Here is a 56,539-nt window from a genome sequence, read left to right on the forward strand (position 1 = left end):
TAATAATAAAAATACGACTCATTTTTATGTATAAAATAATTAAATCAAAGTTATAATGTTAAAATAATAAGTAGTAATGATGGTTTGATTTTTTTGTATTTGATTGTATTAGCCTGATGTTTTGGCTGCTAAAGTTTCTTTGTAAGGCTAGCCGCTAGTTTAACCTTTTGAGATGTCGCGCCCCTAAGCCTTAGTGTATGATGAAGGGATTGTTTTGGCCCTTCGGAACTTTAGTTGGGTTGCAACACCTAAATTTTGACTTCAGTTGTAAAGCTTTGGCTTTTCTCTGGCATTTTATAAAATTTACTTTGCCAAAAAAAAAGAAAGTTAAAAAGTAACGTTTTATAAAACCGTAAATATAATAATAAAATTTTACTTTTCGTATTATAAAATAATAAAATAATATTTTAGTGCTTATAAAAATATTTTAAACAAAATAATATTTTTTAAGTTTAAATATTTGAAAGAAATTACAAAATCAGAAAAGGTTTAAAAATTAAAGATGGTTTGAAATGGATAATCAAAGAATTAGAGATTTGAATTGAAAATTCGGAATAATTAATCGAAAGATTAAGGTTAAGAATTTTGAGTCTGTCATAGTAGTTTGGCTAATACTACATGTCGATATATGACCTACATGAAGGTTAGAGTCTGCGTACAATCAGAAAGCAATGCCCAATCATCCTGTGTAGATATAGTTATAAGTTTTCCTTTTCGCTATATATATTATGTATAATCAGTATTTTTGGTTGGGTTGTGAGGGGATTTAAGCTATGTTAAATGTGTACTCAGCATAAGCTGACTACGTGGTTTTGTTTTTTTTTGAACCTGTCCTGGTGGGGTCAGATTTTGAGAAGATTAGAATTGATAAAGTCAACGACAATTGAAAGCGTAAAGATTAGTAATCAACAAAGTAATCTCAATCAGTCATATAAAAGAATGTAAGTAAAGCAAACCTTTATTTAAAATTATTTTAGTACTTATTTTGGATTATTGGAGAAAAGATTCCACCCTACGAGGTGATGTGATTTTGAAATGTTTGGTGCATGTGCCACTGGCTAGTTGTTATTTTGAAATGTTGTTTTTGAACTTGCAGGGTGGCTTTTGAGTCAAAAGGAAATTTTTTGGTTTATCTCATTTACTAATGGAATTCTGCCGTTTTTTCTATAGAATTTTACATATTTTAAATTGTTTCAAATGATTTTTATTATGTTATGTCTTTACATCTTTCAAAGGTTGTAAACTCTAATATTTAAATTCTTTAATAGATGTCTAGTGGATAATATAATCAGTTGAGTTATTAACGTAATAGCTCGATATAAGTATTAAGCTTCCGCATTAGTTTAAATTAATCTTTTTTAATCAACTAGTTAGTTTCAGATTATTACAATGTATAAAATTTTTTTTAATAATTCATATTACATAGCAAAAAATATAAATTATATTTAAATTTAATTTAAGTTAATCTCAATTTACTATGAAAAAATACTTTTTTACACTTAAAAAAATTTGGAATAGTAAATGATAACCCACTTTGCTTTTAGTAATCGACAGTCATGCTTTTAACTGTCCAACTACTTAGTACTTACATTTCCCTAATTGTTTGCATGTTACTTGACATGGAAAACTGCTACAACGGCAAGCTTTTGGCCTACCTTTGTGGGGGCACTGGTGTATTTGGCACCTTTTTGTATGTAAGTAAAATTAGTGTTATTTAAAATAAATTTGACAGACTTAATATTTATTCAATCTATAATCAATTAATTCTAATTGACCTGACTTTAAAATGAATTTAAATTATATAAAATTAATGAAAAAACAAGACTTGATTTCAACCGATCTAAATACCTGACCCAAAATCAATCAAATAATTCGAACGAACATCTCTAGTTAGAATAATGAGAATACATTGTCTCTTATTTCATTGCGCCAAAATCCTTTTTTTTGAATTCTAATGAACTATATTAAAATGATTTGTTAAATAATGTGGATCAAACTTTTTATTTATGTAAAGTTGTACCTGATTTTTATTACCAAAGGTTAATCGAGAATAATCTTTTATTAGTGTTATTACGAACAAGGCTAAACTAAGATTATGTACATCCGACCCTAAACCTCACCCTAAGTGGGAGTCACTTTATTAAGTCCATTAAAATAATGTAATTATGTATTTATGTAGTTATGACAATGCATCAACACATCATACATTCATTCATATACTAAGTAAACAAAGTATAATAAAATAACCAATAAAGAGTTATTTTGATTAAGAAAAAAGGACAAACTAATCACACGTAATGTTAGGTAACACTTAACTATCAAGCTCGTTCATTCCTTGATTTTCTTATTTGAGTTGATAATCAAAGTTTTAGTAGTGACAAACAGGATTATGCAGCTAATTATTCTAAATTTTTAATATAAATTCAATGCATCACTATAACATATAATCAAGTGGTTATATATGAATATGATTTGGATTACAGTTGTAGGATGGATGGTTTGACATGTGCAAGATGTTTATTTGCATAGGGCCCTGTAAATTAAGAGGCCATAAATATTAATCGACGTTAGTTTACACTATCTTTGACTTAGCCAAAATACTTGTTTTTAGTCTCTAATATTTTGAAAATAATATAAAATAAAATAAGCCTGTAAAATTAATGTGTAATTTTGCTTTGCCATAAGTGAAAGGCGCCATCCACAATTCTCATCATGCTTACAAAATAACGACTGAAAATCATAGATTGAACTAGTAGTTAAAGAATTTTCTTTTGATCGATAAAAGAAAGGATTAATTTTACTTTCTCCTAACCTTAACATCCATAGATTTATTTACTTCTATTATCACGTTGGATTGACATCACTTAAATTTTATCACGTCATTAATCCTAATCAAACGAGTTTTATTTGGCATTACTTGTTGGCAATTGGAAATTTAGGCTCAAACTTATATGTTGATTACGATTCAAATCATTTGATTAAGAATCTTATTGATATTAAATTATGGAATATATAAATATAGAAAAACGATAATCAAGCTATGTTCGTACATTTATAAAATTTAAATAAGTTTTCAGTCCAGTTGTAGTAGGGCTGGCAAAAGCTGACCCGACCTGCTAACCTGATCTGAAACCGACCCGAAATTAGCGGGTTTGGGTTTAGATTTTTGACCCAATTAATTAAATGGGTCAACTCGACCTGATCTGTTTATTAAATGGGTTAGGTTCAGGTTGAATATTTAAACCCGAAAAAAAACCTGTTTAACCCATTTATTAAATGGGTCAATCAGGTCAGGTCGACCCATATTAACCCATTTAATAACCCATTGAAAATTTCAGATTTTCTTAAATAAAGACTAAAGAGTAACTCATTGATTGAAATTGAAAATCAAAGCGGCAAAGAGACCAAAGACCAAAGATTAAATAAAGCGAAAAAAAACCCTAATTGCTAAACATTTCCCATTTTCCCGATTTCCGCCTCCATTCGTCACTTCCTCTTCTCCTTCCTTTTCTCTCTTTTGTGCGATTCAGACCTTCTCCTTCCTCTTCTCTCCGGCAGCTTCTTCTGTTCTCCTTCATCTTCTCTGCGGCACCAAGGTAAGTATTATTAACACATAAAAGTCCGATTTTTCTGTTTTTTTTATCGATTTTATTGTTTTTAGATTTGGATTGTGTTCGATTTTTTTGTGTTTGATTTTGATGTTCATTGCTGGAACTGATTTTCTCTCTTTAATTCTTGGTTCGTGTTCGTGTTCGTGTTTGCTGGAACTAATGTTCATTGTTTTTTTTTTCATTTTTCTGTTTCATTTTTATCGATTTTTTTGATTTTTTTGATTTTTCTGTTTGTGTAAACAGTTTACTCCATTTTTTTTTGATGTTCATTGTTATTTAGGGTTCGATTTTTTGGTTTTGTGTTTGATTTTTTTGTGTTTGTGTTACTGCTATTTTTTGTGTTTGATTTTGTGTTATTTAGGGTTCATTGTTCTTAATCCTCATTAAATCTCAATTCTTTCTTCCTATTATTCTATACTTATTTTCTTTATTTACTCCATTTTTTGGTTTCCTGACCAATTTTTGCAAGATTCATATGTTTTGGCTTCATCGGTTTGATTTCTCATTTCAGGTAATTTTTTTTTATTTTTTTTATTTTTATTTTACAACTTATTTTACAACATATATTGTATACTGTATAATCTTTTGAATGAAAGCTTTTGATAATCTTTTGTATAATCTTTTGAAGTTAAGTAATGTAAAGTGATAACAATATCTTATTTATGCATACTGTATTGTGTTAATACTGTATTGAATGAAAGCTTTATTTCTTATTTAAGAAGATTTCGCAAAATTTGTATACCATTGAATCTAAACTATTTGGGTCAAATGGGTCATATGGGTCAAATGACCTGAAATATATGGGTTAATGACTTGAAAAAAAAAAAAACAGGTTAAATGGGTCATTAGCAGGTTGACCCGACCTGCTACAAATCAGGTCGGGGTTTCAATTTTTGACCCATTTAATTAAATGGGTCAGGTTTAGGTCAGGGTCTATTGACCCATTTATATATGACCCGAACCTGAAAATGACCCAACCCGACCTGTTTGACACCCCTAAGTTGTAGATAAAGACATTAATGTCCACAAGTGCAAAGGTTTTGAGTTTGTTTCCTTGCAAAATAGACTAAATTAACAAAATGGGACGAGGTCTGCCAATACCCAACACTAGCAAGAAGCACCTTATATCTTTGTGTTCTACTGAGTACTGACAAGACTCTTTTAAATTAAGCACCTTAAATAATACAACGCACCTTTAATTGAAAAAAAAAATTTAAGTTGATAATTCTTATGTTTTCACTTTGTAATTTTTTATGGGCTGATTAAATATTCCTCGTATATGTATAGGATATATATTAAAATTACAAAAATATACCAAAATTTAGATATTAACTGTTGATTTTTCATTAGAGAAAAAGTGGATCAATAAACCAAAAGCAAATTAATAACTAGAGTAATTTTTTTTAATTTGGCTTAAAAGCCATTTACCAAACACTTTTTTTTTGTTGTTTGACCAATCAACAAGTCAAAAGACAATCAAAAAAGGTAAGTAAAAAACCATAAACCAAAATTTAAGGATATTTTGTACACCTTTCAGATAATTTAAATATAAATAATTTTTTTTAAAAAGAGAATATAACCAATATAATAACCTTGGAGTTCACATAAACAATTGAGTAGCTATATTACAATTTACATGTGATATTAACTTTACGGTACAACAAAATTTACGTGGAAATGAAACTTTAAACCTCCCAATTTATTGATTTACATTATAATGTTAACATAAAAAATTTAAATTGCGTCCTTTTCAAACGTTCAATTCCTCCCCCTTGTTATGTTATAGACGTAGTAGACTAATAACAAATGAATTACTCAAAACATGAACCTTATACAAAGAATCCAATAATGCTCTTTTAGGAAACCATTGATATTTGATACATATGCCCCAATTCGTAAATAACTCAAAAATCAGTGGTTTAATTATGGGCCCCACAAAAGTCAACGTATACCCTTTGGCTCATTTAGTGAGATTATCTATTCCGCTATTCATCAGATTGAAATTAAACTTTTTTTGAATCTTGATTGTTCACCATATTATAATACTTTTACTTACTATAAGAAATATTCAAGAGAATTAAAAAATATATAATAGTTGATCTTATTTTATGAATAACAAATTTAATGAAGGAAAAATAAAGACTATAAATTTTTAAAAAGTATTAAAAGAAAATAACTGGAGAAAATATGAGGATCACAATTAGTAAATTTTTTTTTTATAAAGTTATAGTGGGAAATATGTGGGGACTATAAGTAATACAAAAGGGTTAAAATGAAGTTAATAGAAGATATATGGAAACTATAAGCATTATTAAAATATTAAAATGAGGATAAATAAGGTTATTTTTATCTAAAATTTGTGATGTAGATAAAAAGATTATTTATGGAAATAAATAATAAAAAAACACAAATTAACAAATGAAAACTTCTTTAAAAAAAGAAGGAAGTATATTATTTATTCGGAGGTAGACGGCTTATCTACACACAAAGAAGAAATTGAATTACTTTTTTCTATTTGTAGTGAAAATTAAAAACCAATTAAATAAAAAAGAGATTAGATCTTAACTACTAGACTGAACCAAATCCTCACCATATTATAGGATTTTGATAGCTCACTTAAGTGCATAAGGAGTGTGAATTGATGTAGTTATATATTGTAAATTGAAAAAATATTTCATATTGTTTGGAAAAAGACTTAAATTTTTTCCTAAAATAAAATATTTATGTGCATTTCTTATTTATGTAAAGTTACAAATATATTTATATAAGTAGTACATATCTATCTTAGCTTTTGTTTGTAATAACACTAACAAAAAGTTAAGTTACGTATCTCCAACCCTATAAGTATAACCCAATGCACCCAACGTAAATAACGGCCATTTAATAACATTGGTATAATAGAACCATTATTGTTGATGTTATTGTTGATGTTGTTGATTGAAAAAAAAAATTGTTGAATTTAGAGCCCTAGAAAATTGAACATGTACAGTAAAAGTCATGCCATAACTCGATTAATTAAGATGTGGGGATAAGGTTATATTATAGTAGTTGGAGTAGTGAACCTATCACTATCAGTGAACAAATAACAACATCTATGTAATTTGTAAGCTAATGGCCGGTGGGGGATGACGGCCTTTATATATTTTGCTAGCCTGCCGCTAGCTAGCCACCTATTTTAACTATCCTATTTTAGTTCAAAGAACATGAATACAAAGACCATGAACATTGAACAATAAACCAAAATTACACACCTTTTAAAAAAATCTTATATTTTTTTTTTGACTTGAATTATCGTCATTGATCGTTGTGGGTGATTCACACATTTATGCATGTTGGAAAAATAATTTACATATGAGTTATAACTTCACGTTAAAAATTTAAAGAAAGGTTGACTAACATATAAATTTGATGGACTATTTTGTCTATTATCAAATAATTTTAGGATGGAACTTCAGTGGACTTGTGTATAGTCAACTCTCTTCTTGTGCGGATCTTGTTATTTACAAATTCAAAAACAAATTTATTAAAAAAATTATTTTTTTTAATTGGATAACTTTATAGTACATATAATCGTGTGATTTTGAATTGTAACGGAAAAGTTGGCATTTAATTGAACTTGTCAAAATTTCCATTTTCTAGTGATCGGAAGAGTAAGGATATAACAATTAACATCCAATTGCAATTATACATAATATATATTGTTAAAGTACTATTGCGACATGAATAATTCTTCATAGCAACAATTTTATTAAGTTTCCACTTTGCAATAGTTGCCAATGTAAATAGGCCTAAAACTCAAGCGTATTCTATATAGCACAAGAGACAATAAATATATACTTTTATTTAAATATTTAAAATAAATTTGTTTCATCATTTTTCAGTCCCTTAGCTTTTAATTTCTTGCTTTTAAACATCAATTTGACGGCTCTTAAAACACAATTGACACTCAAAAATAATGGTGTTTATTCTTGTCATGTCGGATCAAGTGTTTTAAGATGGGTCAAATTTTAACTTTTGTCTACATGACTTTTACATCAATATGAAATCATTTTTGAAGTGAAATTGGTTATACAAAATCGGATAAATATCGAATTGGGTTTATTTTAAACATTTCTTTTATAATGGGTGCATACATGCAAACGGGTTATTTAAATTCTTTAAAAATTTCAACGTCAAAATATAGAGGCAGTATAAGTAAATAAGTTAGCAGTGGTAGTATGCTCATAGGGATTAGCCGGTTAGAGGGATAGGGAGTATATAACTAGTAATTAGGTTCCACGAATGTGCTTTATTCTCTTTGATTCTTCTCTAATTCAGTGAACTATACTGGTGCATGCTGCTGCAGGCTAGCTGGTTAGGTTAAACCTTAATTACATGTATATATACTCCATTATTTATATATGTTTACTTATGTCTAAAGTCGTCAACCTACTGATTATATAATTCTTTTTGTAGATTGGGGTATGCACTTGTTGCTTCCTATCAATTAACATCATCAAAATTAATATATAATTGTAATATATATGAGTGAGCAATAACAGCCACTGGTATTCAAAAGAACAAATGTTTTAATTTTGAAGGTGACAATTTTAACAATTAAAATGATGTGTTAAACCGAGCTATGTAGAAAAATTTGAAATTTTATTTATAGTAAATTTATTTATTTTATTAATGAACTTAATATATATCTTTTTTTATTAACTTTTTTATATACAGGAGAAATAGGGGCTCTATACGGTCGATCACCTCGCACACCCTCAAATACCCCCTGGTGTTAAATATTAAACAGTTAAAAGTGAGTATTTTAAGTACGAATCACCCTAATGTGGTAGGATTTGATAGGGTGAGAGTTTTGTTATTTTAATTTTATTTATTATATTATTTCTTTTTGTCTTTTGTGATAATTTACAAATCACGGTTATTGATTAGAAATTTTTTTTATTTTATTTAGTCCGATTTTAAATTACTCATGATTAAATCGCTTTAATTGAGAATTTGTAAGAATGTTAATGTCTTCAATACTATCATTCTATCATCGATCAATATCTAATTTGCATCCATTTGCGTATATGCATATAATAAACCAAAGAAAGTACGTTTGATCCGAAACTAAAAATATTATCTAATTTTGATAAAAGAAGGTTAATCAAATGGGCGAAAACCTAGGTAATTTTGTTCAATGAACAAAAAATTTCAACTTGGCTTCATCTTCATTCAGTTCCACCAAATTTATCGTCACTTTTTTCATAGTCTTAAAAAAACATTTAAAGGTTTTAAATTAGTATATTTTTAATAAAAATTCCTAATTAATTACCGTACAAAAAAAAATAATAGTAATAAAATAAACAAAATCAAAAAAGGAAAATAAAAATAATAGTGATTTTTTTTCAGAAAATCTATATTATAATATTTTTATGGGAAATTCCACATGGTAGCATCTAATTTTTTTTCCTCAAATGTTTAATTTACTATTTTAACGTTTAATTCACCGATTAATTTATCAAAGTCCTTAAATGTTGTAACAATTTTATTTTCATTCAAATTATTGGCATTATAAAGTTCAAAAGGTGCATCACAATACTAATAAATAATTCAAAAGGTGCATTTTATAAGCTCAAAAGGTGCATTTCATATATTCCAAAGGTGCATTCGAAGCACTAATACATATCTACTTAATTGTTACAACATTTAAGGGCGTTGATAAATTAACCGGTGAATTAAACGTTAAAATGGTAAATTAAATATTTTAGAGTAAAAACCGAATGCTACCATGTGGAAAAATCTTACAAAATGATAAATTAAACGGAAATTAACAAGAATTTAACGAAAAATGCTACGGCAGTTAGATAGTGCATAAATTAGATGCTACCATGTGGAAAAATCTACCACTGGCATTTCATGAAAATTGAATGCTACCATGTGTAATTCCCCTATTTTTATTGAGAGTGCTTTTTTGTCTTTCATTCATAAATATACATTTTTCACACCATTCAACTTGATTAAATTTTTTTAATTTACACTCGTTAATAAATTTAAGGTTGTACAAAATATATTAATTTGATTTATTCTATTTTATTGCATCAATCTTAAAAAATATTACAATTATACGTATTTTACTTGACTAGTACAATCATGTATAATAATTAAGAAATACTTTTAATTACTATGTTATTGTAAACTTAATAGTGTGAATCCAGTCTATATAAGACTTTTTTCTCTTTTAAATGGGTCTTCACTCTTAACTTGACTTGCGGATCAAAACTAAAAACAAATTAACTAAAGTTTGCAATTGACATGGTAACATCATTAAGCCACGTATAATCGAGAAATAGATGGTACATACTAAAAAAACCAATTTATGAGTTACATTCTTACATTCTCGATAACAGACCGAAAAAGAATAGGTTTGGAGTAAAAATTAGCAAGTTAGGTATGGCTAAGTTTTACTATACTAAAAGTGCTTGTGACTCGATGAATAGAAAATTTGTATTTAAAGTAGAAGGTTTAAGATTCGACCACTGTGCAGACATCAGCTGAAAGGTTTTTTGATTGCGCGCATACCTCATAACTCCCTCCTTGAGCGGGTCAGGTATTGTATGTCTGCCTCCTTCAAGAAAAAGAAAAATCCGCTACCCGAACCCTGCATTGTGCAGAATACTGGAATGATCCTTTACCTTTTGGCTTTTACGATTAAAATTATAAGTGATCACTTTAATATTATATTAATGATCATTTTAATACTATAAAAAGAGATCACTTTAAAATTATAATTAATTACTTTAAAACTATAATTAGTCACCGTAAAATGGTTAGTGATTAGTTGTTTTAAGATCATAAGCAATTACTGGTTAAAACTATCAAATCTGATCACCTTAATATTAGTTTAAGACTGTAATTATACAACAGGTTAACCTAATAGAGTTGATTTCAACCATTCAAGAATTTGCGTATAATAGATACTCCTGAGCATGAAAAAGTTGATGATACAGTACTTATCTACTATAATTCAGTGGCCAACAATTAGTGATCTGTTCTAATTAATCATACTTAGAATCCGCTAAAAATGGGATTTTATATATTTTTATATGATTAATCTTGAACTGGCATACAGATGTCACACTATAAGATCTTAAAATTAATTTAATTTTCTGATTAATCAAATTCCATATGCAACCCAAACAAGCAAGTCAAATATTAAAATAATCCCATATTTTTACAACATGATATCTTAGAGTGCTAGCAACTGTATCCAGTATCCTTTACTATAAATATAATTAATTAATTAATTAAGGTCCCGCCGACATATCAGAAATGGCGGTTTTTATGGGTATATTTATAGAAAGATTCGATTAACCGACTTTTTGGGACAAAAGATTTGTATTTCAACTTGAAATTTGTTAATTACTATGACAGTTAGGATTATTGAGAGGATTAGTAAGTGATTAATTAGTGTTAATTAATTATTATTTTTTCTTTTTTATGTATTTTGGGGATTTGAGGAATGACAACCAACATACAGAACCATGTAAATAGTCGGCGCAACTCATTTTTACTTGAAAATACTGTCAAATTATACATTCATTGCACAAGGAAATATAGTGTTAGTTTGATTCAAAGTATTTGTATACTATTTGTCTTAATACAGGTGAGTTGTAGTACTATGACTTACGTACAGTTGGAAATTTAGAATTTAGGTTCGCATCTGTTTAGGCTATTTATCCGTTATTTGATCAAAAACCTTACATATAAAACATGAATAATCTTAACTATAAGAAGCGTTTGCTAAAAATACATCAATGTAACCTCTAACCTATACAACAAGTCATGTTGCATAAAAATAAAAAATTAAATTATAAAAAAATTAAAAAATCAAAAATATATTAAAAAGAGAAATCAAGTGAATTTATTTTTAGTTTTTAATATTTTTGATTTAATATTATTTTTTTTAGTAATTAACCTGCAAAACCGGGTACCATTTGGACAACAATGTTCTTGGGTATATGCCTCTAAAATTAAAATTATTCATCGTTAATCAAAAGTTAGAATTATTTTAGGAAAATCAATTTTCCAAAAAGTAATAATAGCATATTTGATGTAGTACACACATACAGAAATGTCCGAATATTTCTCTTGAACAAATGACTTGTAGATTGATCTATGGTTGTCAAGTAAGAAGCTAGGCTCGACTATGCATAAGCTACATATAGCTCGGTTCTATGGTGATTGAAAATTCTATTAAGATTAAATTGTGTAACATATAGACAATATACATATGTATAAATGATTGTTCAGTTCCTTATATTCCAATATTCTGAATTTCTTGTGATATACTCTCTCCCTTCAATTGCTATTAGTTTGTCATGCTTTCTAGTTAACGTGTTTTTTTGCTTTCCGACATTTTTATTTTAGGTAATATTTTTGTTAATATCGACATATTTTTTAATTTCTTTCACTTTTAATCATATCAATACAATTCATATATATGTTCGTATTATTATCTTTATTATTATCTAAATACTTGTGACATAACTAGGTGTTATATAAACAAAGGTAGAGTCGGAGTACGGTGCTTTCAAGTCACTTCAAACTTGTCAAGCTCATTGCATGTACAAGATTGAGGGTAAAATAATTCATCTACATGAGTATTAGATTCATTTAAGAAAGAAAAAAAACAAAAAAAAGTCAATTTCTCTACTTATTATCTAATTTGTCATTTCTCGTTTATAAATTCCTCTCGTTATCTACAACTTAATTGGATTTTTATGTATGTAGAAAAATCAATATTAATGACTACTTAGTTATCTATACAATAGTAACTTTTTAATAGAATTTATAGAAAAAAATTGATCAATCTAAATTCAAATTAAAGAGATTCGCTAATTAAACAATCACAAATTGTTATATTTTAGTTAAATAGCTCATTATTACAATATATATATATATATATATATATATATATATATATATATATGTATGTATGTATGTATGTATGTATGTATGTATGTATGTATAAATAAATAAATATATACATACATACATACATGCATGCATACATACATACATACATACATACATACATACATATATATATATATATATATATATATACATACATACATACATATATATACATACATACATACATACATATATATATATATATATATATATATATATATATATATATATATATATATATATATATATATTAATGTTTATTGTTTTAGTTTTCGTCCTATAAATAATAGATGTCACAAGTTTTTTAAAAAATAATTATCAATCTCTGAATAACCTAATATAAACAAGCTAGATGAGTGATTGCGACATCCATAACAAAATATAAGATATTTACGAGAGTAGAGATCATCTAAGATATTTTAGAAATACTTTCGAAAGAGGAAATCTTGTAAACGATATCACAAAAAAAAAATTAAATTAACCATTAACTTTTTCTTGGATGTTATTTTAAAGTTAGTTTTAATAAATTCAGATATATTGAATTATATATAGGATATTTTTTTAATAAATATATTAAATTCAGATAGATTTAATAAATTTATTTATATAATATTTTTTTTAAAATTAGACGACTTGACATTGACTTTTCTAAACATATACACACTAGTAAATAGTTTTATTATAGGATATTCATTAGGTGATACTTATCTGTCATTTTAAATTTCTGTGATTATCTTTTATACTTCTGCGTTTTTTTAATGTAATAAATTCAAATAAACGAGTACTCCTATGTTGGTCCATTTTATTTAATCTGTATTATTTCTATTTTTACATAATGGTCTGCCACTAATCTCATTCATACATTTTAACTCTCTTAAAATTTCATCAACAAAACTTATTATATCTCTTTATTTATTATCATTTTCTTAAAAATACTTAATTTCTCTCACGACAAAGTTATATAAGATAATATCAAAATTAAGCTAGAAGCTGCAATATGAGCCACAAGGTCCACCATTAACCACTTAAACTTGTAAAAGTGGCTGAATTTTCCACATGCTAAAATTCATGATAAAAATCTCAAACTACTATATATCAGGCTACAAAATCAAAGTTGATAATGTAATCTCTGCAGTCAAAACGATCAGAATTTAATAATGTTCACAAATTCCAAACAAGGATATCGGCCAGTATCTCGTGGATCCCGTAGTATCCACGGCAATTCGGGTCTTCCGTTTTGTTCGTTTAAACCGCGACTCGACTATGATTGAACATAGAGTCTTTGAGGACGTGCGAGGTGATTATTCGTATAGGGTTCCATCTTTAAAAAACTTAATTGAAAATAAATTTTTGTTTAATTAATTAATAAAATAAATATATTTATAATAAATAAGTCGTAAAATAAAAATTTACACAGGGCCCCCAAATTTTTCAAGACGGCTCTGTGAATGAGTCGCACATCTATAATATACTACTTTCACTATCCCTTTCTTGTTGCCGACATAGTTTAATTTTAGTTTGTCTTTTTTACTTTGTTATATTTTTATATTGAATAATATTAGACCTTTTAATCAGTGGTAAGATTAAATATTCAGCGATATAGGTTTAACAATAAATGGGTTCTAAGCCTCTGATTATATATTAGATTTTAGAAAATTGACATAGGCAACCCAAATGAAGTAAAGGAGAGGTAACCCACATACAAACCCAAAAGAGATTTACTACTAAAACTAATTGATAATAGTAAGAGTTAGTGTACTCAAGTTTATAAAATGTCATATCATGATATTCTCTTTAATATATATATTGTATTCACCAATTTCCTTTCGTTATAATAAAAATTTTCTATACAATTTAGTTATTTCCATTATTATTTTTTAATACTTCTGCTATTAGTGGGTCTAATAATATAGAGAATAATAAATGAGAGGGCGTAAAACGCACGGTAATATTTGGTCCCATAAAAGGTGAACAATTCAAGGCCGGCTATTAGGGGAGCACCATGACCTACTGCTCAGGGCTCCGATTTATAGGGTGCCTCATATTTTAGTTATATGGTTAAAATTAAAATATAGATTTTTTGTATTGTGTAGCAAAATTAAATGGATAGAGAGAGAGTTTTGAAATTTTATGTATTCACATTCAATCTAGTTTAAAAAGAAAATTATATAAATTGGTTAATAAATTTGTATTATTAGCTTGTAAATGATTAGGATATTCCAGTATAAAATTATTTTAGGTGAGCAATTTAATCTCTCTTGATGATTTTTAATTTACTATTTTTATTATTAGTTCAATTAAGATAAGTGATAATAGTGATATAAACTTTAAACTTAAAAGGATTGGCAATTTGTATTTATCTTAATAGTTATTGGTTCCATATAATTATAAAATTTAGCAATATTTTAATACATTGATAAAAATTAATTTTACTAACTAAAGTAATACGTAAATTTAGATTTTAAGGACTTATTTAAATTTTGCTCATGACTTTTTGAACTTTGAGTGATACTGAATAGTGAATATCCAAAACCAATTAACCGAGATACGTTTGCATGGGGATTACTGATTTGGATATTGAGATGCTGGAAATTTGCGATTTGCTGCGTTAATTAGTAGTAAGATAAGAAATGCACAAACCCCAACCACAATTTGTCATTATACACACTCGAGTATGTAGTCTAGTCTCCTATTCACATTATTTGTTTTATTTCTTTTTATTTTGAATTAGATATTTTTAATAGTTATGCTCTCTTTTAATTTATTATCTTCTTTTGGTTGGGTAAGACTTTTTTGCCAAATTCCTGTAATTGTTTTATTTCTCTTTTCTATTTGAGTAGTTTCAGTAATTTTTTTAATATTTGTGTAAAGTCAAATAAAACTAGTACGATAAATTTAAGCGAATACTACTTATTAGTATAGGCTGGTACACAAGCCGCTAAGGCTCGACATGGAACATTCAGATTTGACATTGCACGAGGTTTGATTAACAAAAATATAACAGTTTTTATGATTAAATTTCATTTTAGCATGAACTACAATGATAGATACTAATCACGATATATGGATGATCCATCATGATTCATGATGCAATTTTCATGTTTAGATTAGAGTTAGGAATAGTTTCTTTAGTAATTATTATTATTAGAGTGAGGAATAATTTCTTTATTATTAGAGAATAATTTTTATTTGAGAGAAAATTTACGTATTTTATAAGCACAAAAAAAAATTTATTCAAAATAATTATTGTAAATTTATGATTTGAGAACTTAAGCTCAAAACCTTTTATCATTTAATTAAACATTATATTTGATAACTATATCAGATAATAATGAGAACAAGGTCTGTTTTAAGGTCGTATTAAAATTTTAAATTAATTTCATAGTTTGTAAATATTGTAAGCATTGTAATGGTTTAACCAATGGCACAAGGCATAGTTAACTGGTTAAGAACATTAATTATCTCATTTAAACAAAGTCATTTAATTAAGAGCAATGTCTATAATATACTCTTAGACATTGTGATATTTTATCCATATACTAACTAATGTAAATAAGAAAATAAGAATATTTAGAAGAATTTAATAAATAAATATTGTTTAAATTATGTAATTAATGACTCTCAACCTATGTGTTTGTAACATAGGTAAAATAAACCGATATATATGGATTTTATAATGAGTGGCTTTTATTTATGTTGGTCTGAGGTGAATCAGTTGCTTAATTTTTAAGACATAAAAAAATAGAACTTTTTTTTCGAATTGCAATTTTCTTTTATTTTTGTATGGATTGTGACCCTCTATACTATACAGTCTAGTATACTTAAAAAAATTGTACATGAATGGACGGATATACACATCAGCTAGGCATAAGTATACCGTCTAAATGCCATTTGTTTAGTCCAATGACACTACGCAAGCTCCCAATAAAACACCAAAACAAAAGTATTATTTATAGCTCTCATAAAAACTCATCATTTCTGGTTCTCCCTGTTAAAGAATGTGCAAAGGTTTTGACCATCCTTTATTGATAGTTTGAATCTCTTATACCGCAAAGTGATGATATCCCTTCAGATTTAGGTTCTAAATCTATGATCATTTAGCATTATTATATATTTTTCACATCGAAAAATCAAGAAAGTGTAGCTCTAAATTAGTGTGAAATCTTTATAAGAAGGTGTTGGGTTATAAATTTGTGTGGACTCAGTTATAAAATATATTATTTTTTACTAGTATGGATCATTTACGGTTTGTGGATCCAACAAGAATGATCATAAATCTAAGTGAATCTCCAAAAATTTAATTTTACGCCAATCAACACTATAAAAAAATTGTTGCAACACCAACTGAAACTTTTCGAATAACCCATTAGTTAGTGAACTTCAACTGTTTTCCGACTAACAGTGTCTGGTAAAAAATATCGATCAGATTTTCTACTATCATGACTTTTAGGCGGAATTTTTCCAACCAAATTTTCGATGCCACAATATTAATATAAATTTTTGTAGAATTAGGACTGCAAAAGGAGAAAATTTTCTGTCTTTTCTTCGGATTAATCACCTATCATTTTCTGACTAATCTGAAAAATATGTTTCGACCAGTTATTAACTCACTTTATATTCTACTTTTTAATTAATTATTTTAATAAGCTTAAATGAATTCTAAAAGTTTTATTTCATTATAACAAGCTTAAAAGCTATTTTGCCACTAACACTATACAAATACAACAAATATTAAATATATACTACATAAATATCATGAGACTATAAATATCATTTTTCTTCTATTAAGCACTCTCATTCATATTTCACTACATTTGAGCATTTGAATTAAAATTGTTTTTCAATAATTAAAAGTCTAATTAATTCTCGGTGGTCTTAAACAAAGGAAAATAAAAACATTCGTCCACTTTTGTCTAACGAAAAAAAAAAAAATCAAATAAATAACCTCCAAATAAAAAATAAAGAAATGAACATTAAATATATTAAAAAAATATTAATATCAATGATTGAAGAAACCTGTCAAATGCAGAGAGTATTACTCCATAATCGGCCTTTTTAAGTATACTAAAATCCACGTCAGCAAACTTTATTAACTAACCCTTTTTCCCTTCCTCTATAAATACCATACTCCACTTCTCACAATTCCTCAATTCTCTCCCAACTCACAATCTTCTATCACTGTCCTCCATTGTTGTACCTTCACAATTCCTTCTCCCCCAAAAATGACGTGCTCAGAATCAGTCACAATCGTCTCAAAATCTACGGTTGTGCCTTCACATCCGTCCGCCATGGATGACTTGAAGCTTTCTGTTTCTGATCTTCCTATGCTTTCTTGCCACTATATTCAAAAAGGAGGTTTGTTTACAAAACCTCCATTCAATTCATCAACAATGATTTCATATCTTAAAGATGGACTTTCAAATGCTCTCACTCAATTTCCTGCTTTAGCTGGCCGATTCGTAACTGATTCTTCTGGTTACATTTTCATTACTTGTAATGATGCTGGAGTTGAATTTATTCATGCTACTGCGAAAAATGTTTTTATACGTGATATTATATCTCCTATTGACACTCCTGACGTCGTTAAGGAGTTTTTTAGTTATGATCGAACCGTCAGTTATAAAGGTCATTTTCAGCCATTAATGGCGATCCAAGTTACTGAGTTAGCCGATGGAGTTTTCATCAGTTGTGCGATGAATCACTCGGTTACTGATGGTACCTCTTTCTGGAATTTTTTCAATACTTTTGCGGAAACTTGTAGAGGAGTTAAAAGAATTACGATATCGCCGGATTTTAGTCGAGATTCTGTTTTAATTTCCTCGGCGATTTTGAAAATTCCAGAAGGTGGTCCTGTGGTTACCTTCAATGAGAAGGAGCCACTAAGAGAGAGAATCTTTAGCTTTAGTAGAGAATCTATATTGGAATTGAAATCAAAGGTCAACAATCGCAAATTTTCAACTCCGGCTTCGATCGAATTGCTTGGTAAACAGAGCAATGATCCTTACAAGGATGGAAAAATGGTTTCGAAAATTGAAAATTGGATTCGAAACGCCGTTTCCGTTTCGAAACCTCAAACCATAAACAAAACTGATTCAATGGCGGTTGAAATCTCTTCTTTTCAATCTTTATGTGCTCTGCTATGGCGGTGTGTTACACGGGCTAGAAAGCTGAACTCGACCAAAACGACAACGTTTCGGATGGCGGTAAATTGCCGCCACAGATTAGAACCGAAACTGAACCCTCTTTATTTTGGGAACGCGATTCAGAGCATCCCAACCGTTGCTGTAGTTGGTGATGTTCTATCAAATGACTTACGGTGGGCCGCGGAGCAGCTGAATAAAAATGTGAAGGATCATGGAAACGACACCGTAAGAAAGTACGTTGCCGAGTGGGAGAGTAACCCCAGGACTTTTCCTTTGGGTAATTTTGATGGGGCAATGATAACAATGGGTAGTTCGCCTCGGTTTCCTATGTATGATAATGATTTCGGGTGGGGAAGACCCGTAGCAGTTCGAAGCGGGTGGGCCAATAAATTTGATGGTAAGATCTCAGCTTTCCCGGGTCGGGAAGGTGGTGGTAGTGTTGACCTTGAAGTGGTTTTAGCGCCCGAGACAATGGCGGGTCTTGAATCTGACCCGGAATTTATGCAATTTGTTTCAAATTGTTAGGTAATTATGGTTTGAGTTGTAAATTAATGGGGTATTGGATCATTGGATCAAAGATGTAATGATGAGAAATATGGGGTTTTAATTTCTTTTTATTCTTGTTTTTCTTGCTTAATTAACCATGTATTTGTGTAATATGTTATAATCCTAATGCTAATTTCTCGATCTTACTTTGCCATGAAAATTTTGCTTTCTAAAGATGTTCATATTACTTTCTCATAATTGGAATTTCGGATTCTTATAAGTCCCAATTTGATTATAAATCGTCATACTATTTCATTACTTAATGATGAAATATGAAATTACTTAATGATAAAATATGAAAAATCAAAAGTTTTTCATTAATATTTTTTATATTCCATTTATTTGTATTTTCTCTTTATTCATGTAGACAAATACCAAACTAAACAATTCTTTTTTATGTCTCACTCATTTTATATCATTTTTCATTTTAATTTATCCCACTGATTTTATACCTTTTCATTGGCAATAGTCTCATTCTTCTTCTAATCTCATATACAAACTTAAAAATCTCTTCATTTTAACTACTCGTAATTCTTATTCTCCATTTACTTTTTGTCTTACTAGATGCAAAATGTGAGGGACATAGGGAGTATTAGTATAACTATCATTAGTTTTTAATTTTTTTAATTATGATTTTGATATTGCTTATTTATATTTTTTGTGTATTAACTATATCTTAAACTTTTTACTTTGAAAGTATTTGTGTTGACTTTTTATAATTAGAATATTGATTCTTATAGGTGGCAAATGCAAACATTACTGTGGGAAACTATTTGACAAAACAAAAATATTATACTTTATTTAAAAAAGTCAAAAATATCAATCATGAGATAAAGATTTGCACTTGAAAATTAGGAAGGATCAATTAGCCCTTGATTGAAGTTGTCAACTCATACAAAATATACACGTGGATTAAATCAGTAATTTTAATTTGCTTTAGTCTGGCAGATGCTCTAATACTATAGCTTTGGATACGAAGGAAGTACTACTAGAATCTGATTACTACATTTGCCAACTCATGTGTAATTTTCTAAATAAATATAAATGTGAGAAAATTATATTTTTACTAAAAGTTAATTTGTGAATGTTATATTTTTATATAATTAGATAATTGAAATTTGAGATTGTGAATGTTGAATTATTATTATGTTTGGATGAAAGAAAATGAAAAGATTGTAATTAAAGAGAAGAAAATAGAGGTAATAAAATAAATTAAACCAAGGAAACTAAACTAATAAAGAAATATCATTTAATTTTCTTCATTTAAATCGATACTAAAAGGAAAAAAGTGATGAAAAATAAAGAGAAAAGAGTTGGAAAAAAGAGTGACTTATTGTGTACTAAACAAATTATTTTAACATCAAAGAAATTTAGGAGGAAACTATTAATCTTCCTTTCCCTTCCCCTTAGGAGCCTGGCCAAGACTTAGGTTATATAACTTAAAACCTTATTAATGTTAATTAAATTACTAACATTATAGAACAAATGGAACAAATTTATTAGAATCAATAAAATCAAAAAATCCGGAAGTCTTCCTTTGTATTTTGACGCTCTTTTTGTAATAAAATATTAATTTTACCAAAAAAAATAGCAAATTCGTTTAAAAGAAAAGATTATTAATTTTATAATACATAAAGGTTACACATTTATGTACTTTTTGATTAATAACAGTGAAGTCAGTTGAATGATAAGAAACCAAAATCTAAAGAAAAAATAGATGAATAGAAAGTAATTTCAAATTTCTAATATTATTACAAAATTTACAATTAAATAATGTTATAATTACATCTTCTATGTTACCTATCACATGAATATTCTTCCATCTTACAAACTACTAGTAATTATCATTATCATCATGGATTATAAACATAAAAGAGAAAAAAAAGCTTCTATAGATTTAATCAACACTATTTTAGTCTGGGTAAACTTTTAAATATACAAAATAATACTTTCTGCATTTCTTTTTATTTGTCCACTTTACTTTTTCACGTATTTCAACGCAAATTTTGAACCTCGATATCTCATAGAACGCATAATAAAAAATTGTAAAAATTATATATTAAAATTCTTTGCATCAAGACGAATCTAATAAGATCTCACATGAATATATTTTGTCTTAAATATATATTTTAAAAATCAAATTTGAATTTCTCTCTCATAAAATGGAAAAACTTAAACTGAACAAACAAAAAGAAACGAAAGGAGTAAGTATTTATACTTAACAAGTACAATCATTCAGATTTAGAAGTACTTAAGTTATTTTTAGGATAGTCACACTAAAATATTGTCCACGAAATCCACATAAGATTTTTTCTCTAAAGGATCATGAAGTTTCCAAGAAGAAATGATCCAAAGAACATGGAACAACTTGCTTAGAAATTTGTTCATTGTTTAGGAAGTTGGTGTCAATTCAAATCAGACACCAAATCATATTGCAGACAAGCCATAATCAATCCAAGTAACAACCAAACATACTATTTATTTATTTTATTATTATTCATCATTTAAGCTTATTATATATCACGATTAATATGTAAAAGAAAATTTAAAATGACATATTTTTGTAATATTAACTTTTTGTAATTTTAGTTATGTATTATTTAATATTAAATGGTAAAAATAAAAAATTTAATTTTATAAAAAGTCAAAAATAACAAGTATAATCAAATAAAAGAAGCAAGTGTGCATGGACATTTTTTTGACATCATAAAAAGTTTGGGCCATGATATTCCGAAGATAAAAAGATGATACATCGTTTTATGTCATTCCAGTGGGAAGTATATACTCCAAATGCATGTATGTGTAACTACTTCAGTTTAGAAAGTTCCAAACTACTGCATCTTCTTACAGGACAACAAAAATCAGTGCAACTAACCTACACTGTATTTCAACTAGTGTTTCACTGCAAGTGGTTTCAGCATTACTTATATTGTAAAAAGTCAAAGGTCCAAGTCTTCATGTAATGGCAACTGCAAACAAGTGGCAATTTATTTAATAATATAAATAATATTTCATAAGGTGTCAGCGCGACTTCAACCGTCTCAACTATTATCTTACATGTTTTTGGTTAAATGTAAGAGAATATCAAACATTTGATATAAGAAGAACATGCGTTGCATCTACACTTCAAGCTCAAAAGACTCATGTGAGAGGGTGTGATAGATTAATATATTCTATGACTTCGACCATAACTTAAGTTTTTTGGTTGAATTGATTCAATGACATTCTTTTTTTTCAGGTCCTTCAAATTAAATTTTTCCGGTCCATAAAGTTCTTCCTTATAACTCGAGGACTATAGTTTTAAGTGAGATTATGTAATGTTAAAATATATAGCATATTCTAGAGCCTTAACCACATTGAAACTTAATATATTATATAATTTGACACATAGCTAGTAATAAGAAAAAAACATATCAATTATGTATTAATTTGCCGACATATACTAATGAAGAAATGGATAATGTAGTACAAGTGAATAAGGAGCAATATTCAAAGGTTTCGTGACATGTTGCATATGAGTTGTTTAAACATTGATGGGTTTTGAGAGTGAAGTGTCGATAAAGTTTCCATTATCAAACCCCATTTTGTCCGATCCACTCGTTTCGGTTTTCCAATAGTTTAAGCATGAAAGCGATAATTGATGATTTTGCTACTTGTAAGATTATGGATGAATTTATAAAAAAACGAAATATATATATATATATATATATATATATATATATATATATATATATATATATAATATAATAAAATCATAGATATGAACAACTGTCATTGTTACATTTATATATATTCATATAAATTTAATTTTTTTTAATCTTATCCATAATCTTATAAATAGGAAAATCATCTATTATTGCTTTTGTGCTTAAGCTATTAGAAAACCGAAATAAATGAATCGGTCAAAAAGAAAAAGAGAATGTTAAAAAGGGTGATATATCTCATAAATTCACAAACTTGATCATTAACAATCAACGACACGTGATATAGAGTAATTACGAGCATGTTTTCGTTATCTTAATTAGTCTCGCAAATAGTACCCGGTTAAACACGTCCATTCCTCACCACAATCCTCAAAATAGAGCCAGAAACGTAAGGTGGTGGAATTACTATCGAACCACACTTACCAAACTCCGTCACACCCAAAGAGGTCTCATTCTACAGTTCCTTCACATTCAGAGACCATATGCATGCCAAGTCCTTATTACCATAAATGTATCATCTACAAAACCAATATTTCGTCAAACCCATCAAACACTCAAAAGGATATGTGAACCATTTGAAATTTATAGGAAAGTACAGAGAACACCTTTATAAGATGTGGCTCCATATTAAGGTTCTCAGTATCTCATTAAAGAAACTTAAAACCTCACTATAAATCGACAAAAACAGACAAAAGTAGCTATCAATCTTAATTTGGAGTTTGAAAATTCCCTTGTGCGACGAGTCCTGGGTCCATTAGGAGCCCAAATTATGGGTTGGTCAAGTCATTGAAGTCTTTTCCTATAACTCTTGTGACAAAGATTCGATTCTAAGCACCTAGCTACAAGAAAGAATAATTCCACCTTTCCCTTACTTTTAGCCAAATCTCCAACCTTACCCCTGATGGCCTGATCAAAATAAGCATGAAGGGCAAATCTTGATCTACTCCCAAAAAATGATTCAATAATCGATCTATTTTTTACCGTTATAGCTTCATAGTTGGCATATAAATGAAATGCCAATGCCTCAACTCAAAAAGATTATGGTCGGCTATATGAGCTAAAACATCAGTCCCAATTGGCATATCAATAAGATTAAAGAAACATGCACCTTCAATAGCTAGCCTCTCAAAATCAATTTTTCCATTAAACTCGGCACCTTGTGTTGGTGCTTCAAAGCTCAAACACATAACAATAACTTTTATGGGATTCTGGATATTATGATAATTTGCAAGAATTTGCAAGCCCCCATCAAATTGCTCATTATTCACTCAACTTTATCATATACTCCAAGATAAAAGCTGGCCTTATTCCTGAGGAAATTTACCTGTAAACCAAATGCTGCTAACCAGAAAAACTTCAAAATCATAATATATAGATCATAGTAACCTTGAATTTATGGTTCCTTTGGACTGCTCAAGAAAAAACAACCAAGCGAACTTTTAGAACATAGTCATCGGTCATGCACAAGCAACAAGCCAAGTTAAGCACCAAGCATTATCGTCATCCCATGTAAATCCTCTCAGAAATCTTAGCTTCTATCCCCACTTAAACCCTTGCAAATCCTAACAAGAACCCGATAATGACCTAACTATCAGTATGTCATGGACTAATTCTTTTGCTCTTGGCTTGCTTCGGCTGGAGCACGTGACAAAAATTTGGGGTTTTGGCTGAGGGATGGCATTATCTGCCGACCAAACAACTACGAAGCCTCAAGGAAGGTGAAACCTTAGTCTGAGAGCTTCAAATTCAACCCGGGTAGCATCAAATTCTGGTAAATTTCTCCATTTAATTGAGATTTCAACCTGCAGTTCGATTCCAAGTCAGAAGAAATTTAGGCAGGTAAACCAGCTGTTAAAGAATGTTGCCCCTTCTGCTTGTTTGAGCTCAGATATCTGGAAAATTTGATGATCTCGGCTTAGTCAGGCAATGCCAGCTTGCTTGCCACAGGCCATAGCTACTACCTACTTTGACATTTAGTATGGGCCACGATAAAAAGAAAATAGCTTATAGAAGGGTCTCTAATTCATGGATTGTAGGGACTAGGGAGTAAGGCTACAAGTTAAGATAAACCATAGTTCCTCCATTTCAAAGCAAGTGTCATTCCTACTTTAGACAATTTCACTACAAGTTTCCCATTTCCTTATTTAGAAAGCAATTCGTGTTTCAAATTCGTTTGACCCTCACATGATTCCCAACTTTTATTTTTATCTATTAACTTACATTTTTTTTTAAAATTTACGCAAAAGTGGGATACTTGCTCTGAAACAGAGGAAGTATAAAGTATTAACTAAAGGAAATTCTTAAACCCATCTCTCAACACCTTCCACGACCTTCACGTCTGAAGATGAGCTTCAAGTTCATCATGACTAGCCTCCCTTCACATAATCGATCATCCGAGGAGACAACCATTGCGCTTCCCTTCTCAAATCGGAGGAGCTGCACAGGCCACAGGGTAACTTCACAAACAAAACTTGAAATAGGTATGAGTAGAGATGTTTCATGAGTTCTCTGCTCAAGATTGCCACATAGCCCAAGAACGAGGTTGTCCAACAATGAACCATTAGGATAGTGTAGAGAGTCCTACTGTTCCCTATGAATTCCGTTCCGTACTTCCATCATACTACTCAATGGTATGAGTGGATTGGACGTGGTTAAAGATTGACTTTGCTTCTTTGTTTAACAACACTTAGAGGTGCGATTGGTGTATTGTTGATATTCACTCTAATTAAAGAAAACAAAATCTCAAATATGCACTTCAATTCTTCAAAGGAAGTGTTACTCATAATTAAAGTCCCTAAACACTCCAAGTACAAAAAAACAATATACTTCTACGGATTAGATTGTAATAACAAAATACACAATTGGAATTGAAATTGATGGAGAAACAGTTTCACATGATTCACTACTTTTCTAGTAAATTGCAAATCAAAAAAGCGACTTTTGGTCGGTTTTGGTCTATATTGGCGCCATTTTAAGGAAATCACGAATTCAAAAAGTGAATCAGATGGTGAATCGTGTTACACTGCGGAGAACCTGTCAGCTGTTACAAGGAGAGGACCACTAACTTATGAAACTTTCTCAGTGCACACTATGTCCCTTTAGGGGATCAATATCAACCCAAAATGCTTTGTTTATGTGAGTGAGAACCATTTCATACATTTGGGGCAAAAGAACTAAAGAGGGATAGAGAAGTACCCTACAGCACTTGCTCATGGACAGTGGTTTCTGCAGACCCTGTTTCATTTGTGCACTCCCGTTAGATGTTCAGTTTTAGCATTTCACTTTCGTCCTCAAGAGTTTCAAGATTATTTGAAGCCTGAGGGAGCTCCTAAACAAGCTTCCTTGCTTCATCACGCACTGGAAGTAGTTTAGAATCGGTTAAATCTCTTGAAACTAGCATGAAAGATAAGAGCAAAACTGTGAGCATATAAAAGGTGGAAGATCTAAACCTAGCTTCATGTTTTCCATCATAGAAAGATTAAAGGTATGCTTTGGGAAGAAAATTGGGATCTAAGCCTAGAATGATAACTAATACAGCTGGTCTAACAAGTTCAGCAAAACAACCTACAAAATCTAGGAGTAAATATCATGTCATGAACTTGTAATGAACAGAAAGTCAAAAACCAGCATATATGATCCATTTAAGCCAAAATGGGGCGAGAAGGACTTACAGCTTTGCATAGCTAGTGCTCCAAGATATCTTCGTCCGCCTGGCAATCTTTCCTCTGTAGGCTTTCAAATACGACACCAGCTATATCTAATTTGGAAAGAACTCCGTGCCAGGTACTCCTCCGAGTGCCTTGTGCCTTCCTTTATCAATATTGAGTGTCAAGCAAGCTAAAACTGCAGCACAATAGGCATGATAAATTGAAATTTGAAAAACTAGACAAAACAATGAATGTAAGACCAGAAATCTGATACAAAGCCCAGCCTCACTTGACTCAGTCATAGACGATTGTTATACAGATAGTCAGGTGTCATGAAAGGGGTTAAGCCCAGCCTCTAGCACGTAGTTTTTAGAAGCAAGAAGGAAGCTTAGGCTGATTACACTCTATTATGCAAAAGATCTAGAAGGAAATCTTTTAATACTTCTATTATAACTGTTGAGCTCTAATTAGAGTGAACTAATAAGAAAGATAGAAAGTACAAGCTCGTAGATCTTAAAATGAGAGCGAAGAAAACTGGAGATGGTCTTGGATGGCAAAACTGGAAAGAGATACGAATATTTAGACTTACAGATTGAGATGGATTAAAATCAAAATGAATACAAGAAAAGAACTCATATGATCGACCGACAGAAATGATATCAGCCGACCCCAATCTTTTGGATCAAGACTTTGGCATTGTTGCCGTTGTTGTCTTAAAGGTTGTTACAGAGAGTACTCTAGAATGGCATTGCTTTACCTATATAAGTAATGGGAGAGGATGATATAATTTTATTCTTGTATTTACACTGAGTGTTGTAAAATGTAAACACTTTGGGGGTTACCAAGCCACTCTAAGAGCTCAGAGGAGTACACTGCTCGACTATATTATAGCATCATGCTTTAGTTGTCCATACGATTCATGTTTCTCTTCGATTCCCTTTCTCTTCTACTGTACTTTCTCTGACCTACTGAACCAAGCATGAGCTCAATTCAGAAAACACTAGCAAACAACTCAACTTATAAGGACTCAGCTTTGGATGACTCAGAAACTATCCAAGTATGCAATGACTCAACTTCAGGAGCAGCACCTTCTACAGCCCATGAAACAAGCATCTCAGACCACTCTTTGGTAGATAATTCAGAGACCAAAGACATGGATGAAACCTTGGACTCACCTCCTAATCAAGAGGAAGTATTGAAGGTTCAAGCATCTTTCATTCATGGTCCTAACACATCAGGAGCACGGTCTATAGTGCACGTGCAACACAAGTGACTAGGCACGCTTAGTCTTAAATTCTTAAGTTCTTGTTTCTTGTTTTATTTTTTGGTTGAGTTGTTTCCTTTGTGTGGATGGCCTATATAAAGGCTGCCTTTCTTTTGTTTTGTCTCATTCATTGATCATTAATAAAACAGAAGTTTTTTAAAGAAAGTGTAACTTTCTGAGGGTTCTTCCTTGCAACCATTATTCCTTTTGTGAGTGAAACAAGAGAGTAACGGATTTCCTTCCTCCACAATCAAGTGAGTGAAACTTAGATTGGAAGAGGAGGACGAGGGCTTAAAGTGAGTGAAACTGAGTAGTCTTGCATTGTATATCCATTTGGTCCCTTAAAGATCATCTGGCATTGCACACCATTGAAGCCTTGCATTTCCTCTTCAATATAGTGCACCTACAGCTCTGCCATAACATCATGCTTCAGTTGTCCGTACAATTCATCAAGCAAACCGTATATCTCATCCGAAGCAGAGTGACGATTATCATTAGCAACAAACTGATGCAATTCATTTTGCAATTCAATCCAACTAGACCCAGGACAAATTTTTTTAATACCCACTTCCCTCATCATAGTCCTAACCTTTTTTACTTCTGTCCATCTATTTGCTTCAGCAAACATACCAAGTATAAGGCTGTGGTAACCACAGTTATCAGGCTCCAACTCCATTAGCTTCCTAACGGCAATCTCAGCAATCTCAAAGTTCCGACATAGCTTAGCACCACTCAATACGGCTCCCCAAATAACTGAATTGGGTTCAATTTTCATACTACCAATCAATTCTAATGCATCTCTAAGACACTTAGCTTTGCATAGTAGATCAACCATGCAGCCATAATGTTTTATCTCCGGATGAATATGAAAATCATTAATCATGCTTCGGAATATCTCACGCCCTTCTTCGGCTAGTCCTGCGTGAGTGCACGCACTAAGAACACTAATGAAAGTAACCCCGTTGGGCTTAATATTCTCCCCCAGCATTTTATGGAACATTGCAATTGCTGATTTGCCATGCCCGTGAGCTGCAAGTCCTTCGATGATTGAATTCCAACAATATAGATTTTTCTCTCGTAAATTGAGAAAAACGAAGAATGCTCTGTCTAACCTCCCACACTTAGCATACATGTCAACCAACGCAGACCCGATGTAAACATCGAGTGAAAATCCATGACACGTTATATAGAAATGAATCTTCTTTCCTAAAACAAGAGCTCCCATATGAGCACAACACGAAACAACTATTGCTAATGTTTTCTTATCAGGGAAAATTCCATTCTTCATCATCTCATCAAAGAAAGATAAGGCCTTTTTATAGTCCTTGCTTTGAGTATAGCATGTGATCATAGTAGTCCATGAAATCAAATCCTTTTTACTCATTCGATCAAATAACAATTCCGCACCCTCAACATCCCCCAATCTCGCATACCCATCAATCATAGAATTCCATGCTGTAGCATTCCTCTCAGGCATCTCATCAAACAAGCACCTAGCTGAAGCCATATGTCCACATCGAGCATAAACAGACACTATGGTACTCCATGCGTAAGAATCTCTCTCAGGCATTTCATTGAACACCTTCTGTGCTTCAATAATTTTACCAAGTTTCCCATAACAATCAACCATTGCAGTCATAACAAAAAGATGACCATCAAATCCCATTTTCCATACATGACAATGAAGATTTTCCCCAGTTTTTGCATAAAATGCTTGACCACAAGCCTTTATTAATGGAGATATAGTATAACTAGTTGGGTATATTTGTATTCTCAGCATTTTCATGTATAATTTCAGAGCTTGAATTGTTCTTCCCCAATCAATTTCCCCTCTGATCAATGAATTATAGACGATAATATTAGGTGATTTCATCTGGGTAACAGCTGAATATGCATATTCTATATGATTAAGGGAAGAACAAACCCTGATAAATTGGGTCATTGCATAATAATCTTCGATTATATTGGTTTTGATCATCGAGGCTTGAAGGGACTGTAGAGCCGGAAAATTTGAGCAGTTCTTCAAATGAGCTACTAAGTTATCCGTGTGTAATAGTTTTTCAGTATGCGCAGATGCAAACAGAACAAAATGGTGCAGGAAAGTTGGGTTTTTCCGGAAGCTTTGAAAGACCATTGGCGCCATTAATGGCCAGTGGGTGATTTTGTAGATGAGATTTATTATGGATGTGTTTAGTTCATCAAGTAAAACAACAATTATATTTATGATTCACACACATGGTATATGGTTGTTTAAGCTACTTGAATATGTCAAATAAATTTGCGTGATATTCTATATGGAATTTTTTTCTTTTTTCATCCATATTTTTTCTTTATTTTTTTTACGTGATTTCTTTCAACAAAACTTAATTATAAAGTACTTGAATAAAAGAAATTTATTAGAATAATAGACGAAAATAGACAATGATGTGGTTGATTTTTATTTTTTATTACTTCTGATCTATATTAATTTTTGAAAAAAACTTTATTTATCCACGAGTAAACTACCCACCTAAGGTAGTATTAAAAATATAAAGTTAGTATACATTTATTATTAACCAACTACCTAACAAAAACATATATAATTATTTATCAATCAATTATTAATTATCACCTCATCTAGAAACTACCCGGTAAGTATCACTAGTGGAAAAGACCTTATATGTTACGATTTTATTCCCGTTATATGCTATGATTTTAACCCGCAGCATTTTATATTAACTTGCCACTAAATATTAATAACTATATACATAATAATATTACACTAATAATCATTCAATATTTTTTCAACCATCACCAATCATCATCCAAATTAATCATCACTTAAATATACATATACAACTCAAAATTAATATACAATAACATATATATTTGTTGTGCATACCAAGCTTAATATTACAACAAAAATAATATAAACATATACTTGCAATCGTATTTATACACAACATTTCAAATTATACACAACATTCAAGTTATAAACTTATACTTTGAAATTCATACTTACAATTCACAAAAGCAAATTTATATACACAACATTCCAAGTTATAAACTTATACTTACATAACTTATGCACAATAACATTTTATACAACATTTCAAGTTATACACAACATCCCAAGTTATAAACTTATACGTTAAAATTCATACTTATACACACAAGAATAAACTTATACACAACATTCAAGTTTTAAACTTATATTTTAAAATTCATACTTATACACAAAAACAAACTCATACACAACATATGTTCAAAGGTTGAAGCTTGAATAAACCCTAAAATACCATAAAGCTTGAAAAATTAAAAGGTTGAAGATATTATACCTTAGATTGTTTAAAAAGCACTCGTGTTGTATGCTTCTAAGTATGCTTCTAAGAATAGCTTCACATACCAATATCCAAATACCAATTTGTGAAAACCTAAGTGAGATTCACATAACTTGCATCAAAAACGAAGACAATAATATATACCTTAAAAAAAACAAAGACAACAATAAATACCATTACTATCAAAAAACTTAAGTGAGATTCACATAACTAGCATACAAAAACTAAGTCTTAGAATGCCATGAAGCTTGAAAAACTAAAAAAACGAAAAAGAACAACAACAATTTTCGTCGGCTTTAAAGAAGAAATTATACCTTAAAAAAACGAAGTCCTAAAACAATTACGTGGTTTTTGAAAAAGAAGAACAACAACAATTTTTGTGGGTTTTGAAGAAGTTAAAGGTTGAAGAAGAAGAAGAAGAAGAAGAGGAAGAATGACAAATTTTCATGGGTTGAAGAAGGAGGTTGGAGAAGATGAAGAGAAATGAGCAAATGTCGAAGTAAGGCGGGTTTTTAAAACAAATAATATATTTTCGTGGGTTTTGAATCTGCTGCATGAATGAAGGCGGGATTCTATAAAAAAAAAAAAGGGTATATGCTGCGATTCTCTGAGAACCGCAGCATATAACACATTTTTTTTTGCCTAATTTTTCTACAACTTTTATGCTGCGTTTTTATAAAACTGCAGCATATGTTACGCAACATATAAGGTTTTTTTTTCACTAGTGTATTGATCTAAAATTTAGATATTATTTATTATGTCCTTATAATTTTGCCCATATGATGAGTTCTAGTTGTCTAACTTTACCTTTTCTTTATGTGTATATTTAATAATGGCTTTCATAGTCTCTAATCTTATTCACAAATACGTTTTTTTTAGCTCTTTCACTTATTTCTTCATTTTGCTTATTTTTTGTGTTAATTCTCCAATTATAAACAAACTAATTTTCACTAATAGTTGTAAAATCATGTGGACAAGATAGACTTACCAATTCATAACTTACCAGTATACTCTATCCTCTAAATTCTAGAATGCATTAACACGTTTTTTTTTTGTTTTACATAATTTATTCAATTTGCACTGTATTTTTGCAAATTTGTTATTTTTTTATTTTATTTACAAATTTGTTATTTTCCGAAGTATGCCCAGAAGGTGGTGTATGGGCTGGTGTGAGCAAATGAAGGGGAATATTAACATCTAAAAATTGGTAGTTTGGAGAAGATGAGGAAGGTGTTTTAGCAAAAGGAAAAATGGTCTCATCAAAAAGAACATGCCGAGATATAATGATTTTACGGGATGAGAGATCATAGCACTTGTAACCCCTATGAGAAGAGGGATATCCTAAAAAGACACATGGAGCGGATCGAGGTTGAAGTTTGTGAATGGTAGTAGAAGGAAAAAGGGGAAAACATAGACACCCAAAAACCCGTAGATGAGTATATGTAGGAGACTTACGGTATAGAATATGAGTGGGAGTAAGATTACCAAGAAGTTTAGAAGGAAGAATATTGAGGAGATAAGTGGCCGTGTTTAAGGCGTGAGGCCAAAAAGACGGAGGAAGAGAGGCATGACACAAAAGAGTGCGAATGATATTATTTATGGATCGAATTTTTCGTTCGGATTTGCCATTTTGGGATGATGTGTAAGGACAAGAAAAACGAAGTGAAATGCCTCGACTAGTGCAAAATTGACGAAACATATTATTGTCAAATTCACCCTCGTTATCGCATTGGAAAGATTTTATATTAAGCTCAAATTGGGTGTTAATAAAAGTATGAAAATTCACAAACACATCATAAACTTGAGATTTGCGATATAACGGAAAAGTCCACAAAAAATTAGTATAATTATCAAGAAAAAGAACATAATATTTATATCCCGATGGACTAGAGATAGGAGATGTCCATAAATCACTATGAATAATATCAAAAGGTTTAGAACTCATAGCCATAGAATTAACAAAAGGTAATTGGATGTGTTTCCCTAAAGGACAAGAATGACAAACAAAATGAGGATCTTTATTACATTTAATTAAACTAGAGGAATACAAAGAATTTAAAACCGCATTGCCCGGATGTCCTAAACGGGAATGCCAAATACTAGAGGAAAAAACGGAAAAAGCTGATGATATTGAGGATGAAGGAGTAGCTCCATGTGCGGATGGAAAAGGATAAAGATCACCCGTGCTATTAGATCTCAGGACGATGCTCCCCGTGGCCAAATCCTTCACAGAAAAGCCAAAAGGATCAAATTCAACGGAAACCATATTATCGTGAGTGAATTTTCGAACGGAAATGAGATTTTTAATAAGTTTAGGTGCATGTAAGACATTTTCGAGGGAAAGGGATTTTTGGGAAAAAGGAAAAGAAACATGCCCGTGACCAAGAACTGGAATTAAATTACCATTACCGACGACAATAGCATTATTAAATTGATGCTTTAAAGGAAAATAAGGAAAAAGAGTACCTTGAGAACGAGTCATGTGGGATGTGGCACCGGTATCCATATAAAATTGCCCATCCGGAGTAGATAAAGAAAGAGTGTTCATTGCATGATCGATGTCCATAGGAATAAAATTTGAAGAATTATTAGTCCCGGTGTGATAGCTTTGTGCCGGACGTGGCCCAAGAACACCATCAGAATATCCATTGTTTGTAAATTGAGGAGCCCAAGGTGTAGTAGGAAAGGGGGCAGCAGGCTAGGCCCAAGTATGTCCAGCCCAAGAAGGTCTCCCATAATAAGAAGAAGAAGGAGAAGGACTTGGGCCAGAATAATGTATGTTGGGCCGAAATGAATGGGAAGCAGTAGGCCTTGTATGGGGTTGCTGCCAGCGTCCATACCCATTGGTGGAGCCATGGTGGCTGCCACGGTGGGTCCGGCCACCACGACGAGGGTGGCGGTGGCCACCACGGTGGTGAGAAGGGCCGCGGTTAATAAATGGAGTGGAATTTTCAGAAAAAGTACCTTTGTTTGAAGCAAGAAGAGCCGAATGTTGAGCGGGAGAAGTATGCTTATGATTAGATCGTTCTTCCAATTCCAACATAGAACGAAGAGTATCAAATGAGGGAATAGGATTCATATGTTGAACCAAAGACCGAAAAGTTTTATACTCCGAAGTTAACCCATGAAGAACTTGAAGAGCCAAGCGATTGTCGGTGATGGAAGTACCAAGATTATTAAGAGAAGTGGCAATACTTTCAATTTCATTGCAATAAGACTTTACATTGGAAAAGGTGGATAAAGAAATGTCATTAAATTGAGATTCAAGATGAAGGATTCGGGATGTCTTATTATTTTGAAAATTGTTCTCAAGACGAGTCCAAGCATCAAAGGCACAATCATCGGGATGAACTATGGTTTGAAGAAGAGAGGGATTAATAGACCCATAAATCCATGTTCTAACAATGTCATCAAGACGTTGCCAATCGGAATCTTTAGGAACTAACACTTTAGAAGAGTCATCGGGAAGAATATGAGATTCCACAAGGTGAGCACGACAATGAAGCTTGAATAAAGTGACCCAAGTATGAAAATTGGAACCATCTTTATTAAGTTGAATGGGATTACTTGTTTTAATGTTAGTAATCAAAGTAGCGGGATGAATTTTGGTGGGAGAGGCCATGAAGAAGAAAGGTGAAAGAAAAGAAGGAAGAAGAGAAAGACAAGGAGATAGAAAAGGGAGTCCGGATCAAAAAACCGAAACTTCTGATACCATGTAAGAATGACTCGGTTGCCTTTCTCATTAATGATAATGTCAATATATACAAAATTGTCACTATAATTTAGGAAATTGAATATTTCCTAATATTCTACATAATCACAAAGATTATACAAAATAATGCAAGAAATCAAAGAGATATTATTCTATGATATTCTAAGATATTCTAAATAATTCTAATATTCTAATAATTTTCCTCTTTTTAATCACTTATTTATATCATTTACGTATATATTGTCTTATTTTTCAACCTAATTTTTCTAACAAAAAGACAAAAAGACAATGATGCTAATTTATAGAGTCAGAATATGTATTTCAATTATAAACAATAAATTATACAAGTTATTTTGTGTTATGCGACAGCGGAAGCAAGTTCGGTGAACAATAATGAAACAATAAAAAAATTCAATACAAAATAAGAAATTGACACGAGAGATTTAACGTGGTTCACTATCAATGTAATAGTTACATCCACGGGCACCAAGATCAAATAATTTCAGTATGATCGCAAAGAATTACACTCATAAATTAATGACTTTCTTGTGATCTCTCTCAATTTTGTGAATTATCCTCTATTAATCCTAAAATGGGAGTTTATATACTAATGCCCAATAAAAGGAAGTTATTACATAATAAACACAAGGTAACCTTCCTAAAAGACACCTCCCGTGAAAAGAAACCGTCATTTCGCGAGCCGTGTACAACTACGCGAGCCATGAAATGGAGACAGAACGCACTCTGCGCCCTGCGGACTGAGGCAGCAGCTTCTCTACGCCCCGCAGACCTCCTTTTTGACCCATACTCATCTTCTTCAATGATGCTTGCTAGTTTGAATCCCCATTAACAGATTTCGTTTATAAAGGTGAGAGGTTGAAGGCACTCTATTAGGGTTGGTTAGTTAACTTGGTTTGTAGATTTTGAAGAATATTTGAAGGATCATGGTTTTTGCTAGTAAGTTTTTTAGCCTCATCTATTATTATGAATCTTTAAATTTATGCGTGTAAATATGATATTTATTTTTGACTTGAATTTGTAGAAATTGTTTTTTCTTTTTTGAATGGTTGAAGATTTTGATTTTGTTATGAGAATTTTAAGAGACAAACGAGTATATTCTTATTGGATATTCCAATCTATAATTCCAATTGACAATAATATTCCAAACTTTTGTTCCTCCTTTTTTGTTGCACTATTTTTGTCTTTCGTCAACAATATTTTATTATTTGTATTTTTCATTAAAAAAATAATTTTTACTTATGTCTATAAAAATAAAGCACAATATTAAATCTTCATTATTTTCAATGGTAAAGCCACACGGGGATTCAATTTTAAATGTAGTACTTCATATTGCATTGTTTTACATTTTTATAGCACTCTTTTTTTGGCTTCCCCAATATGCTTCCCCTATATGCTTATACTCTTGTCCAAGTAAGCAGGATGAAGGGAGTATTTTTATTTATTGGTCCTTTTTTTATTTTTTGAGTACATACAATTATATGAAGTAAGTCTACTAAAAATTTTGTGAAATACAAATTGTTATATGAGGTAGTGGCACGTCATGTTAAATAGCCCAATTAATAAAAATTAAAAACTATATCTACATTTGTTACAAGAACACGTGTACCTAGAGATGTTTAAAATAGACTTGATAATTTAAAATTTACTTCTCCTCGTAACCAATCTTGCTTTGACCCGAGAAATTAACCTAATTTCAAACTGACTCAAAACATTTAACTCGAAATCACCTGAATAAGTATACCTGAACAAATAGCCAAGTTGATGGCAACATTTACTTGAATGAAACAATCACGCTCTCGTTTTTCCTGGGAAACTTACATTAATGTAAACTAACGTCGAGAATCGAAATACCACCTAATTGAACTTAAAGCCAATTTACCATCATCGTTCCAACCAAAGTCAAGATTTTACTCTCTCTCCTCTTTTGATCGATCACAAACCCTTCCCTTTTTCGTCCTTCCGATCAAAATCCTTCGAATATGTCTGATGCTCTCATCAATGGCGTCGCCGGCGCTGGCGGTGGTATTATCGCACAGCTCATCACTTATCCTTTACAAACTGTACATTTTCTTTCAATCTCTTTGTTTTGACTTCTGTTCAGTTTGGTTTAAAATTAGGTTTGTAATTTATGTTTTCTTTACTGAATCGCAAGTTTTTGTTGATGTTTTTAGGTTAACACGCGACAGCAAACGGAGCGCGATCCGAAAAAGGAGAAGACAAAACTTGGAACTCTTGACCATATGTGTGAGGTATTTGAGTCCTTTTTTTCTTTTAGTAATGTCAATTTCTTTGATGTTTTTTTAAAGAAATTGGTGAATTTGAGAAATGGTGTAGGTTGTTAAACATGAAGGATGGGGGAGATTATATGGAGGCTTAGCTCCGTCATTAGTTGGTACCGCAGCTTCCCAGGTGAGAAAATTTTTTGTTGTTTACAACATTTTTGTTGATGCCATTGTGAAATTTGAAACTTATTTTAGTTTGATGCGAATCGCTGTACAAATTTGGTGGTTGTGAATTTTTTATTATGTTTGCATAACTTGCAGGTGTATCACTGTATCTCACTATCTACACATAAATAGTACTCCTAATAGGCTTAACAGCCAGTGTTCCATGTTTTTTCGAGAAGCAGATCAAATAGCATTAAGGACTTGTTCTTCTCAAATATTTAGAATTCAATTGCAATGAATTTACTATGAAGATGTGAGCTTCATAGTGATGGAAAAATTTATGAGAACTGAATTTATTAGGTTGAAATATAAGTTGGGGAGAGCATGTCTTAACCATGGATTTGAGTATTATGTGCACATAGATAGAGTACATGTTAATCTCTCTCTTTTGTTGATTTTGCGAAATTTGTGATTTTGCACATCATTGAGCTTTGATTAAAGTAAGTGAGATAAAAAGACAAAGATAGAGATATTGTTTATAGGTAAGATGATCCAATGATGAGTGACATTGTTGTCCCATTGGTCAAATATTGAAAACGTAACAAACTGGGTGATGCATCGAAATTGGAAAATGGAGCAAAATGATTGGGACAAACAAAATATTTTGGTAGGAGTTTAAGCCTTTAAGGAATCATGGACATGTGTGGTCGTCGACCTTTTGATGATGGCATGTTACTTGAGCTTGTAAATTATTTGCAATGCAAATTATAACAACTATGTCAAAGCTTTAATCTCATAAAATGGGATCAGCTAAAACTGCATTGAAAAATATGCAACATTATCCTAATGTCATTAAATGACTCTAACCTACGCGCCTTGATGGTGTTAAAGAGATTAGGTTTATGCAACATTTATTAATGATAACAAAAGGCACATTGCTAAACATAACTTTTAAAAAATAGAAGAGAGACGCACTTCTGGCTATTATATAATCTGTTGTTTTTGTTGGAGTATGTGAGTTGGATTTGTCTCAGAGTTAGGAGTATCAACATGTTGAGTGACTTCTAATTATTTTGTTTTGGTTATTTCTTTCACGGCTTAAATGATTGGGAAAATGAAGTTGGTAATAGGAACCAATTCTGTCACAGTTTAGGTCTATTCTGTCACAGTTCAGACCTATTGGGTCATTTAGGACATATATGATATATCCCATAGGTCTAAACTGTGACAGATTGCTTCTTACGTAACAATTTACATACTATCGGTGACAGAAGTACAAAACATAATAATAATGTCTTTTACTCGACTATATTCAAATATATGTTGAATATGATGAATTCTGGGCATGTGATTGACAATGTACTTCATTCCTTGCTCTGCTTTCCAAATGCTTCTCCTTACCTCCTTGTCCTATGTGTGAGGAATTTTCCTTCAGGGGAAGAAGGGTATGGTGGTTGGTGGAGGCAAAATAGCTGACTTTGTCTTTATGTTTCTTTTCGGACTTTAAGTGGTTGCTTGTTTGTTTAATTTTCTTTCTGGAATCTCATTTGATATTATTGTGATACAGGGTGTATATTATTATTTCTATCAAATATTCAGGGGTAAGGCTGAAGCTATTGCAATTGATCACAGGAAAAGAGGATTTGGAGATGGATCAGTTGGCATGTTCTCATCACTGATTGTGGCTGCTATGTCTGGGTGATTACATTTCCTGTTTTGCTATCTGTTCATAATGATGTGTTTTTGCTCCTTAAGGCTTAATCAAAGTGTTTGTTGTCCAATGTTCTCCATTGTGTTTACTTGTACTCTTTTCATTTGAACTAGTGAGTTCTTTTTTGCTTTTTTTTTTGGTTGCGAACATTTGTAAAGTAAAAAACAAAGGAATTTGGTTCTAATGAATATAAGAAACCAGTAGAACTCTTTCTATTATTTTTCTAGTCGTGATTTGGGACATATATAATATTCCCTTTGCATAATTCACTATAGTTTCGTGAAGCTCATTCTTGTGAGCGCTTTTTCCTTATTAAGAGTTAATGCTAGGAGTTGTGGGGGAGCTCTTTGTAAGTAGTTGAATAGAAAGTTGAGTTAAATCAGTTTAGTAAATGATGATGGAATTGTTCACTATGATAAATTGGAGGTTTTATATGCCATGCCTTTTGCCATACTTCAGCTCGTAAAATTTTTATTTAAATTTGTAGTACCTTTGACACGATGCTTTTCGCAAGGTTCTTTGCTTTTGTTACAGAAGTAGGTCAATGATGAAGTTAGATGAATACTACTTCTTGTAAATATAGGAAGGATTGTAACCCTTGACTGGTTGAATATTAGTTGGCTTCACATTAAGAAGCCATCTATCAAAAATCTGATCTTATATAGAATAAGTTGGTGTGACTAGTAGTGGGACTTTGTGGATTTCAAAGGTTCCCATAAGAGACTTCGTAATTATCTTTTGTTTTTTTGTTTTTTCTTTTGAAAATTTCATTGTACTTTTCTTATCTTACTATTCGTTCTCGATGAAGTCACTATTACAAATAGGGACAATGAAATGTTGATGGTTGTATAGTATTATGGATTATAGATAAGTGACTCACTAACTCTTTATTATGTGAAGTTTTTTGTTATTGTGAGCGTAAAAATGTGTAAATCCTATTCCCCAAACCCTCTTTGGGTTGTAGTCGTTTTTTTTGGAATTTGGGTGATAGCATATAGAATAGAAAAAGATGGGCCGAAGATTACATGGTTAATAGGAGTGAGGAATGTCGCGAAGAATTGGGATTTTGAGGAGCATGTGACAATACGTAGGGTTGCATAGAGGAGGTGAATGTTTTGTGGAGTATCATTGGAGTTTTTCTAATTGTAAATATGTACCATATAGGGCCAAATAAAGTGTAATCTTTGTTGCGAATGATCTCTCACGTTAATTTCCTCCGAGAACCCCTTGTTTGGTAAATCAAGTAGGCGATTTAATTTTATTGTAAATTGATTTGTCTTGCTATGCTGCTCAAGTAATATTGCAGTGGCTAATTACTCCCGGATCTTTTAATTGTCATATTTTAAACTATTCTCTGCTTTATGGAGCTTGATTGGTTTTTTTATCTTCATTCACCCAGGTTACAGAAACGCTTGTTGATCCCTTTGTTTCATGTTTTCAGGTGTGTCAATGTGCTGTTGACAAATCCTATATGGGTAGTCGTCACCCGCATGCAGGTACAAAGCTATAATTTGAAGTAAAATAAGAATGGTCTCTACTCTATGCAGCATTAGTTTCCTTCTTTATGCACATTCATTTTGCATAATATTGAATCCTTTTTGCTTCCACTGAAATCCTCTTCAACTGGAAGAAACATGTTTGTTTTTCTAGACATTGAAATCTATTTGGTCAGCACTCAGCAATCAAAAATTAAATCATTAATGGCTTCAGATTCCAATCAATATTCTGGTTTATCAATTCCATGTGTACCAAGTTGGTAAAGCCTGTTGGGCTACAAACTATACAGCTAATCAATAAGCCTCCTTTCATATTGTTGAGCGTCAGTAATGATTGGAACATCGAGTGATTGGATTTGATTTTGAAACTCGTGAGATAAGATGAATTTTCTTACCATCCTATTGTTCTTGCTTACTCATGAATCTAAAACCTTTCTGTAGTTTCTGGGATAACTCCTTTTACTATTGTTCTTAATGCTCACACCCTCTGTATTGTATTTTTTTTTTTATTTTAACTTAGTTATTAAACTAATTAAAGCATTTTTTTTTTGTCAACTTGATAAGTTTAGCTGAAAGATTTTCATAACACCATTTTAATGGTGTAAAAAACTTCTAATTTCAGAATTGTTATATCTGATGCTAGATTTGTTGATTAAAATTAAATTCCCGCAGACACACACTAAAGCATCCAAGAAAAATATTCCCAGTCAAGCTTTAAGATCACCTGAAGAAATTCTAATTGGATTGGAGCCTCCACCATATGGAACTAGCCATGCAGTATGTAACTGTTGTTCTCTATTTTTTCTTTTCTTACTAATTTTCCTTATGTTATCATTACTACGCTAATAAATACTAGTTCTACAATGAATTTCACTTTTCACTGCAGGAATAGTGTTGTGTTAATCTGCCATGTAAAGTTGAATATCTCTCACTGTTCTATTTATCCAAGATACATTCTTGTTTACTCTTGGAGAATTGTTGAAATACATGAAACTGAAGAGTTTAAGTAGTCCTGATCTTGTGATTGGTACAGTTTTGAATTTCAGAGACTACTGAGCTTTGTTTTAAAAAAGATGCAACAACCATTGGCTTACACAAGTTCTGCTATTCTTTTGGCCCATTCTTTTGCCATTTTTATTAATTAAAGTTCTTCCCAGTTCTGCATATCGATTTGTCTTGTGCCTTTGCATTCCCTTGTAAGACTTGATACTGCTGGAGAAGCCACAATCTTTTTATTTTTTTCTTATTTTTTAAATTCTGCCTTTTCCTCTGTTTTATAAGGTGCAACCTTTGTTCTACATATGTGAGATTTTTGGAACGAAGGTTGTAACTAAAAGAAGCAGAAGTTCAATTTTAGTGGGATCATTTAAACTATTTTTGTCTATGTTTATATTCATCTGGAAGCATGTCATGATGTATAGACTGTACACTCTCCATTTCCTGATAAGCTTTACACTTTTTGCTTCTGTTAATCTGGTATTGTGTTTTAACACTTTCCCTTTATTCTACTATTGGCAAAGTATTTTGACCCACACCCCTCCTACTTTTATTAGTTTCTTCTAGACTCGCCTCTCCATTATCTCGTTTTTCCCACATTCCACTACTGTATCCCTTTATTCTTCTATTGGCAGAGTATTTTGAACTACACCCCTCTCCTACTTTTATTAGTTTCTTCTAGACTCTGCCTCTCCGTTATCTTGTTTTTCCCACATTCCACTTCTGTAGTAACCATAACATCATCAGGAAATGGAGGGAGTAGTAGATGTTTGTGTTGCAGAACATTTCCTTGAAGGCTTTGAAGCTCACCTCTTTAAAATAATGAAAACAGCTGAACAAAATTGATGACTGGTTACTATGGAATTTATATTTTATAAAGAGGAATTTATAAAAAATCTTTTTTAAATTTCACTATTCAGAAGCCAGCATGAAACTCAACCTTGTAGCGGAACCAGGTCCAGTCTGGTTGCTGGCGACCTTAAAATGGTTTCACAATCCAGTGATTACTTATTCCTCAATTCAATTTTTTATAAACATATTTAGAGACTATTTGGTTCGTCTTCTTGGAGCTTGTCTTGTATACTTGTTTGATGTTCAAAAGTGACTTCATCTTTTGTTGACAATTTTTAGCTTTGTACAGTAGATCTCGCGATTCGTTCCTTGTTTGAAAATCTTAAACTTTCTACACATTTGGTTTCTGTGGAGGGCATTATAAAACAGATGTAATTTAGATTTACCGTGCCAAAAAAAAGGGGATGTATATCTGGACTATATTTTCTTATACCAGGCTTCTTCTGAATTAATTTGTCTTTTAGGATGCTTATATTGCATCTTGAATTTGCATTTATTCATTCTCCTAAAGAGTAAACTTGTTTTCAGGTGCATCAACTTTTATCTCTAAGAATATAAACTCGGTATTTTGTAGATACAAGAGGTTTATGATGAAGCTGGATTTTGGGGTTTCTGGAAAGGTGTCATTCCAACATTGATAATGGTATGTATCCATGGTGTTTTGATATTTTAACAAAGGGTGTGTGCTTGATTATGTACTTATGGTTAACAGTCTGCAGGTAAGTAATCCATCCATACAGTTCATGCTGTATGAGACCCTGCTGAAAAAGCTGAGAAAGAGGCGTGCACTGAATAAAAATAGTGGCAAGGGAGTAACTGCATTAGAGGTTAGTACTTGTCTGAGATTGGAACATTTGTATATGTGACGCGATCCTTGCTGGTTTAATTTGAAACCTTTTGTCCCTCTCTTTTCAACTCTTTGGCTCTCTAACTTTTGAGTTTAGATTTTGTTGAATTGTTTGCTTTTGTATTGACAGGTATTTTTACTTGGTGCTCTGGCAAAGCTTGGAGCCACTGTTGTAACATATCCTCTTTTGGTGGTGAAGGTAATAGACTATTATGCGAACAGTAAATGCTAGAAACTAGAAAGCGGTTTTTATTATGTCCTAATCCTACGGGCTGTAAGGTATTAACCTTTTTTTGAAATTTGGTTGTTGAAGTGTTGGACTCAAATATGTCTTCTGACTGCTGAATCTCCTATTTTGAAATATTTAGCAGAAATGTCTTAAATCTATATTCTCTTCCAAAAAAGAATATCCACTAAGATGGCTATTGGAACCAAGGATGATTGTGCAAGTCTTGCTCTTGTACTCATTTTTCTTTAATTATGTAAGACTTGTGTTGTATCTTTATTCATTAGTGTCTATTGATTTACTTTACCCCTCTTTGCAGGCAAGGCTTCAAGCAAAGCAAATTGTTTGCACAGACAAGAAGTGTCACTATGAAGGTTTGTGATTCTGGCTTAATTTTTTCTCCACTGTTATTCCAGAGAAACCCTTAAAGATCTTGTTTTGGTGTGCTTCATATTGAGGGTCTCATGAAGATCAGACCTTTCCCTGTGCAACTTACTCATACTCAGTTTAGGACACGGTGTGTGGTATTTATTGTAAACTTCACTTTTGACGTCAAGCTAAATCCATACTCTTATCAATACCAAGAAAGAGGGCTCTGGAAAGTAGTAGCTTTATTTCCCATGCCCCTCACCCCTCTGTCCCTCGAGCCCCCATTCCTTCATGAGTCATGATTAGCAAGAATAGTTTCCTGCAGGTATTGATGAATGATCTGCTGGTTTTGAAATCCAGTTGTTATTGTTATAATGCTTAATTGTTATGGTCTCCATTGAAATGAGGTAAAACCTTTATGAGGTATGGAATATTAAATTATAAAGGTTGCTAACCATCGACCTTGAAACAGACTCAGTTTAAAGATTGGTCTGAATTGTCATCAAACCAGTCCTAAATCATTATGAGCAAGGATTTGGAGATGTTATATATTAGGACAAGACCATACAGTCCCGGAATTGGACAAGGTCTAACGTGGTGCCCCTGGACAGTTGAACTACCTTTTAAAATTGGAATCACAATTATTGTGGGAAAAAGACTAGATTAAAGGCCCCATCAGTATAACTTGATAGACCATTTAGGCCTGGAAGGCTGGGACCTGTTCAGTGCTCAGACCATCGTAAAATCTTCATACCTAAACCATTACCTGGGACATATTTGACTAGAGAAACACAGTTATGAGTAACCTAAGTGCCATCTACCTTCAAGGACAGGTTGCTATAGGCACCAGGCTTCAACCGCATAACAAAACTATGATGGGATGATATAGTATACTATTCTACTAGTACAACCATTTACACACAGGAATTTTCAACAATTATTGTCACGAGGTATCGAGGCACATTCTTAAGTGTTGAATTTACGGCCCATTCTGAGCAGTGATAGATTATCTTTTCAACTTTTGAAGTGACTAACACCACTCCAGTTCTGGGGAGTCGAAAGAGGAAAGAGTGGGTCCTAAATAGTAACTAGCCATACATACAGAGCTGGGGTGAATAGAAAGGGAAAAGGAAAAAAAAAGGTGTCCAATGGCCAGCTGTCCCTTGATGTGAATCACAAACAATCACAGACATCATGTGTGATCCACCTAGTTATGTTCTAGGTAGATTTAGGAATTAGCAAGCATTCCAAGCAGTTGAAGCCACAAAAGGGCAGTAAAATAGGGGTAAAAAAAGAGCACCTAACAAAATTAGACCAACCAATTTGATGGTCCTCTTGCAGTGTATGACACTCATAACCACAAAATCACCATTTACTAACTGGTGCATTATTTTCTTTGCATCACTTCAATTTTTCTGAGGACCCCGGAAGCTTGAAAAGGTTATAGGACGTAAATATCAATATTCCTCCCTCTCCAATAATGCCCATGTGTCCAGTTGTCAAAACTAGCTAAATGTTTCTTGTAAAAATTGTAAACATCCCCAACTCCAAGGGTCAATGGTGGGCCAATGATTATATTTTTGGCCGATCATATGTTACATTTCAAAATAATTGGCCTGCCCACCGCCTTCCCCTAATAAGAAAAAGGAAAAAATATTTCTAATTAGGCACATATACGCTATGGGAACTTAATTCGCAATAAACTTAGTGACTTGAGATAATTCCTTTACTTGAGATCACAAGCATGTTTCGGGAGCTTATTTGTGTGTATGCAGGAACTCTGTTAGGCCTTGGAAGAAATTTTTTTTTTACTTTTTATTAGTTTTTGCATACACGTTACAATCTCTTGTATATGTTGGGGCGCAAACTTATTTCTTTGACTTTCTCAGGTACATTTGATGCGATCTTGAAGATGATCCGTTATGAGGGTTTATCTGGATGCTACAAAGGGATGAGCACAAAGATTGTACAAAGTGTTTTTGCAGCTGCCATTCTATTTATGGTCAAGGAGGAACTAGTGAAAGGTGTACGCTTATTACTTGGAAAAAACGGTGCATTGTCTAAGCCTCTATGATGATAAGCTCCATTCTTTCTCCTTGGCAACAATATGATATACCTATTTCCACATGCATATAAAAGTAAAAACCCGTTGTACTACTACGTAAACTAATGACCTTTCACCAAGAGATTCATTCTGATGGAGATTGGCCAATCAAGCAAGTTTACGAAAGCATTGTTCCTCACTTTCTAGTTCCTCTGTTCCTCCTATAAATGGTCAAGGTAACCAAACGTAAAGGTTAAATCCGAGAGAAAATGGTTTGATTACTATTCATAGCATTATTGAAAACACTCCCTAAATCGTATCCTTTCGGTGAGAGCTCAGCATTTTGAGCGCCATCAGTGCGTGGACTATTTGTAGCTCTGTAGATGTTAGATAGTTACTGGAAACGGAAGTGTAATTTCATTTAGATGATATGATAGTGATTGCTGAAAGCGATTGGTGGGACGATTTGTATGAGATGAGCACTCCCACCCGTGAAAATGGTCATTGCTTTCTCTTTAGAAGTATACGCCTTTATTTCCTTTGTTCCGCAATATTTCACTTTGATTAGGTTTAAGCACATCGGTAGACATGTTCAGCAAGTTTGGGTGAGGAGTTGGGACTGTACAATTTGGTAAGTCTAAACATGTTGGGTCAACCCAATTACGCTTTTTATAAACTAACACATATGGGTTAGAATTAGTGTTTTTCATTTAGATTACTGAATTGATTTGGATTGATGTTTTGGAGTAGTCTAAAATTGGATTTTGTGTTCATATTGGTAAGACTTAAAGGTAGGCATTCAAGGGTTTAGATCGGGTCTGAACTTGACTCTTTTTCATATTGGGTCGAATCCAAACTCAAACCCTAATCTTAAGGTCTAGAAAATTTGACTTGAATTCTAACCCAGACCTTTAAAAATATTTTTCATCTGAATTTCTAAGTGTTTAAAATTAAGCCCCTAATTTCAACCTTAAATTCATGGGACTCAAACTTGAATTTGAACCCTTAAAGTTATTTCTGTTGGATCTTGGATATAGGATAGTGTCTAATAGGATTTCGGTAGTGTCTTAGACCCTAGTTCCTCCCTATATTTTTTTACTACCAACTTTATTTTAATATTTTCTATTATTTATGTTTTTTTATTTTTTTTTCAATTTACTATTTAATAAAATAATATATCAATCGTCTAAAGTTATTTCTCTTAATTCTCAATTCCCATAAATATTTTGTATGAGATCATCAATATTCAATAGGAAACAAAAGAATTATATACATGTGTGACTATTTCATATACCAATTTATGTATTTAAAATTACAATAATTGGGTCCACTCAACTTTAAAGTATGATATGGACATTTTTATTTTTGGAAAAACAGCTAGACGATATTATTTTATCATGAGAAAGACTTATATAATTAGTCAATATTTCTAATCGATCACCTTAAAATTGTAAGTGATCATCTTTACACATTAAATATATATGGATCAGTTTAATAAAATTGATCTCACCCTACCGTCTTAATTAAGAATTTGTGAAATAAAAAAGCACCGGACTTAACCTTCTCCAATTAAACTAATTTACATTGAATTTCACGTCCGCCACAATTTTTACTTATAAATATCATCTTTTTCTTGAATTATCTTCTCATCTTGCAAGTTCGACTGGCTACGCTTTTGGTGTATTTGGTGCAAATTTATCATCTTCTCTCTCCAATCTTTTTTCAGTTTTTTTCTTGATGATACCATTTTCAACGAACTTTAATGAATATTGATTGATTGGAGCAATCAGTTATCAGATTTTGTGGAACGATTCCTTTGAAAAATTGGCGATTTCTCAATATTTGGATTTGTTAATTCAACAATCCGATTATAACAAGTAATTGTAAGAGGTTGATTTGTTAGGGTTTTAAATCTGCGTTAATGTCGAATCGAGAGGAACAAGAATTAATGATCGGTGACGGCAGCATCGACGGTGACGATGATACTCGGGAGTCTAATATCAACGAGATTGTTGAATCGGAAGATACGAGTACGAACGTTGAGTTTTCCGTTGGAAATTTAACGAAGAACGGTGAAACTAGTGGATCGAGGAATTTGACGAATCGATTGAGTGAGATATTAGTTGAAGAAGGTGATGGAGATCTGTTGTTGCAACAAAGTGATAGAGAGAGTAATTTTCTTCGATGGCTTCAAGCTTTGGATTTTCAGCACATTGGAGCTTGTCGTATTGATGAAAGATTAAAGCCTTTGTTGAAGATTAATGTGTCAGCGGGTGTTGCTGAAGATTGCCTTCTCTCTCATCTCAGCCAGGTTTTGTTCATTTTCTTGATATTTCTGAAATTTATATGAACCTTATTGGAGATTTCTTGATCTAATGATTTTGAATTGCTGAATGTTTTTGATGAATTAGTACTTTGAACCATCGGAAGTTGGATTGTTGGCGAGATGTTTATGCGTTCCGCTCGTTTCCATGCGTGTCGGAAAGGTGGAGAAGCAAGGATCGATGTTGTTTCCAACTTCTTTGAGGTAAAATGAATGAACATGTAACAAGGCTTGATGTTGTAAATATGTGATTTGTGCGATTACATTTTTGAAGAAATGCTGCATTTGTTTCCTGTTTTTTTATTGTCTTTAAACCTCTTTGGAGAAAGCTATAAGTAAACTTCCAATAAACATTGCTATTGGCATATTGTTGTCAATACACAGTGCCGAAACTTGAGCCAGGGCAAAAATTTACAATATTGATTATAATTTTAAATAATAGGGGTTTAGGTTTGAATTTGTGTCCTTATTGTTAATATAATGCTAGCTTTACGACTAAGCTAATCACTTTTTTTTGTGTTTGTGTTTCATTTATGATTGAGACCTGTTTTAAAAGAGAGGCTGTGTAAATTTCTGAGTATTCGAAATTGAAAAGTTGAGGATACAGTTCATAGTTATAGTGTGAACAATTAATATGTTTTAATTGGATTATATCATGATATGTTTTGGCTTTATATTTCTTATGATTATAAACAATGTAGAATAAATAATTTAATTAGTGTGATGGAGGAATTGACAATTGGAAACAACCTCTTGTGATAACAAGGTTAAAGTTGTTTACGTCTGACCCCAAATAATGGCCAAGCTATTTAATGATAGGGGATACGAAATGAAATCATATAGAGGGTAAAAAGTTAGTGTAAACAAATAATGTGGAATGGTTAATGGATAGAACAAAACTTAAAGAACATTTAGGAACAGATGGAAAATGGCATATGTTTTTAAGATATATGCGTTTTAAGATGCTCTGTGGATGCTAGAAGAGGACATTGAGATGGATGCTTTGTTTTAATATTTTTTAGGACTATATTCTCCCACTTGATAACATGGATTTCCTTTTGTTATAACTTATCTTTTGAAAGTAATTTGAATTTAATGATTCGGTTTATCTGCATCCACTAACTTTGATTGTGTTCTTTGTGGTATTGTTTCTGGTCTTAACTGTATAGGAGTATCTCATTTGTTTGTGTGCTTTTTTGTTTGTACTTCTGATTTGTTTTTGGAAGCATGTACAAAAATTTCATGTTTTACAGGATTTTCCGAGGTTTTCATGGGACTAACTTGTTCGGATTACGCCCATCTTAAATTAAGCTTTCAGGTGGAGTGTGTTTCTGATTGTATTTTTATATGGTACTTTCAGAATCTAGTAGGAAGTATTGTTTTGATTTCTAGTTAAACTCTAGGTTTTGAATTTTGATAACTATGCTAGTACATATTCAACGATGTACGTTTTGGGATTCAGGATAGCCTACGATGGGGTAGCCAAATGCACCAATATCTGTATTATTGTTTTGTGATTGACTCTCGTTTTGTGCCAATGTGTTTTATTTTACTTTTAAATCTTGGGATTTATAAGAGGTAGACGATTACTGTAATCTCTTTGTGAATTATTGATTTACATATATGATATAGAATCCAACTTACTCTTTTTGTTAGCTTTGGTTATAATGTATTTTGACATAATTTGATACTTGTTTTGGTGATCTTTCTTAGTTTTGTGTGTGATGTGAACAGCCTTTCTTTACTTTTATGGGTCTGCTTTGTCTAGGAGAGTTTCAGATGAGGTGTTGGGTCATCTGGCCGAATTTTGAATAGCTGTTATGGGTGATAAGTGTCTCATATGAACTGGTAGAGTAACTTATTAGGGATGTCAATCCTATGTTTTATTGATGATGACAATGTTCATCCTTCCAAATGAAAATGTCTTTTCACTTGTAGGTAAATTGGGCGTACCTATATTGATCTCTGAATTAAGAAGAAGTTGAGGTAGTTTCATACTCACTTTATATAATCAGCTTTATTTGCACTCAATTTGAGAACCCTTTATGTTGTGTATTCGTACAGCTTTAAGATTATAAAATTTCTGTCAGATGTTAAGACATTTATTATTTTTGACGTGCTGCTCAAAACCTTTTTTTTGCTTATTATGCAAATTTATAATTTTCTGTAACTGCTGTGACCTCGTTGTCTTCTATGTTGGAAATACTTTGATTCCACATCGCTAAAATATTGGGTTGTGGTTTTGTATATGATGCTTGGTGAGGAATCCTCCTAATACCATATGGTTTTGGAAAAGAATGAAACTCATCAAGTGTTGGATGTAAGTCAATACTTATTACCCGTGGGTTTGTGGGCCTGAGCTCATGGGTGCCCCATGGGTGTGTCCACATGAGTTCATGGGGTGATTATGTGACAAATTGTCACCGCCTAACATTCTACTCCTTAAATTTTGGAGCAACCTTCTCTGTTATAAACTTGTGAATCTTGCTGTTTATTTTTTTTCATGTTTTTTTGATTTAATCGAGAGTAGCAGTAGTTTTGAACAATTATTGTTGTTCTAGCAGTCATAACTGAATTTGTTTCATCTTCTTAAAATGGTTAGATGTAATGTTATGCATTTTCTTAGGATCTTCTTGTTTCCTAACATTTGCAAACTTAAGTTGATTTTGAATTTTCAGAATTTGTTTAGTAAAGCTGTTTATTTATTTATATATTTATTTATTTTGAGTTAATGATGTCTACTGAAGCACTAACTATCTTTTTTTCCTAATTAAAGTTTTTTGAGATTAATACAAAACTTCTATTGATGTAGAGAGTAAAATATAAAACTTATCAAGTATAATTGTACTAGTTTAATAAGATAGAATGCAGGTCCTTCTTCGTGTGTTACATTTTGTATCTTGTTCTAATTAAAATTAAAGCCTTTATCTGGTTAAAGATATAGCTGACAAGAGGAAATATTATCATCTTATCAGATGCTTAAGATGATACTATTTTCCTTTTTTTAATGTGGTTCTCTTGCACTGATTTTACCTGCTGGAATTTTTGGACCTCTGTCTATTGTTTTAGATTTATTTTTTTTGAATTCCAAATTGTTATATTTGTGTCAGGGGATATCTGAATCTCACTCTCCTTCCATCATCTGATTTGCGTATCTCATTTATTGGGGACAACGATCTGACAGAAAGGCTTGCGACATTAACTGATACTTCTGAGTGTTCCTCTGTAATTGTGGAAGAAATACCTGCAGATCAGTCTGGTCGGTCATTTCTAGTGAAGCTTCCTGATGGAGAAACAATGTACTTCTGGTGTGCTGAGAAATCAAAGCTACTAGGATGTGACCTGCTTTTGAAGGTATTTTTTTCTAATAACTGAGTGTGCAATTTGGTAGTAATCTGTGAGAATCTATACATGAGAACTTCACTAATACTACGTTTACTAATATGTGTTTACTTAAATGAACGTTTCTTGTTTTGGTGGTGCATCAGATGAAGGATTTGCTTAAGAGGAAACCAACCTTGGCTGAACTAACTGGCATTAGTGAATCACGTCTTGAACAGTTTGCAACTCACTTGCGTTCCTATCTTGTGTGCCCTGTTGTGAACAATCTCAAAGCTTCTTCAACAGCTTTGTCTGCTCCTTGGACAATTATAAGAGCAGATGCGGTTGATGTAGGTGAGAATACGCAATCTTCCTCGACTACAGCAAGGCCTATGCGTATGAGACAGAGTGGTGGTCAAACAATGAAAGGACATACACAAAATCAAGGCATACTCAGTCCACGGCCCAACTTATTCAAAGAAGGTGTACCAAGGAGTCTTGCTTACTTAAGAAGTACCTCAAGAGAAAAATTAAGGCGACGTGCAGATCGCGATAATCCTGCTGTTGGCAGCACAATTATGACAAAAGCAGTTTTAAATATTTCTGAGAAGGGTGAGCCTTCAGAAGCTTTCACATCCAACTCCATTTGTCCATTGAGCTTTCTGGAATCACTTGGAAACCGTAGTGTTCCAGAATCTACAAATGTCACTCCTCAAATGCCTCCTATCGGTGGATTTACCTCTCCTTATTATTGTTGGTGCCCCCCATGCACTACCCCATCGATGGCACCAATTTCAAAACTCCCGACTTCATTAGCTGAACCCTTCTCTCTGCCGCCCCTACCCACCCTTTTACCAGCTACAGGAACCCTCAGCATGATCCCTCAAATTCCTCCACTAGACCTTGCTAGTGTACCGTCACTTGAATTTCCGGCATTGTTGTCAGATCCACTCACCAGACGTTCCTTTGTTAAGCAAAGCACACAATTTCCTACTTTTACACCCTTAATGTGTGACCCAATCGTGCACATTCCTGTAATTGATGTATGCTCTTCCGGCCAAGGCTACTTGGTGAGTGCAGGACCGGGTATCACAACCAGCATTCCTCCATTGCACCCCAAGCTGATGGGTTCAATGATGTCGGAGAGTGAATCAATGGTAGACAAAGGTGCAAGGGAGACCTTGAGGCTGTTGATTGGAGGATCAAGCGGCCAATCCTCTGCCTCACTTCTGGGAGGTTTTCCTCCTGTTTTGAAGGACGAGGATAACCAGGGTGTCGTAGTTGCTGGAAGCCGTGGTCTCTACAGTGGGATTAGCGATGTTAATGCCATTGTTCACAGCTTTGCAGCTGTGGGATTGACTTCAGTTTCTGAGAGGTCCACGAGAACTGCTGGCTTGAAGAATAGTTATACTTCTGCTTCAGATGTTGAACATACTTGTAACAATCTGGATTTGCAAGATTCTTCATTCATGTCCAAGGAGGAGGAAAGTCATTTTGATTAAGCGGCAAGTAAGCTTGAAAAACTTGTAATACCTGTTTGTGGGCCAAGTTTGGTTAAATTGTGAATTATGATAATTTGTAGATATCATTAGCTTTTGTAAGTTCTGGCCGTATGTAATTAAGCCTTTTGCTCTACCTACTTTTGCTGGCAAACGTTACGTGAATCAAGTGTAAATGATCTGTCCTCCACCCTCCTCTTCTTGACCCTAACTTGTGCGAAATATTGGGTTGATTACTGTAACTGATTTTGATTGCGTATTCCAGCATAAAACATTGCCACTAAATTGTGGACTGTGGAGTGCAGGCCGCCGCCTACAATGCATAGAAAATTTTCAATGCTCTAAATTCTGAAATAAATCCATAAGCTTTATTGCTAATGTATTTTTATTAGTCAAATGAATTTATTACTAAGAAACATACATCTTATAACATGATCGTAACTCATAAGGAGGGGGCCAAACCAATTAAGATGGACCCTCTCCTAAGCCTTTATGAGAAATTGTAAATCCAAAAATAGAAACTAAGAAGAGGGAAACAAATCATCTAGAGTTGACTCTTACCGAATCTTTTAAGGAAAAAGCCTAAAAATCTAAAAGCTTAAAACATAACTAAACAAAAACCAACTTTGGCAAAACAAGCTAAACACTAACTTTTACAAAGCTTTACTAACTAAACTTAATAACAGTTAGCTTCGTCAACAATAAAGGAATGCTTGTATTAGGGTTAAATATTTAATGGGAAATAAAAGTCAAATTATATAAATAAAAGTAAGTAGATGTGAATTTAGATTAAAAGATAAAGGATATTATGGTATAAGAATGATGATGGAAAAACATGATGAAGAACCATATTTTGGAAGAGAAAGAGGGAAATATTTACTCTCCATTCTAGTAGGGTGAATATTTAGTCCCAATTGAGAGACTAATTCTTTTATTTCTTCATCGAGTTTGTCTAGGTAAATTATGATTATTTATTAACTTTATAAATCACCCTTATATAGCATGATTTGATAGAGGAGAGAGATTTTGGAATTTTATGTTATTTTTTTGAATTTTATTTATTTTTTTGTCTTTTTATAGTGATTTACAAATTACCGTTATTGACTAGGAATTTCTATTCTTCATCTCCATCACTTTATAGCTATTTTTTAACATTAAACAACAATAATATTCTCTTAATTTTATAGTCCAATAACGTTGTTTACTTAGTTTGACTTTTATTTTCTTTTACACACTAATACAAACATGCCCTAAAACGCCAAATTTAATGATCATATCATGATTGAGTAGCTCAAGAATATTGGAAGGCTTCATCACCCCACCCCCCTATATATATATATATATATATATATATATATATATATATATATATATACATATATATATATATATATATATATATATATATATATATATACATATATATATATATATATATATATATATATATATATATATATATATATATATATATACATACATATATATATATATATATATACATATATATATATATATATATATATACATACATATATATATATATATATATATATATATATATATATATATATATATATACATATATATATATATATATATATATATATATATATACATATATATATATATATACATATATATATATATATATATATATATATATATATATATATATATATATATATATATATATATATATATATATATATACACTTTTCTCGTCTCTTTTTTTGTTTTTTGTTTTTTGGTATTACTCATTTAATATCTATTGATTCCAATGACTCAATTTTAGTTCAACTTGTATTGTGTTTTACATGTAGCTGTTCTCATGGAGATGCGGTGTTATTCATATCTCTCTATGTGCAGAGTTCTCTCTATGTGTAGAGTTCTCTCTATTTGGGGTATTTTCTTAATGCCCTCTCTCTAGGGTATGGGTATGAATGGTTTCGTTAGCCTTTTTCATCTCATCTGCTTTTAAGCGGGATATTATAATAATGACTGTGACCATATACCATAGCCAATAGACCACTATCGCATTGGGACAAGCAAGCAGGACTTTTTTCCTAACTATAGATCCACCATCATTTTGGATCCTTCATAGTGTTGAAAGAGAGTGCCTAAAATAGGACAATCACAAGGCACATTCATAACCATATGAAGCAACCTTTCCTTAGTTTTAAACATAACACTAGAGATTATAATTAAAAATAAACATGGCATAAATTTTAATGAGACTTTTCACCTGTAGTCAAAAATAACAACAATTAGATGCATTCTTGTATAGTAGCAACTAGTAGTAAATGTTAATAATGCATTTCTTCATGGATTGAGATTTACATGAAGAAATCCACATGAAAAAGGAGTGCACATTCCAGATAATAAAGTATGTTTACTTAGAAAGTCACTATAAGGATCGAAGTAAACGTCCAAGCAATAGCATTCTAAGCTTCTTAATTGATGACCTACGCTCAATTCATACATGATTATTCTTTAATATTGAAAAAAATATGGCATTTGCACTATTGTTGTGCCAATTTATGTAGATGAACAATGACAATTCAAAAATATATACATTAAAGCAACATTTTGATTAGGTGCGTGTTTAATTATTAAAAGACCTATGTTCTTAGAATCCTACAAGTTAACTCTACACGGTAAATAGCCATTAATAATTAATAATTAAATTATTATCTCATTTTTTTTTTTTTACTTCAATTCATAATTGCTAGTCTTTGTCAAAGACTCACTTGTAAGAAACACTTTTAAGACTTGGTTTTTTTTTTTTTTTTTTACCCCAAGTTTTCGTGGTAGATTATAATAGTATGAGCTACAAAATTGCTAATTTTGAATTAGATTCCTATATCTTCAAGAAGTAATCCCTTTGTCTTTGAAATTCGTTATATAATGCAATCCGATATGAGAATTTTACAAGTACCACCAGAATAAGTGGATCAAACATCCTTAACAAACTCGAAGATTTTAGAACTAAAATAAATTTGTAGCAAATTTAGTCCCAATTCACAATGAACTCAGCGACAATTTGAAGATTGTCGCTACAACGGTCACGATTAGTGACCGAAGTTATTTTATGGCCAGTAGAGACAAACTTAACAAATTTTCTATTAATCGACTTCATATTTTTAAGCTTCACCCATCATATACACCATCACCATTAACTTATTATTATGCTCCAAAACATAATTTGTTAATAATTTTAGTTAGTCATATCATAATTCCTCTAAAAATTAGTAAATATTAAGTCCTTAATAGAGTAGTTAATGCTATTAGAATTTTTTAGAAGCATCAAGATATTACTAGAGTACTAATTGGTATGTGGAGACATTCCCCCTCTTTCTTTTTGATAGGCATTAAAAATATTAAAACTAGCCATTCAGAATCTTTTCGGTAGGCATTAAAAATATTATAACTCGCCATTCAGAATATTGTAAGTATTTAAGTACTTACTCGATGAGCATTAAATATATTTACATAGGTGTTAAAGGTATTATAAGTAGGTATTATAAATATGGTAAATAGGC

The 56,539-nt window shown here is 31.7% G+C and overlaps 5 protein-coding genes across 10 annotated transcripts; 3 read left to right on the top strand and 2 right to left on the bottom strand.

Moving 5' to 3' along the window:
• The first annotated feature begins 17,707 nt into the window (after positions 1 to 17,707).
• Positions 17,708 to 19,399, top strand: LOC130804439 (uncharacterized acetyltransferase At3g50280-like). The gene has a single exon (XM_057668870.1). It carries the CDS (start codon positions 17,792 to 17,794, stop codon positions 19,235 to 19,237), a length of 1,446 nt encoding a protein of 481 aa, XP_057524853.1. The 5' UTR covers positions 17,708 to 17,791; the 3' UTR covers positions 19,238 to 19,399.
• A 2,521-nt stretch (positions 19,400 to 21,920) lies between these two features.
• On the bottom strand, positions 21,921 to 30,142 carry LOC130804234 (pentatricopeptide repeat-containing protein At1g06143). 5 transcript variants are annotated; one of them, XM_057668612.1, is made up of 3 exons: positions 26,634 to 30,142; positions 26,158 to 26,319; positions 21,921 to 22,227 (listed from the first exon to the last, which is right to left on the bottom strand). In XM_057668612.1, exon 1 carries the CDS (start codon positions 30,014 to 30,016, stop codon positions 28,277 to 28,279), a length of 1,740 nt encoding a protein of 579 aa, XP_057524595.1. In that variant the 5' UTR covers positions 30,017 to 30,142; the 3' UTR covers positions 21,921 to 22,227; positions 26,158 to 26,319; positions 26,634 to 28,276. The 5 variants fall into 5 exon arrangements, with proteins under 5 accessions (XP_057524595.1, XP_057524592.1, XP_057524593.1 ...); XM_057668613.1 differs by lacking the exon at positions 21,921 to 22,227 and having other exon boundaries at positions 23,859 to 26,319; positions 26,634 to 26,805; positions 27,785 to 30,142; XM_057668611.1 differs by lacking the exon at positions 21,921 to 22,227 and having other exon boundaries at positions 23,859 to 26,319; positions 26,634 to 26,805; positions 27,367 to 30,142.
• A 3,749-nt stretch (positions 30,143 to 33,891) lies between these two features.
• Positions 33,892 to 34,815, bottom strand: LOC130803811 (uncharacterized). The gene has a single exon (XM_057668013.1). The coding sequence runs from the start codon at positions 34,813 to 34,815 to the stop codon at positions 33,892 to 33,894; it is 924 nt and encodes a 307-aa protein (XP_057523996.1).
• Positions 34,816 to 36,695: 1,880 nt separating this feature from the next.
• Positions 36,696 to 46,375, top strand: LOC130804698 (peroxisomal nicotinamide adenine dinucleotide carrier). Of its 2 annotated transcripts, XM_057669243.1 has the most exons (12): positions 36,702 to 36,986; positions 37,098 to 37,175; positions 37,261 to 37,335; positions 38,881 to 39,011; positions 40,466 to 40,520; positions 41,193 to 41,297; positions 42,943 to 43,011; positions 43,088 to 43,195; positions 43,346 to 43,414; positions 43,587 to 43,675; positions 43,761 to 43,815; positions 45,700 to 45,872. In XM_057669243.1, the coding sequence occupies exons 1-12, from the start codon at positions 36,906 to 36,908 to the stop codon at positions 45,718 to 45,720; spliced, it is 936 nt and encodes a 311-aa protein (XP_057525226.1). In that variant the 5' UTR covers positions 36,702 to 36,905; the 3' UTR covers positions 45,721 to 45,872. The 2 variants fall into 2 exon arrangements, with proteins under 2 accessions (XP_057525225.1, XP_057525226.1); XM_057669242.1 differs by lacking the exon at positions 43,587 to 43,675 and having other exon boundaries at positions 36,696 to 36,986; positions 45,700 to 46,375.
• Positions 46,376 to 47,482: 1,107 nt separating this feature from the next.
• Positions 47,483 to 53,355, top strand: LOC130804697 (uncharacterized). Its single transcript, XM_057669241.1, has 4 exons — positions 47,483 to 48,165; positions 48,266 to 48,381; positions 51,288 to 51,531; positions 51,666 to 53,355. The coding sequence occupies exons 1-4, from the start codon at positions 47,776 to 47,778 to the stop codon at positions 52,998 to 53,000; spliced, it is 2,085 nt and encodes a 694-aa protein (XP_057525224.1). The 5' UTR covers positions 47,483 to 47,775; the 3' UTR covers positions 53,001 to 53,355.
• The last annotated feature ends 3,184 nt before the right edge of the window (positions 53,356 to 56,539 follow it).

This window comes from Amaranthus tricolor, chromosome 17, assembly GCF_026212465.1.
Source record: "Amaranthus tricolor cultivar Red isolate AtriRed21 chromosome 17, ASM2621246v1, whole genome shotgun sequence".
Taxonomy (NCBI): domain Eukaryota; kingdom Viridiplantae; phylum Streptophyta; class Magnoliopsida; order Caryophyllales; family Amaranthaceae; genus Amaranthus; species Amaranthus tricolor.

Coding starts and splice junctions, on each gene's coding strand:
- LOC130804698 (XM_057669242.1), top strand. CDS start 36,906: ATGTCTGATGCTCTCATCAATGGCGTCGCCGGCGCTGGCGGTGGTATT. Junction 37,176..37,260: donor CTCTTGACCATATGTGTGAG/GTATTTGAGTCC, acceptor GAAATGGTGTAG/GTTGTTAAACATGAAGGATG. Junction 43,196..43,345: donor AGGGAGTAACTGCATTAGAG/GTTAGTACTTGT, acceptor TTGTATTGACAG/GTATTTTTACTTGGTGCTCT.
- LOC130803811 (XM_057668013.1), bottom strand. CDS start 34,815: ATGGCCTCTCCCACCAAAATTCATCCCGCTACTTTGATTACTAACATT.
- LOC130804697 (XM_057669241.1), top strand. CDS start 47,776: ATGTCGAATCGAGAGGAACAAGAATTAATGATCGGTGACGGCAGCATC. Junction 48,166..48,265: donor TTCTCTCTCATCTCAGCCAG/GTTTTGTTCATT, acceptor TTGATGAATTAG/TACTTTGAACCATCGGAAGT. Junction 51,532..51,665: donor GATGTGACCTGCTTTTGAAG/GTATTTTTTTCT, acceptor GTGGTGCATCAG/ATGAAGGATTTGCTTAAGAG.
- LOC130804234 (XM_057668612.1), bottom strand. CDS start 30,016: ATGGCGCCAATGGTCTTTCAAAGCTTCCGGAAAAACCCAACTTTCCTG.
- LOC130804439 (XM_057668870.1), top strand. CDS start 17,792: ATGACGTGCTCAGAATCAGTCACAATCGTCTCAAAATCTACGGTTGTG.